Genomic DNA, 69,314 nt, shown 5'->3' with positions numbered 1-69,314 from the left:
CGAGCTGCTAACCAAGACTGGGCTGATTATGAAGAAGAAGGCAACGAAAGAAAATATGTTTGGTAGGAAGGCCAATGGTGTCTAGGAGGTTTAACAAGAAGCTAGAAGAGAAGGGTGCAATGCCTAAGGAATAAAGAGATGGAACGGGCTTAGGCATCTAGTAAACCTCAAGTATGGCGTACCAAGTAAACAGCCGCTAGAAAGCAATCATCGGCTAATATCCAAATGACTTTTCTGTTGCCATCAGAATTCAGAGCTCTGGCAGATCAAGAAGTTTATTTGGATTTCGATGAATCAGAGTATGAAGAGATAGTTGCCAAGTTAATGGTTATACAGCAAGCAATATTTGATAAACCAGTCAAACATCGGCACTTAAAAGCTTTATATATGGAAGGTCTTGTTGATGGGAAGCCGATGAACAAGATGTTAGTGGATGAAGGTGCTACAGTCAATCTCATGCCTTACACCACTTTTTGTAAACATGGCAAGGGACCAGAAGATCCAATGGAGACTGACATAATGCTTAAGGATTTTGGAGGTAATGCATCTAAGACCCAGGGGGCAATAAACATCAAACTGATAATCGGACGCAAGACTCTGCTCACCACATTCTTCGTCATCGATGGAAAAGGGTTGTATAGTTTGCTCCTCAGTCGTGATTGGATTCATGTGAACTGTTATATACCATCGACCATGCATTAGTGTTTGATTCAATGGCATGGAGATGATGTCGAACTAGTTTGCGCTGATGAGTCTGTAAGCATCGCAACAGTCGATCCAGTCTTTTGGGAACTAGGAGACTTCGAATGTTTTTCCTGGCAAGTCATGGGAAGGAGGCTTTATTAAGATCAACAATGAAAGCCAACAGCCAATGCAAGCGATTGGCTCTAAGAGTTTGTTTTAGTAAAAAGTCACGGCTTCATGTCGATCAATGGATTAAGGAAAAATAAGCATTAGCCCTGGAGATGGGTTTAGGCCGTATGCTAAATTGGAATCCTAAATACGGATCGGAATTAATAGATTTCTTAAAGGAGTTTTGTTTCGCTTAACGTATACTTGACCTAGGTTGATCAATCAAATAACCTTTGGTATGAAAAGTTCTGCAACAAAATATTTAAAGGGACGTTATCCTAGCATTTGTTCAACACTTGATAGCCGATTCGTTTAGTCATCGGCTCTAATAGCTGGTACCAGAAAGGTATCACTTTTAGTCCAAAAAACAAAGATAAAAATAGTCATACACAAGGGCATTGCACTAAGACACATTCATGAAAAGAATAGGAGTCTTTGTTCATCAGATTACCCCAGATACAATCTAATCAAGGACCTTGTTCACCACATCCTGGGCAGATGTGATGTCTACTATGGCCTCCGCTGCCATAACAAATTCTTCGATCAAGTCGTTGTGTTCCTTAGGGCCGTCGCCCATTGGAAAACCAGTCTCCATGGCATGGAGCTCGTACCTAGTTTGGACTTATGCCACGGTCAGCGCCACCGCTGCACCATGACGAACGTCGTGGAGGGCAATCTCCTGAACATAGGCCAGGATGTCTTGGAGATGAGCGGTAATGGGGGAACCCCAAGCATTGACGGTGTCCATGGCTACATTCGCCGCCAGTTGGCGAGACTCTAACTGCACCGTTAGGGCTAACGATCATAGGAACAAAAAGACTATCAAGATAAAGATAATGGAAATCGGAATGAGGCATTCCTAAAATTCATCTTACCCGCCACCATGGCATCAGACTCAGCCAGCCACGCTCGGGCAGTGCTGGCCTCCTCCTCAGCAGCATGAAGGGTGGCCTAAGAGACCCCAAGGCGAATCTCTAGTTGGCCGTTCTCCTAAGTCACTTTGGAATAACGATTCTAAGCCATCCTCCACTCATGAAGGTAACACCGGGCGTCATTGCCATTGTAGGAGTCAGAAGAATCCGATGACGAGGCTGGCATAGAAGATGTAGCATCAGAGGACCCGCTAGCCCTAGGGAGAGGACAAAGACTGTCATTCACAACAAACCTGTAGGTGAGTCAGAACGGTTCATCATCATAAACAGGCAATACCAATCTCACCTCATGCGCTAGAGACGTTGGTTCATCGGCATGTTCTCCTCTGGGATCTCCCCCGCTGTGTGCTTGCCTTGGTTGTCCTTGCTGGCCATGAAAAATGATTGGATCTATGGAAGGGAGAAAGAAAACTGCTACAGGGTTTTGATAGGCGAAGATGAGCAAAGGAACAGTTGCGAGTGGAGATGTGTTCAAGGCCAAAGCCATCGGCTGGTATTTAAAGACATGAAGCAAAGTGGTGGATGCATCAGGGGGCGCAAAAGGCAACCGCAATTAATGGAAGGCGAAGCGCCACTTCACTATTACCGATGGGAATACGACGTTGGGCAACTAAAGGTAGGAAATCGAAGGGTTCTCTTAATAAAAGCCGTATTTTCAAACTTAATTGGATTAAGATTAGAAGTCTAGGATCGTCTATATCAAATTGGTTCTTTAGCCGAAACAAGAAGCATAGTTAAATAACGAAGAGTATGGTCGATTCTACACAGGATACGCATTGACATGCAGATTTCAAGTCTGGGACATCATGGATCGCTCTGAACATTTGTAGCCAAATAGCATCAGCTCTCGTAATCTGTTGTTTGCCTTCTTCGGCTGATCTAGGGACGCTCTCAAGGATGTACTTATGACGGTCAATGGCAATAAGACTGTGGAGAAAGCTAGGGATGGATTACCCTTGATGGCCAAGAGCAAGGTAACCAGTATGGTCGCCTAATCGGGAGAGACCTTATCGGATCAAACATTGTGCGCCTGATAATATTTACATTTTGGAAACACTAAGAGGAGAAGAGGAATTTGGTAGAGCAATCAAATAGGGAATATTTAAAGGAATATTACCCTAATGTTTGGATTGATACTTGACAACCAATTTGCTCGGTTGTCAGCTCTAATAGCCGATACCAGAAGGGTATCACTTCTAGTGCAGAGATAAACCTAGAGGGGTAAAAGCTAGTACAATGTGTATCACCCACAGGAGCAAGGCAAACATGGACAAAGTGAGGCATGAAGTAAAAGAAAAATCATTAGAGACAATGGAATTGTTTGCTGATATCACTTATTACAAGCTATAGACTAGAAAACACTTTGTTTACTATATCATCGGCCTAGGAGGTCAGGGCTATAGAGTTGGTAGCATTGAAGAAATCCTCGACCAGGCGCTCATAATCTCTAGGGTATCCGGTGGCTAGAGCTCCATGGGAGAGAAACCAAAGATCGTGGCCGATGTGAACTTGCGCAGCAGCCAATGCCATGGCAGCACCATGACGAACGCCATGAAGAGCGACCTCTCTGACGTGGTTTGGGATGTTGTGCAAGCAAACCACCAGAACGACACCCCTAGCATTGATGAATCCCACCACATGGTCCATAGCTAAATGAAGGCTTTCCAGTTGAGCCGATAGATCTAAAGGATTTAAGGAAGAGGTGATCAGTATCTTGGAGGCAAAAGTTAAGAAGAAATAGAAAATTATGGTAAATGTCTCACTAGTGATTCTGGCTTCAGCATTAGTCAGCCTATCCTACACCGGGTTGGCCTCAGGGGGTGATCGTCCCTGAACTATGGCCAGAGCTGACTTCGCAATAGAGAGGTAGTCGACAAGTTTCTTGCTGGTCCGGTCAATGGAAGCGATCAGGTCATCATTATCTCTTAGCCTCCTTGGATAGCAGGGGAGCTGGCGACTAATTGGTGCTGAGGATGACTCCAAAGGCTGAGTAGAGTCGACCCTCGGCTCTGGAATGACAGGAGCATCACAAGGTACACCCTCTTGACGATGGATGCACTGGCGTAATGATGCAGATCCATTAAGGGCCTCCTCAGCAGACCTCTTGCTGTTCTCCATGATCTCAAACCTATGGAAAAAGCAGGAACTATACTAAGGATGTAGGAGGTTTGAGATGAAGCGGGTTGTTTTTTGATCCACAGCCGTGGCCCATACATATAGCCCAGGAAGGCAAGAAGATAGATTTCATCGGAGGTGTAAAATTGAAATCAGGAATGGAAATGGATCGACACTCCGAAAATTCAGGGGACAGATAACGAAGAGATAACAAATTTGGACTTATTGCTTCTCCGAATTACAAAATATCGTGGGACGGATACAAAGAATTTACATTAACCAGAGACCGACCCACCAAGACTTCTTTGGATTGAAGGGAGTCTAGGTCCCCACAAGGCCGAAGGTCATCATGAATCGAGTCACGTCGGCCCATTGATAGAATTAGGCTAGGAAAAGGGGAAAGGCCGCCCAATAGATGCCCACCTAATTTCTCAGTGACTGGGAAATTGTGGGAAAGAAGTGTGTGGCTTCCCCGATGAGCGTTTGGTGGAATGAATAAGGGGAAGGTATCCACACATTTTAGCCCTTGCAAACACAAGAATATCACAAGACTTCTTCTAGCTGCAGTAGCTGATCCTCTTGCTCGACAAGGTGCTAGAATGAGCGACACAATCACCCTATGCACAAGAATTCTTCAAACCACTCAAGATCTTCATAGCAAAAGAATGGACCATGGAGGGTCCAGTGGAGTTAGAAGCACTCGAGGGAGCAGATGGAAGAAAAACATGGCTGGATTGTTGAGTTGCTCTCGCCAGGGTCGGATAGACATTTTATAGCTGGCCTAGAAGGATGAATCCAAGTGCTCGTAAAGCAATGATACTCTCATAAAAGTTTTGAAGCATGGGCTCATGAGCTGACATAGATGGCAACAAACAGTAGACCCCAGATCAAGATTCTTTACCCGTGACTGCGGACCTATCGGGGGCACAGACGTGATAATTTTGGAATAAAATTACTTTTATCCCAAAATTGGGGGGCATGTGTTTACACCAAAATTTGGAAGAAGAGTCATAGAGACTCGAAAGCTCCCAAGATCATGTCAGTTGGGAATCAATTACGTGTAGATCAGAATCAGCTGATTCAAATGCAGCACTAGAATCAGCTTTCTTCAGGCAACGCTGGCAGATAATGACAAAGGCTACGATCGGCGCCAAGACGAGACATGATGGACTCTACAAAAAGGGAAAGATTAGAGTCCAAGTTATCTTAAATTAGGAATATTTTTTCTTAGGGCCAAAGATTGTGATGAGTCATGCTTAGATGGGAGTCATACGTAGGTCCCAGGTATAAATATCAAACTCCAGCTATTGTAAAGGACACATAATCAATCAAATATTAGTTATTTACTTTTTTCGGCTCCAGCCACCCCTTAGGAGTAGGAGTAGAGTAGATCTCGGTGAGTTCTTTAGCAAGTATGGCTGTATCCATCCGGTCGACCTCCACTGCTTGTCTATAAGTACCGTCATGGCTTATACCTCTGTTCATACGGCTACATCGATCTGGTCGACCTCCACTGCGACTCTGGTATGAGTTTGTTATCGACTCTTGTCTAGTTCAAGTACGGTTGCATCAATCCGGTCGACCTCCACTACTCGAACTAGATTAAGGTCAAGTTATCGGCTCTATCTAAGGATGGCGTCCCTTCGGATAGATTCATTAAGTTACCGATATTGCTTATTGCATCCATTATTTATTTAATTACAGCAATATCACTTCGCCCGATTGGGATTGATCTAGATCTGCCTTATATCCTTTTTTAATCCATCATTTGTTAATCTAGAACTGATCTAATCTGTACTTTAAATGATGAGTTATGTTTTATTGGCTGTTTTACATCAATCTTGATCGTGCATAGCGTGCGGTTAAGGCGTGTTTGATCTTGAGTAGATCTATTGGCTAGCGAAAACTGTTCCATGGCCCATTATCATGGCTTGTGTGATTCTACCTCACACTCCACTGTTAGCACCGTGGAGTGGGGATCATTATTTGGTAGATCTGTTCCTGAGAGGGCATGACCTTAATTGCACGCTATGCCTAAATCGGTTGTTTTAGCCGATATCGAGCGCTTTCACGAACAGTTCGCATCACGAGATCATTAAAGTAGTGATAGGTTGAAAGATGTGTTAGCCCCATGATCTTATTATTGTATTATGGCCTGCATGATTCTGCCTCATGCCCCACTGATATTAGTAATAAGTTAGGGTCATCGAGTCTATTGTTGTTTCTACGACCTACATGATTCTGCCTCATGCCCCACTGGTCATAGCGATAGATGAGATCTAATATGTTCATTAGATTTATTTCTATTAAATGGTTAAATGATGATGAACTGTTTCTTTTATAAAGGAGTTCGGTTACTTGCAGTCATTGGCTTAGCATGAGCTAATTATTGTTAATACCATATTGCCATTGACCAATATTTGTTTAAAGAATGATATTCATCCTTAACGATAACCAATTCTTCTTATACAACCCCATAAGCTTTAACCAATTTATTCTTATGAATATGATGGAATCAGCTATTTAGTCGATCTCCTTTCATATCGGCTCTCAGAGCCGCACATTCGGGACTGTCTGGCAACACCGGCATGTTCCGCCCTTAATTACTGATAAGCTTTCTCTCCTTGTCAATTACAGGGTCAAATTGACTGGCGTGTCTTGGGAGGAGTGCATAGGATCGACCATCCCTGCACTGAAGCTAGGCGGATCTCTAGCTCCATCGAGCGGACCCTTTCGGCTTGCTCGTGTGTCCTCGGCACAGGACGAAATTCCATGTCGATAGTTTTGCACCCTGAGGTCGAGTCAACTACTTGGTCTATGCGTGGCAAAGGAAATAGATCCTTTGGACATGCTTTGTTGAGACCCGTGTAATCAACACACATTCTTCATTTCCCAGTCCTTTTTCTTATAAGAATAGGATTGGCTAACCACTCAGGGTGATACACTTCCTTGATGAATCTGTCCACCAAAAGCTTGACAATCTCCTCGTCGATGGCCCTACGCTTCTCCTTGTCGAAGCGACATAGGCGCTGCCTCACTGGCTTAGAGCCTATACTAATCTTCAAGGCATGCCTGATGACTTCTCTTGAAACACCTGGCATATCCAAGGGTCTCCACACAAAGATGTCTCTGTTGGCGCAGAGGAAGTCGATGACCACGCTTTCCTATTTGGAAGAAAACATGGTGCCGATGCGCACCACTTTGCCCTCGGGGCTGCTGGGGTCTATGAGGACCTCCTTGGTGCCCTCCATTGGCTCAAAAGACCTAGCTAACTATTTGGGGTCGAGCGCTTCTTCAATGATCTCCTCCCGGATGGCCGTGAGCTATCTAGAGGCGACAATCGTCACAGCATGTTTGTAGCACTCGACCTCGCACTCATAGGCATGTTGGAAGGAGGTGCCGACGGTGATGACCCTGTGTGGACCCGGCATCTTCAACTTTAGATAGGTGTAGTTGGGGATGACCATGAACTTCATGTAGCATGGATGTCCTAGGATGGCATGGTAGGTCTCGTGGAACTCGACCACCTCGAAGGTAAGAGTCTTCATCCTGTAATTGGTTGGATTCCCGAAGGTAATGGGTAGATCGATCTGCCCAAGTGGCACAGCCTGCTTTCTAGGCATGATGCCATGGAAAGGTGCCCTAGTCGACAGGATGTGCGATCGGTTGATGCCCATGGCATCGAGCGTCTCAGCATACATGATGTTGAGGCCACTGCCTCCATCCATCAACACCTTGGTGAGCCACTTCATGTCAACGATCGGGTCAACCATGAGCGGGTATCTTTCCAGCTACGAAACACTTTCTAGGTGGGTAGTCCAATCAAAGGTGATGGCGAACTCCGACCATCAGAGGAAGGAAGGTGTGGCTGGCTCGACCGTATAGACCTCGCGACACGCAAGCTTCTGGTGGCGCTTTGAGTCATAGGCTGCCAACCCCCCGAAGATCATGAGGTAGCCATCCAGCATTGAAAAGCCATCGTCCTTCCCCTTGGCATCATCTTATTGGAGACACCGAACAAGAAACGCTTCATTAGGGTGCAGTCTTTGTATAGGTGCTTAATGGGAAGGCATGGTTTGGGCATGGCCCTTCGAGCAACTTCTTGAAGTGGTCTAGGGTACCCTCGGTGGGCTTTCGACCCCCTTTGCAGTTAGCAGTGGCCATGAGCGAGCCCTTGTGCCACTGCTTGTTCTTCTTCTTGTTGGGGTAGATGGAGGCGCCTTCGCTGGCATCCTTGTCCTGCTTCACCTTGCCCTTGGGACAGTCAAAAATTGCTCTGACCACCTTCTCGCCCAAGGCGTGGCTGATGGCGATGTCGAGGAGCACCTTAGGGGTTCGCTGGCCCTTATGTCCTAGCTTGTGAACCAGGGACTCACAGGTGATCTCAGATAGGAAGGCTCCTATAACATCGACATCGGCAACGTCGGGCAGCTCTTTGCACTACTGGGAGAAGCACCTGATGTACTCATGACAGGTTTCCTACCACCGGAGTCGCTCGCGTGGCCTCGGGGATCACGACGGTCACCTACGCTGCTTCCACTAGAGTCATCCACATGATCTCTGGGATTGCAGTAGCCATCTAGCCTATCATTGATAGCGCCACTCGAGCTACTACTGCTAGTGCCACCCGTGTGCTATCAGGTGTTGTTGTTGTAGCCCCCCACGGCCATCGCCTCTCCTGCATCTCTACCCCAATCGGCACAGACAATGGGGGTGTCATGGCCCTCGGTGAAGGAGGCACCACTTGTTCATCATCGTCCGATGAGCTTGACATCACCACCTGCCATCTTCAAGGCTAGGTGGACACGCTAATGGTTACCAGCCTCTCTTCATGGTGAGACAATGTAGTTGTTTTTTTCTTTTCGGGGACGACTCCATGCCAGCCGGCTGCTTCCCCAGAGCTTCTCACAGACATATGGCATCCGCTTGTCTTCATCTTTGCCATCAAGGTCGGTCGAGCTGTCCCCACTAGCCTCCGGGCTAGATCGATGCTGGGGATGGCTCGGCCAGGCATCAACACCCCTCAGCTAGTCAGCTAACGGCACCGCTGAGAAGTATACCGACCGATCCTGCCCATGAATCTTTAGGAAAATAAAGGAGTATATTGCAATTGCAACAAGATAAGGGATCAACCAAAACTAAAAACAAGGCTCTTACCTATGGTGGCAGGGTCCCTACACTGAAGGCCCTCTGCTGATCGTCGATCTTACGATGCCCTACGAGGTTAAACAACACCCCAATTCATCATATGACTTCGTCCTAATTAATCGGCTTGGGCACCTCACGGGTCCCATTAGTATCTCCCCAGAATTCATATCGAGGATGTGCTCTCTCCTTGTTGTGCTAGCATCACCGAAAAGTGAAGTTTGTCGCCACTATGACCCCATCCACCCTTTTTCGGTCGATCAGTGCCAACAACTCCATCACTTGCTCTACCCCATTAGCACCAGGTCTCTCTGACCACTTGGTGTTGCTCATGGGAATCTGATCAATGTCGCATGCCACATAGTGTTCCCCTGTGGCATGTAGAACCATCACTGTGCCCAATACTTCACATTTGTGTTCAATGGGGTGGCGATGTATTGGCCAACCATCCCATCCCAAAGCTGCAAGTACGCGCTGCCTACGATCCTAGATCCAGACCCCCCGGGCTTTCAAACAGAAAAAGTGGTGGAAGAGGTCGAAATGTAGAAGAATGCCAAGATAAGCCTCGTAGAAATGGATGAAGATAGAGACATGAAGGATGGAATTCGAGCCTAGATTGCAAAGACTAATCTTGTAATAGTCAATCAATCCATGGAGAAACGGATGGATTGGAACGCCAAATCTGCAATAGAAATCATCTTCAAAAACTACTAATTCATCACCACGAGGAGTCGAAAAGCTTTCACCGTGAGCTGGAAGCCATCCCGCCATCACCCTATCGGGTAGCACGCCATCCTCCACCAACCGATTGAGCGCCGCCTCGTTACTGACGGACCCCACTCATTCCTCGACATGATTGAGCTCGCGTGATGCTCTACTCGAACCGCTGTGGTTTCTTTCAGGTGCCATCCAGCAGATCCGTCGCCTAGAGGAGGCGGCACGCTTGCGATTGCTATAATGATGGAGCAGTTGCCAGGCAAAGCGGTGTGGGTGCGAGGAAGAACCTAAAGTGGCGGAAAGAAAGTGGGGAATGTGCATCGGGGTCGCGGCACTCTTATAATGGTTCGACCCCTGACCCTCTACCTTCCAAGGGGTTTGGAAAACCACGCCCACCGCGTCGCATTCTCTTCCGACGTCTTCGCATGCCACTGGGCCGCTGAGTGGGCCTGGTGGGCTGTCGCGTCAAACCGTGTTAAATGCGGGTTGGTATTCAATGCTGAGTGTTGCTATGACACGATATTTTCTTTCTCTGACCCTACTACAAGATTTCTTCGTAATCTTTCAGCAGGCTCGGAGACTACGTGTGTACACGTCATCTTGCGATGACCATATTTATTTCTACACTGGTTTTCAGCGACATTGAGGACTGGGCCAGCACCTGAAGACCATTACTTTGGACCCTGGCATCACGTGACTACTTCACCTACTACTAGGCTCGGGGACTAAGTGGGCACAATTCACCTCGCAGAGAATATGCTTATTTTTTGACTTAATCTTCTACAGAATGGCTAAGTTCTTCTGTGCTAACTAAGTCAAGGACACCATGCAACCAACTTCGATGTCTGGAACCTAAGTGGGCACACCTCATCCAAGGTGGAGACTTTGAAAATTTTTACTTGAGCTCCTTACATCATTCTAACAAACCCTGGCTTCGAGTGTGCTCGGCTCCAGCAACCAGGCGAACAGCTCAGACGCATGCTCTAACAGCTCGGATGGCATGTTCAGCAGCTCGGATACATGCTCAATAGCTCGGACAAGCTCAGGACGGTGTTGCTCAACAGATGCAAGGTGCTCGGGGACTAGCTGTGGGGGTATAACCCCCTATACCAGCAAAGCTATACATGGGCCGAGCCGCTAGGGGAGGCCCAGCCCACAAGACTGCGCATGGGCCACGCCACTGGTGGAGGCCCAACCTACGAGACGACGCCATGCGAGGCACGACACAGGTCGGCGTGCCTCGCAAGACCCGTGAAGATCTTCGACGATCTAGGAAACCTGTTCGGATATGCGAGATCCCATAATATTTGTAACTTTCTATCTTGTAAAACCGGTCAGGATAGAAACAACCGATCTGTAACCCTACCCCCAAGCTATATAAGACGGGTAGGGATCCCCTTATTTTTATCTGATCATACGCAATACAATCCACAAAGACACAGGACGTAGGGTATTACGTTAAGCTGACGGCTCGAACCTGTCTAATCGATGTCTCTCGCGTTCTGTGTCACCTTTCGGCTCTCTCACGCACATCTCCACCGATTTATCTACTACCGTAGGTATACCCTTGGATAGACTGTCAGACGTATTTCGTCGACATTTACTCTCTAAAGAATTAGAATGATTTGTAATTTAGGATGGAGTGATTAGATTCAAAGAGCTCGACCATCTTCCACGGGTCAATGTTAACCTTTTCTTTTCTTTTCTCCGGCGTAAGGCTTCTACGCTACCTTCAGTAGTCGGAGATGTTTTCTCACGAAACCTCTGCTTATGGGTATTGTTCGCTTCGCTAAAAAAAAATAAGTTAAAATATTGTTTCGGTTGGTTTATTGTGAGAGAAAAATATTATTTCGACTGAAAAAACAAGTTAAAAAATACGAATTATAAGAGAAACGAAAAAGGCCCTGACATCGAGGCCTTCGCGCTAGCGTCTCGCAGATTTTCAGCAACCTAGCCTAGCCGCCAACCAAGCTTTTCTCTGGTCTCGACATTTTCGTCGTCGAGTGTTTGGAGGATTTCTTGTTTTTCTATCATCTCTTTTGTACGTAGCTTTGTATAGCTGCTCCATCTTATGTCGTGAGACAGATCGGGAACGCTGGACTGCACGCTCTTAATACTATTGTATAGATCACACACACACATATTATATATATATATATATATATATATATATATATATATATATATATATATATATATATATATATATATGAACGTGTCTTTTTTTTAAAAAAAAAGTCCGGCAGACGATTGCTAATTTGGATTTGGGGAGCACGAGGAACGAACGACAGGATGCTCTGTGGAAAACAGATCCATCACCCAAGAATATCCGGTCTCGGTCGAGAGCGCCTGAGCTCCTTATTTTTTTCTCCTTATTTATGTTCTAAAACGAGGAACTTATTAGAAATATCTAAAAAAAGATTTCTAAAAATTATGTAAATTATTTTTTGTAGATGCTGTAAACCAAGCGCAATCCATTTTATTTGGATCTTCCATTATAGATTTTGTCGTTTTGAAATTAGAACTCTCCCTAGAATTTTTTTTTTCAGCAAAGCAGTTTAGCCTCTAAACAATTTTCAGAATCTAGGAAAAACAATCAAATTCATGTTTAATTTTGTTATACAAACTTCAGTACTAGAGCTATGGTAAAGATCAAAGTTCCTTCACAAAGCACGTATGAGAAAAATAAGGTTTTTATTTGAAATTAATTTCAAAATTATTCAAACCAACACTAGTACACGGAACATTTGTAGTGACGGTTCCGTGTTCGCTTCACTGAAAAGCTAGACTAAAAAGTACTGAGAGAAAAACATTGTACCATGACTAATAAGTCAGACTGATAAGATCAAGCGAGCAGGGCTTAAACCTATTTTTGTTGCCGTCTTTATCCACCGCCAGTGTAAAAGGCTAGTGAAAATCGCGAACTTCACGGGCATCTTCTAGAAAACCGTCACTACAAATGATTTTCAAAAATTACAAATCAGGCTCAAAAAAATTATATGAGGAGGCTCGCTCACAAGGCAGCCACACACGGTTCTGAATGTTTTCATTCATTTTCGCAAGAAATCCATGCATATGCAACCCTCAGGATTCGAACTCAGCATCTCAAGCCTCACGCATTACACCCCTTATCACTGCACCACAAAGCCATTTGTGACTAAATAGTAGACATATACTCTTAGTATTCACTATCGTAGATTTTAAAATTGAGATTTAAAGCCCTAAACGGATTCAAATAAAAAAGTTTCAACTATAAACTTTTAGGTCTCATCGAGATCTATAACTTTACTTTTGATCATTTTCCCATCGAAGGCCATTTGAGAAGTTCAAAAAATATAAATTTTAAAATCATTAATCTTAAAACATAATTTCTGCGCCCTAAATGATTTTAAATAAAAAAAATTGTCAACTAGAAAGTTGTATATCTTTTTTAATCCTACAACTTTTGTTCAGACTATTTCTCCATCCAAGATCATTTGAAAAACTAAAAAAAATCAAATTATTTGTAGTGACGTTAGGTTATGAAAACTATCACTATAAATACATTTTTACTGGTTGTTTTTTTAAGGCTACTGTCAATCAAAATCATGTATTTTTCTGACGATAAACTCAAGAAAACAGCCAATAAAAACGAATTTACATTGCTGGTTTTCTGGACCCACAGTTATAGATTACGAACCACCACTGGGAAAAAAATGGCCACTACCGAGTTAAATCATCGTTGTACTAGGGCCGTGTTTAGTTCGGCCCAAGTTGACGTCGGCGAATTTCCTATAGCACTGTAGCGCACTGTAGCATTCGTTTGTATTTGGTAACAATTGTCCGATCATTAACTAATTAGGCTCAAAACGTTTGTATCGCAAAGTACAACCAAATTGTGCAATTAGTTTTTGATTTCGTCAACATTTAGTACTCTATGTATGTACCGTAAGTTTGATGTGACGGGAAATCTTCTTTTTGCATAGTAGTAAAGTTTGGATTTTTGTGGAACTAAACATGGCCCAGTGCAAGTTCAATCAATTTTTTATTTTTTTGAGATGCTCACATGCTTGACATATAATTTATAACTGGACCATTACAATGAAAACTTCAAATCTTGAAGAAACGAACTTACTAACGTCAAATTTTGCATGGCCTCGTTTCAACAACAATCCTGCGTAAACTGAAGTACTACTCCATTGTTTACGTACGTGAATGAAATTGGCGAGAAGTTGACAAGTCCATGCGTGGGCAAAATTTTCAAAAACAGCTGAAAACCATTATTTTATTTTCAACATTGTCACGATAAATGCCTGTCACGGTGGCGCACAGCTCGGTGATTCTGAGACCACGATAAACACAAAGCAACAAGAGCGCTCGCGTCACGGCTCACGGCGCATTGATGAAGACGACCATCTTGTCCAGCATCTCCTTGGCCTTGTCGCAGTCGGGTTTGAAGAGGTAGAAGACGTGGCCCTCTCCCATGGTCTCCAGCAGCTCGACGCCGGCGTCCCCGAGGCCGCCGCCGCCCCTGGCCGCGGCCACCGCCTCGGCGTACGCGCGGCCGCGCCACCTGAGGAAGTCGCCCTCCGCGGCGCACACCATGACGCGGTCGCACGCCAGCGTGTGGAGCCCCGGCGCGGCGGGCGCCATGGGGTTCATCCGCGGGTCGTCCATGCCGCTGGTCTCGGGGCACGCGAAGAACCAGAGCCCCGCGCCCATGGCGCGCGCGGCGGGGTCCGCGGGCTCCTCGCCCACGGCCTCGGAGCCCCAGAACCAGGGGTGGATGAGCACGGCGCCCTTGAGCGGCGGCGGCGGCGGGCGGGACTCCTGCTGGACGCTGACGACGATGTCCGGGTGGATGGCGAGGTGGTGGCAGATGTTGCCGCCGGCGCTGTCCCCGGCGACGAAGACGCGGGCGAGGTCCCCGTGGGCGGCGACCCAGGGGTCGGCGGCGGAGAGCACCCACTTGAGCGCGGCGAGGCAGTCGTCGTACCCCGCGGGGAGCGGGTGCTCGGGCGCCAGGCGGTAGTCGACGGACACGAGGAGCGCGGGGACGGCGGCGGCCAGCCTGTTGAGGAAGAGGTGGTAGCTGGGCGACGCGGCAGACTCGGCCACGAAGCCGCCGCCGTGGACGTACACGACGACGGGCAGCTTGGCCATGGCGCTGTCAGCGGCCACGGGGGGCAGGTAGAGGCGGACCGAGTAGGAGCCGAGGTGGACGTCCTTGGACTGGACGCCCGTGGCGGCGTCGTGGCCGGGATCCACGGGCGGGGCCACCAGGGGCCGCTCGATGCGGCCGCTCTTGTAGATCCGGAGCAGCGGGCCGAACTCGCGCACGACCTCGTCGGACGGGTCGGGGGCCGGGACGGGGAAGGGGAACGAAGGCTCGGACGACGCCATGGCGGACGCGGACGCGCGCGCGCTCGTGAGACTGAGAGCCTGTGGAGTGAGCGACGCGGGCTGTTGGACTTGCGCTTTGGCGGGCTTGTGCTTTGCCTTGTTCGCGTGCCCGGCGAGGTGGTTGGTTGGTAGCGGACGTGCGGACTCTTAGGTTTTGGCCCGTTTTCGTGGAAGGAACGGGTGCAGCGGAGCAGCAGTCACCGACAAAGTTCGGCCACGCGCGACGTGGTGATGGACTCGGTCTACGCGTCGCCGACGATGCTGACTGCACCTGATGCACTGCTACTGCTAGCTTGTCGATCGATTCGCTAAAGATCTGTGCGTATGGGCTTCTCTCTGATCTGAATTGAATCAATTTGATTACTCGTACAGCACGTCAGTTCCGTGGCTTGCTGAACCTGTCTGTGGCCGCCAAGCCTCCGCGTAACGTATCCTTCAGTTCTTCTTTTCCCTTGCAGAAGAGGAATTCATTCTCTATCTTCTAGAAGATCTGCCGGAAAAATCTCCTGTCCTTCAATATGTCATGTCATTCACTTTTATGGTATTTCTTTTTAAAAACCACTCTATTCTAGATGAGGGGATACATCTAGAGTCTGTTCCTTACATTTTATGGAACGACTCCATTGCTCATGCTAATACTACCTATTAGTTGTGAGAAATAGAGTGATAATGCACCAAACTCATTCCGTTCGAATAAAAAAAAGTAAGGAATGGGTAGATGATGGATTAGACCATTCCTCAAATCAAACACCATCTGTTTATTGCAACACGTGAACACCTTAGAGCAACTTTAGAGTCGATTTATATGCTTTCTACTTCCTCCATATCAAATTATAAGACGTTTTGTCTTTTCTAGATATATAGTTTGTGCGATGCACTTAGAGATATATATTATGCCTCGATACATAATAAAGGGAATATATCTAGAGACGACAAAACGTCTTATAACAATTTAGAATGGGAGGAGTAATTGATAGAAATAGATGTTTGTTAAAAACAACACATAATAGCTTCTTTAATTAGGTCACCAAATATAGTCATACTCTATTTCGGACTTTTCGATAGCTAAAGATGGAGAGCGGGTTGGCTCTCTACGGTGTCCTCAAGATATAGAGAAGTTGTTTGAAGATGAAAATATATAGAGACTCGTCTAAAAGACTCTTAGGGCTGATTGGTTCACGGTCTACACCGGCCACTCAGTTTGTGGCGTCGTCGAAGGCTGTGGCGGAGAGTCTGGCCACCGCACCTGTGGCGTGAATTTGTACTGCAAAAGCTCAAGGCTGCCATACTTTAAAGCTGAACCAAACAGCTCCCATCCCTCCGCGGCGTGCCACAGGTTAGACAAGCGAGGTGTGGCGGCAAGCCGAACACCCCCCTTAGATATGCTTTTATTCTCCTGGACCAAGGCAAACAACAGATTGTGGTGATGGGCTCGGCACTGCTAAAGGTAAGGTGAAGGCTGAGTCTATTTGGATCGTGGGATTAGCATGCAGCTCACCAGCCAGGCAACGATCTTAGTCTTACTAGCCGACCAAAATCAAATGCCTGAATTCGTGCCTGGCCAGGCAGTTTTGCTTAAGAACACAACTAATCATCACATGAAACTCTCTATTGGATTTAGTTTTTTTTAGGGGACTCTCTATTGGATTTAGTGACTACCAGCCTAGCACGGCCTACTCACTTGCAATATGCGCTACTATACCCAACCCAAAACGGGATGCTACTTGCTACATGCCCTGGTGGAGGTTTTGGACAAACCTGAATATTTGTAGCTTGGCCCATGACGCTTAATGGATAGGCAACATATCAGGTGTAAATCAACCAATATGTGTAAATTTAAAAACTATCAATCAGGACCACTAGATGCTAATCCAATGGATGCAGTGGGGGGCTTAAGCGTAAAAAAAAAAGACCGACGGGTGGGGGGCTTAAGCGAAAAAAATCCCATCTCTCACCTCATTCATTGGATAAGCATATAGTGGTCCTGATTGGTAGTTTCTAAGTTTACACAGATTAATTAGTTTGCATATGATACGTTGCCTAATGGACAAGGCCTATACAGCGAAACATAAATCTGAAATGAATTTCTCGGTCCGAGTCCAGCTCAATATATTTGTATTCTAATTAAAATAGCGCCTGGCCTACTGGAGCCTTTGGGGATACCAACGTGATTTTTCGGCTCTAAAAGAACTGGGATGTTTATCGGCTCGTCCCACCGAATATCATTCTATTTTCCTAAAAACCCGAAATATCATTCTATACAACTAGGTTTATATTCTTATCGGACTTGCTAGTGCCTGAATCATTCCGGATGCTAGCGTCTAGACGCTGCCCATATAGGGAGGGAGCGAACACCTAGCGTGTCGGGCTTGCGAGCGAGCGCCCCAGCAATGGGCTCGCGCCGCCTTGGACGTCGCCCACACTGTCCCCGAACGTTGTCTGCGCCGCCAGCCGCTTCTCACACACATTCCATGGCCCTGTTTACTTCGCTGAAAAAACAAGCTGAAACACTCTTCCCACTAATTTGTTGTGAGAGAAAAACACTGTTCTGGCTGAAAAAACAAGCTGAAAAAGACGGATTATAAGAGAAGCGAACATGACCCATGTGCAACACCCGATCTAGTTTTAGAACATCCAGATATAACAGTTGCAACATACACAAAATGACAGATGAAACACTTAAAACAAGCGCCTGAAACACTTGTGAAAACGCTTGAAAACATTTTACAACCATTGCAAATATATGCAATATCCAGATAAAACACTTGCAAAACATACGTATGAAACACCTGAAAAACACTTGAAATACATGCTTGTAACATGCATTATATATGCAACATCCAGATCTACTTTTGCAACGTCCAGATAAAACACTTGTAACATTCATCTGGACAGATGAAACATTTGGCAAATACACTTGAAATATATGTGTATAGCCATTACAACATGTGCAACATGCAGATCTACTTTTGCAACATCGATATACAACATTTGCAACATACGTCTGAAACATCTGAAATACTTAAAGTATACTCTTGCAACATGCACTTTTAGCGTAATATCACCATGCTGCTTGGACGAATGGAGGCTCATCGTTGCAGAGCTCGACGCTGGTGCGGAGGTCGACGGTGGCGCATGGAGCTCGTCGATGCCCCAGCGAAGGCACTACGGTGGGCGAGCACGTGCGCGAGGAGCAACTGGTGAGCATGACGGCCTGCATGGCGAGCACCCCCTGCAGCACCCATGGCGAGTGGCCAGCAGCGGATGAGCACCCCCTGCATGGCGAGCACAAGCACCACCTGCTGCGTGGCAAGCACCCCTGGCTGGCAAGCACACACGAGTTCGAGACGGGGAGGAGAATCACAAGCTGCACAACATCCTTCCTGTAACACCCCTGGTGTTACGATCTCATTTAGCACCACGATTTAGGCCTAAGTAAAATTTTTGAAAACGAGTTTCTTGGAATTTTGATTTAAAATGTACTTGATGCGGTAAGCGAAACCCGTGTGACTCAGTTTTGTGGACTCGAACCAACGCTAAGTTAAATTTCTCCGTGCGTAAAGATATTTAGGAAATGTCGGGCAACAAATCTAGCCAATAGATATCGAACGATTTGTTCTATTAGATTAAGCATGAAAAGCAACCTTTATTGATAAAATAAAATCCATTAATAAATAAAACAATATATATATATATTTACTCATGGGTTTATTTTGATAAGCACGAACTGACGAGAGAGAGCGCAGCAGCTTCGTTTATTTTTCTGGCGTACTCGTTGCATGTCATTTATTCACCGTCTCGTTTTCGTCGTGGCTCTGCATTTCTCTGCATTGCAAAGCCTCTCCTCAAATCGCATATGAACTAGTTCTCTGCGCTGGGCATCTGAAATAGGTGCATGTGGTTCGGCCTCTGTCCTCGCCATGTCTTTTCATGTTATGTGCGCGTAGCTGACGGCCACGCTACGCCTTACCGCTCTGCCTCCATTGTACAGTCGAGCTGATGACCTTATCGTGCTTCTCTCGATGGCACTATCCTGCGCACGCCTTGGCCAGCCACCCACGTGTGCTTGCTTCCTCGTCTCTCCTTTTTCAGCTGCCATGGTGGATGCGTCATCCCTAGCTCGCCCTGCCTTTGCTTCTTGATTACGCTTGTCTGATGTCCTCGTGCGTCTTAAGCCAAAGGCCAAGCTGCCACTGTCGTGCCATCCCTGCTGCTCCATGGCGCCGCCCCCTCCTCTGCTTTGCCTCGCGCGAGCTCCTGCCTTGGTCGAGGCCACCGTCGCTGCGCCACTCGCCCGCCCGTCACCGGTCCTCCCCGCGTGACCGCGCTGTCCCGCGCCGCGCTTTCCTACCGCAGCACTGGCACCCCTCTCTTCCTCTCCGCGTCGCGCGCCCTCACGCCGCCACCGTGGCCGGTCCCTTTCCCCTTTTTCGCGCGCGTGCAAGGCTGCAGCGCTACCCTCTCTACTTCACCACAACTCCACAGCCACGACTGCCTGCTCCTACTACCGAGTTGGCCACTGCACCACGCCACAGCTCAACGGCGTCCGCGTGTGGCTCTGCCTTGCCTCGCTTCTCCTCGCACCATGCTACCCCCGGCGGCCGCAGCACCTCACCGCCCCCGTCGTGTACAGCGCTGGAGCCGTCGATGCCCACGTCGTCTCGGAGCCAGCCGCACCACCGAGCTCTGGAGCGCCGTCGCCTTGGCCTACTGCTCGGCCACCGTAGCACCTTGCCGCCACTACGCCTTGCCGTCGGTGTCGAGAACCCATGCCCTGCAGCGCCTCTGTGGCCATGTCGTTGCCCTACCCTTCGTGCGTGTGCGCGAGCGCGCGTGCCATGCGGCCGCGCCGGACCTCTGGCTCCATGGCGTTGTTCCCTTCCGTGCGCCTCCTCCGCGGTCCACGCGCCGTGGCCATGCCGGTGCCCCGCCGATGCGCGCGTGTGCGCCGAGTCCGCGCATCTCCCCGCGCTGCTCCACCTCCGGCAGTAGCCCCACTATGTTGCTGCGCCTTGTCCGTCGGTGGGTTGCTCCTCTGCTCTGTGCGTTCTGCTCCTGGGAAGGAAGGTGAGATGAGTGAGAATCCAAGAAGAGATGTTATACGGGGTTCTTATTGTAAAATACGAGACTCGCGTAAATAGTATGTTTGTACCGTTAGTTGATTTAGAGAGAACTCAGGGACCTCTTCACAAATGTGCCATCGTCGGACCGCGTGGGCTGGATTGCTGGGCTGTGGCCTGCCTCACGCCTGTGGGTCGTCCGCCTGCCGCCTGGGCCACGCCCGCTTGGGGCTGCTGGGCCGCCTGCCGCTTTAGGCCTCCGCCTGCCCCGCTGGGCTGGCCGGTTGCCACCGCGTCTGGGCCACCTACGCCTGTGCGCGCCCGCTCATCGGGCTGCCACGCCGCTGGACCAGGCCGAACGGGCCGCTGGGCCGGTTGATGGCCGCTGGCCTTTAATTTCTAAAACAATTAGCCAATTTAGTCTCGGGAATAAAACTTGCAAAATCAATATAAATTTTGTAGGTGTTCAAAAATGATGAAACCAGTTTTGTTGAGTTCCTAAAATCATGATCTACCTAGTAGTGTATTTTGTTCACATGGACTCCATATGTTTTTAGGGTTGCTCTAATTATTTTAAAAATACGTAATATTGTTAAAAGGAGAACTTGTAGGAATTTTCGTGGTAAATTGGTAATAGTGTTGGATCTGAAATTTCTACAGTAGGTTCCTAGCAATATTAGGTACTTATTGTAATTGTTGTAGCTCCAAGATAATTAGTTTGCTAGATAGATAATGATGTCATATTTCGAATAAAGATTAAACTGATAGAACGGGATAAAGAAACAACTTGGGTTTGTATAACTAAAACTTTGGTTGGGAGGTAACGCTTGATTCGACAACATGGATACATAGACTAGCACGTTAGAACTATCTCGTTAGCTTGTGAGACGTAATCGGATTTCTAAGCTTTTCGGTTGTCGTCGATTATTTACGTCTATGCATTTGCATCAATGCATATTGTATAGGTACGATGATGGATCAACGGATTAATTGAAGGATGATTGGGAATCCGAAGATGGTGTAATGGTATTCTCTCCAGGAGATGATGTAATGGGATTTCTATTCAATTGACGGTGGATAATCTGAAGATACAGATACTAACTTTTTAATATATATCTTACCCAGGCAAGCCCCGGTGCATAACCCCTACTTTTCTACAGTTTAAATTATATTTGTGCATTAAATTTAAGGAGTTGAATGAAACCCACTTGCATATATATCTTTATCCTATGAGTCTTACTAATATGACAGGATCGTGTAGATTGCTATGCTACAGGACTCCGGTAGAAGTCGAGTGATGGCTGTCACTCATGAGAGATAGGAAATATATTATTGGATTATTATCACTTGGGATATATAAAAATGGTGGAAAGGAAAATAGTGACCGGGCAGAGATATGATTTGGGTATTGGTGGGTGTAAGAGGTTGTGTCGCCGTGGACGCGGGGCATGGCTTGGTTACACTGCTTTTCCTGTCTGTGTCGGTTAAGGATCGGTCATTGCATAAGGCATCGTGGGCGAGTCACAGATTTATTATCCTGGGCACATACTTATGTATGGGCGCTTGGAAGACTTGTTGCTCTCTTGTCGTGGATTCGGCTCTTTTTGGACCGACTATCAGGATGGTTTTTAGGTTAGGAGGTCCTTACACCGCACTGAGTTCGGGACACAGGGGCGGGGCTTGGAATCCCAGTTTGGACGGGGACCTAGACACCCAGGACAGGAGGGTGATGGGTTGGTCCTGCTTGTGCCCGGGGTACAAGCAGGGCATGTGTTTTCGGGGTACCCAGTTTGGGGCATTGATTCGCGAATCGCCAGGCGATCCGGTACGGCTTGTTTCGTGTCTAGCACCGTAGTAAGAACTAAAAGATGAAATGGAAAAAGGAAATCTGATTGCTTACCACCTGCTTGAAAGTAGCACAGGTGTTCACATAGAATGGTTAGTTAATGAACCAATGCGGCTATTAATAAAAATCGAATATAAGGACGCACGCTTAATAATGCTTTCTGCAAATGCAATAAACCCACAAGTCAAATAGCCTTGCATATCCTTGGAGTCTTTTCTTTCCTCCTATCGGGTAAGTCTTGCTGAGTACAATTGAGTACTCAAGGGTTTATTCCCTCTGTTGCAGGTGACAGGTGGATGCTAAAGCTGACCTTGTGTGTGGACTCCTCCTGGTGGGCTCAAAGATGATTTCCTTTACGCTGCGATCATAATTTTGTTTATAACTTTCACCAAATGCTTTTATAAATGAAAGTTTCATAATCTGTTGTCGTAGTTTATATATCAATACTTCATCATGTCATGATTAGATATTTATTTTTGCTGTAATTCTGATCACATGTTCATATTCTGTTGTTTAATTAAATTGTTTATAACTCTAATAATATGATTACATTCCGCTGTTGTAATAATAAATGTTATACTCTGATGTTGTATTAAAAGTGATGTAAGAAATGGTTAAGAATGATATAAGCTTTTATTCTCTCATTTGTGATCCTCATGGCAAAAATGTGGATTTTTGGATTCTCCCCTGAGGTGTGCCCGACGGAACCAAGCGATTTAGTATTCTCCCCTGAGTACTTAGTGTCTAATGGAAGACGAGTACTCCTAGGAGGCATCAGATTAGACGGTTCTGTCACACTTTCTCTCTCTATTGCTTTGAATGGAGAGACGGAGGAGAGAGGAGATGGAATCGGAGAGAATAAGTCTGGCCACCTGACGGGAGTAGATATTTGTGTGATGAAAAAAAATATGTGGAACACGTAGCGTCCGTCGTCCGGGTGTGGGACTAACGCCTGCAGTGGAGCATTACCCTACTCTTATAGCATGTTGCCATGGTTTGAATCTATATCTCGCTCTGGCAATGGCTTCATTCGTGTTTATTTCCATACGGATCTTTACTGGTTAGTTAATGCTATGACCTTGGGTTATATATGGGTCCAAGCTTGGTCTAATAATTCGTATATTATTGTAAAATTCACTCAGCATCCCACTTTGCATGTTAATGGTTCCATCAACGTTCCTTTTCATGGCCAGATGTCAAAGTTTTATCCTTAGCTCTACAGATTATGTCATCTTTAGTTGCCACATTATCAGGTCTTATATTTTTTAAACTTTTTCTATATATGTTTATTACTTTTATCTCTCATGTTCAACTATGTTTATTTTTAGGTTTCTTCACCGTGTAGCTTGACGTGTCGCGGCGTCCTCGATGTCTCATGGCGCCTCTTGGCGTCCCGTAGCAGCAATCGATAGCCCGTGGGCCGTGGCGGTACACGATGGCCCACTATAGCTTTGTTTAGTACAACTGTACACCTGCACGTTTTCTTCGAACGTTTGAACATCTTTGGACGTATTTGGTTGTAGGAGCTCTAGCGCGCTTGCTTAAGTTCTACACTGTTTACTTGATCGTTTCTGTGGTTTATAAGTTGGTTGATGCTATTTTATTGTAAGAGAAAAATATTATATCATAGCTGATAAGCATGGCTGATACGATCAAGCGAACATGGTGCTAGTAGCTTAGGTTGCCTTGATTTTGCTAACTAGAATTATTTAGGTGATCTCCCACTAGCTCCGTGCTCTACTTGCTTACTAGTTCAATCTTTCTATTAGGGTGCAAGCAAATTCAGATAGAGGGTGTAGTCAAGACTAGATTGTTAGTTTACTTCGGATTTAAATTGGCTAGTTTTCATGATTAATTTTTAAAAACAACTATTTAAACCCGTCTCGTTGGCCTTCTCAATCCTACAAGGAGGTTGTTATACCTAGGGATGAAAATGGGCAGAATTTGTTCCATGGACGACATGCTCTTTAGGCCGAACATCGGTGCTGACTCATTCATCACCTCTCTCTCATCTGGATGCAATACCAGTGGCCGCAAGGGTGTCCATTTGGTTAACCGAAACCAATCGATTCGGTTCTTCAGTTTTCTAGAAACTTCAGTTCCTTAAGAACCCTGGACTGATCGGTTCTTTTAAAAAATAGGAGTCGGCAAAATGTGTTTTTAGTTTTTTTGGTTTGGTTCCGGTCGTAACCGAACTAACCGATTCCCCTTACGGGTCTACCAAGCCAAGAAAAAAAAAGAAAGGAAATAAAAAAAGAAAAAGAAAAAGTGGCCGCCACGGTCGCTGGGTCCGCTATCGGCGCTGCCACGCACACTTGTTGGAAGGGGCGTGCTGCAGCCAGTGGAGAGGTTGATGTCGCCGTCACTTTGATGCCGTCTTGCCACAACTCGCCTCGCCTCCGCGCTGTTGCGCCATTGGTCTGCCTCCACGCCTCGCCTTGCGCTCGCTCCTCGCTGCTGCATGCCTCGCCACATGCATCGCTGCCGTCGTGGTGACTGGGGAAGGAGCCGTGGGGGCGTAGGCACTGCCGTACTAGGGAAGGAGATGTGAGGGGTAACTGGGCTGAATGAGCAAGGACGACGAAAGAGGGGGGCGACAAGGAGGAGGCGGGCTAGTTGGGGATGTGGAGTGGGGTGTTTATATACTAGGGTTTCTGTAATGAGCTAGTTGAGCTACATGTTTCTATGTTTGGAAACTCCAGATTTCGGTTAATTGAGGACGAAAAACGAATTAACGAGTGAAATTCGGTTAATTGAAAATAGAAACCAAATCAAGGACCGAATATTTCGGTTTCAATTTCCATTCCGGTTATTTTGATTGGTTCTCGGTTAATTTTGCCCACACCTGGCTCGTGGCCTTCCGTCCTTGCCCCCCTCGGGCAGCCGATGGAGCCATGGCAAAAGGGAAAATGAAGAGCGTTTGTGGATGGTTGCCGTCATGCTGTGTTATATTTATGCAAATTTTCAACTGATTGCCAATAGAACATCTCGTTCTCAGTGACGAATCTAGGATTTTAGATCAGGGTATGCCGTAAAAAAATTCATATACAAATCGGTAAAATCATTTGATAATTTAGTAACAATTATGAAATTTGTAATGTAATTCGGCATATATACACTAAATAACACGATAAATTTTTAATTTGAAGATTAAGTTGAAAAACATCCACAACATTACAATATGAATAGTTCAAGCATCGTAATGATAGCTCCAAATATATGCATAAAAGAGAGTAAGAGACTTACAATACTACTTATCTGACTTTTTTAGCCGACGCTTTATATGGGACATGAATGTGTTGATGATATCACCTTCTTCCAGCCAATTACTAAAAAGCAATGCAATATCTCATCTCTCTTGATAACTACACAATTATTAAAAACACAATACCAAACAATTAAACAAATTGCAAGTGCATGGATTGAATCCTCAATCCTCATATGTGATGACACAAACACTCACATGGTACTAAATTGTTGATCAATTTCGGTTGTCTCTGATGTTGAGCAAATCTCCAATCTCACTGCATATTATTGATGACCGGATGATATTAGCCATGTATATAAACATGATCTTTCTATAGAAAGACGAATAGTAAAAAAAGAGATTGATTCTCACCGCGGTGGCTCAGGCAGTCGGACTATATATGCACGTTAATTGTGCACGCGCATCGGGCCGATCCTCCATGTCACGTACTCGGCGGTCCGCGCCGCGAAGATTCAAGCCTCGAGACGGCAGCCAACGGGCGAGACTCTAATCTGCAATACTAGTAGATCAATAGGAAGTCCAGGCGTTGACGGTCAGGAACTGCGTGTTCTAAAGACTGGACCTTGACTTTCCGAATTTTCGCCTGGCGTCCTTATGGCCGCGTGGACAGGACCTGGGCTTCCCGTCCGTATGGCCGCGTGGGCCTGGAAACCAGGAAATTCTATCGTCTCTCGGCAAGGAGCAACTGCTGTGTTCGTTTCCATGGTGTAGGTATGGTCTTTTTTAAGCTATTGCTGGATGTCTTGTCGGTAACGTTAACGCGTGTCATTGTTCATGGCCAGAGGGATTTGAATTTATGCAGTGAAACCAATCCTGACGCGTGCAAATGCATGGATCATGATAGTCGGCTTTGTACTTTGTACCCGGAGCCGCTCAAAGAAAAACCGGAGGAGGGGGCCCTCCTCCTCCTCCTGCTGCTGCTCGGCTCGGCCAGTCGGCCTGCCTACCTTTGCCGAAATTGTGCAATGCGCGTGGCGGGCTGGATTTCCGCGTCCCGTACTCCTCCAAATTCTCTTCCCCTCCCATGTGACCCGTCCGACCACCCCCTCTCCTCTCTTCCTCTTCCTCGCACCACCACCACCATTCCTCCCTCCCTCTCCTCGCCTCCCAAAAAAAGGCACCGCACCAAAAGGGGGTGTGAGAGGCACGGGGACCGCCCGCCTCGCTCGCTCGCCTGCACACCGGATTCGGCGCCGCGGCGGTGGTTGCAGCGGCGGCGGCTTGTCCGGCGGGGAGATGTCTTCGCGCTCGGGGTCCACGGGCGGCGGCGGGAGCACCGGCGGCGGGAGCAGCCAGGGGGGAGGCGCCGCGGTGCCGCTGGCCGTGCTGCTCAGGCGGGAGGTCGCCAGCGAGCGCACCGCGTCGGAGCGCCCGGAGCTGCACTCGGGCCTCTTCAGCCAGGCCAAGAAAGGCGAGGACTTCACCTTCCTCAAGCCCGAATGCGAGCGCGTCCCCGGCGTCTCGTCCTCCTCCTTCTCCGCCTTCGGCGTAAGCGCACGCGCACCCCCTCTTCCCCTCTCCATCTCTCCCCTCCCGTCGCGATAGCCGCCCCCGATCTGTGGTCACGTGGATCGCTGCCCCCTGCCTGGCCTGGGGGCATCTAGGTGGGGTGGCGATGCGCGATCGGCTTGGTGCGCCAAATATTATAGGTTTCAGGGTGAATTTCGTGTTTGGGATAGGTGGGTGTCGGAATTAGGATTCGGCTGGTGGTATGGAACATCCATGACAACCCTTTACGGTCTACTCCCATTGATGTATACATAAATGCCGTTACTAGGTGGTGGTTAAAAGTGTTTACATAGGGAAAATGTGTGCTTGAGCTTGGATCACCAAACAAGCCCCATTTCTAAGCGATGTCGCTTTGTTGCAGCTGTTTGATGGGCATAATGGGAATGGAGCGGCGATTTACACCAAGGAGAATCTCTTGAACAACGTCTTGAGCGCGGTCCCTGCTGATCTCAACAGGGAAGACTGGCTTGCTGCACTCCCAAGAGCGCTGGTTGCTGCATTCGTCAAAACCGATAAAGATTTCCAGACTAAAGGTGTGTGATCCAAAAAGTGACACAGCATCGACTAATCTTTATGTGTTGTATCGATGAACTTATCTAGCCGTCCAGGTTCTTTTCCTTGTCTATTGCCATAATTTCCTTGTGGACAAGATAAAGAAGATTGAGATGTTATACCATAATTCCGGATGTTATTGTGCCTATCGCCATTGTCATACATACACAACATATTCGAGATAACACATCTCTTAATCTTACTAACATCAAAAGGAAGTAGATTTCCTACTACTAGATTATACTGCCATATGTTTTACCATGGATTCCTATGACCCGAACCAGCTTTACTCATTACTATATCTATTTGGTTGTCTGTTACAGCACGTTCTTCAGGGACAACTGTGACATTTGTCATAATAGATGGATTGGTCATCAGTGTTGCATCAGTTGGCGATTCCCGTTGTGTACTACAAGCTGAAGGTTCAATTTATCATTTATCCTCTGATCATCGATTTGATGCAAGTAAAGAGGAGTAAGATTGTTTCTCCTGATGGCTGATGCACATCCCTTCCCCTTTCTCATGGCAACCTCTTTGTTCCTTTAACTTAATTTTTTATGTGCAGGGTTGATCGTGTAACAGAATGTGGAGGTGATGTGGGAAGGCTAAATGTTGTTGGTGGTGCTGAGGTTTGAACTTCGCTCATATTTTTTCTTGTTAGCTAATGCTGAGGAATGATCATGTTGCTCATATTGCTTAAATTAAGTGCATGAATATCCAATATGACATGCAAGTTCTAATCATGTCACGTAATAGTTGGATGTGCTTCATGCAGTTCTAATATTACATCGACAACTAGTTTAGGTGGCTTCTAGTTGCATATGCATGTTTTATGCAATTATGCTTGCCTTTTGTTTTTCACATATCTGAGCTTTGAATTCAGCCCTTCATTTTATGTTAAATCAAGAAATAGCTTTTGAACCTGATCTAAAGTGTTCTACCAATAGTCAATGTGAAAACCTTGATCATTATGTCTATAAGGAGCGTTGCATCCATCATTAATTGTAGGAGTGGCAGGGAGGCGAGTGCATGTGCCATGTGGGTGGAGGGAAGGGGTGCTGGTGCAAGGGTATAGAGTGGGAAGAAGGAAAGGTGGTAGAGTGGCCCCTTTCAGGTGGTAGGATAGGAGGGTTAACACCATGAGCAGGCTATGATTTTGGATTTTTGGTTAAGTGCTCTTTGTTTTTTTTTTCTTTCCACCTGCTTGACCTATATTTAATTTTCTTACCTCCAGATTGGCCCCCTTAGGTGTTGGCCTGGAGGTTTGTGCCTATCAAGGTCAATCGGAGATCAAGATGTTGGTGAATTTATTGTTCCAGTTCCTCTTGTGAAGCAAGTAAAGGTATGCACGGTTTAATTCTTCACATCAGCTTTGCAGGACTGTACTTAGTTTGCTTTGAAATCTTATGGCTTACCCTTTCCACTGTAAATCCTATATTACTAATAAAGTTACAGTTTCTCCAAGTCTCTTGCCTTAGTGTAACATTTTGCATTTGTTCAAACTTATATTTTCTTATGGTAACTACCTCTTCTCACATGACCACAATTTTCTCTAGTACTATTTCCGTGTCCAGTGTGAAGAATATATCATTCTACCACCAATGTTGGGTTATGTACCTTGTAGTTATGCTAAGCCACTTGCATAAACTGCCTACTTTTCTACTTGTCCTTTTTGAGAGAATCACAATTAGCTAGGTGATTTTGTTGAGTTATTATTCAGCATTATGTCAATAGCATTGGCATTCAAACCTTAATCTCTCTCCTAATATGTGTAGCTATTCAGCACTATGTCAATATCTTCAGCATTCAAACCGTAATCTGCCTCCTAATATGTGTAGCTATCTACTGCGGGAGGTCGACTTATTATTGCAAGTGATGGTGTTTGGGATGCCTTGTCTCCAGAAGTAGCTTTTAACTGTTCACGTGGACTTCCTCCGGTGCCTGCAGCTGAGCAAATCGTTAAAGTAACTTCCTTTCTATGTGCAGCCATAAATCTTGAATGATACTCTTATTTACATATCTGAAACCTTTTGCAGACTGCTGTGCAATCAAAAGGACTGAGGGATGATACCACCTGTATTGTTGTTGATATAATAGTAGAAAAAAACAACCCTTGCATGCCACATGCTAAAAAGCAACCAGGGATTGGTGTCTTCAAAAATATGTTCGGCAAGAAAAAATCATCGGATTCATCATCCCATTCCCATACAGATAGAGAATATACAGAGCCAGATAACGTGGAGGAAATATTTGAGGATGGGTGTGCGCTTCTTTCTAGACGGTTGGTTCCCTAATTTCATATTGATAATTAAGTCTTGTACAATTAGATGGAAACTTGATTTTATTTTCAACATTTTGCACCAGGAGTTGTAAATATGAACTTTGCAATTTTGTCATTGTTGAATGCAGGCTGGATTCTGAATACCCTGTTCGAAATATGTTCAAACTCTTCATATGTGCCATTTGTCAAGTAGAGTTAAAGCCAAACCAAGGGATATCTGTACATGAAGATTCATCACAACCTGGGAGCTTGCGTCGCTGGGATGGTCCATTCCTTTGCCAGAGCTGTCAGGAGAAGAAAGAAGCAATGGAGGGAAAGCGTCGTTCACGAGGTCTTATTTGGAGACCTGTTATTTATATTTGATCATTTATCATGAAGCATGAATATGCCTTTTCTTATACTATCTGCGGCCATTAATATTCTGCAGATTCATCAAGAAACAGTGGGTCAAGTGAATAGTTGACATGTGTAGAGTGATCAGGTAACTACTGACCAACAACACCCCAGCACCACCATTTTGCAGCATTTCTTCTGCTGTGGCACTTCCTTGATCACGTGTAATGTCTGGGAGTTCTGATCTAGAACTAGATTGAAGTATTGAATCGCCATTGCCATTGTGGAGGTGGCTGCTGCTTATAGCTCTCATCCCAAGTGAGGAGCATGCCTTGTCCTCAGCAAGGTTGTTGCCCAGGAATGCAGGCAGCTTTACTCAGCCCTTTGACCTTGATGGCAAATACAGGTTGAAAGATTAACGATGCCAAAATGATATGGCTTGTCTATTCTAAGGTCAACTGCTGCAACAAGAATTGCTCTTCGTATAGAGTTCTGACAAGTAGTTATGGCACTGTTTCTGAATTAGGACTAGGCGCTTGCATCAAATTTTCCCCGTTCAAGCTGGCCTTAATTTATGGCTAGAGACCTTAGAGTACTATCAGTCCCTGTTGAGTAGGGATGAAAACGGATCGGATACGAACGGATATCACCGATATTATATTTTTTTATATTTTTGTTCGGATTCGAATACGGATAGTGTCAACTATGTCGGATAAGATACGATTGGATATCGACATCATAAATATGCTATTTGAGTATTCGGATACGGATACGGTATCAGATGTTGGATATCCGGACTTGGATACTGATAGATCTCAACCCCTCTAAACGGATGCGGTTTTGAATACGGTTGGAAAATATCCGTACCGTTTTCATCCCTACTGTTGAGGTCCAGCCTTTGCTGACACCAATGTAATTATCATCTAAAAATATTCTTTGAAGCAGCTGTGATTCATCAGCAAGACATTAGTTGTCATGTACAATGTACAAAATCTTGCTAACAAGACAGATCTGTTTCCTCCTCAGTGTTTTGTCATTACTTGGATGAAAATCAATTGGTGTGCCAATTGGAGGAAAGAAATTGTTCTAGTAAATGCTGATGGTAGACTTGACTCACTGGAGGTGTCACTGACCCTTTTTGTATATTTTATTTTATTTTTCGTAATAATGTCTTATAGTTCTGAGTATGAAATTTGTTTCTGCACGGGAGATTCCCCAGCCGAAAGTATGCTGTAATATGTTCCGAAGAAGTTCAGTCGAAAAATACTCCATATGCAGAATGATGGCAAGATGTCTCTGTTCCTTGTGTGTGAAAAATAATGGCCAAAATGAAAACTGGAGTTACCGAATGTTTCTGTCTATCATAATAATGTATCATTTAGAAAAAGTAAAATTGTACTTTATACAAGGAATATACAAACTTGAAAAAAGGTTCTGTCTATTGCGTGCTCGAGTGTCCAAACACTCAGATTCGTTTCCTTCATTGTTCTTCCTCATCCTGCCGACGCGCCGTCACCGCCCGTTGCGGTTTGGTAGGGTCTCGCCGGAGCTCCATGATGGCCTCCTTCTTCTCCTTCTCTCGGTGCCGCCATGGCCATGGATGCCCCCGCCTGGTCCGGTCGCCTCCACCGTCGTTGGAACCCTAACACCATCTTTCATCGTCCCCACCGCTTGGCCGGTCTACTTCCCCTGAGTCCCTTCTAGGGAGAGAGGTTGGAGATGAGAAAAATGAGAGAAGAGGAATCGAAGGTTGTGACTTGTGATGAGGGAGAGAAACACTCGTGTTGTTGACCTTTTCCGTTAAAAAAATATATTTTGTAAGATTTTGAAATCCCATTTTAGAGTGATCTGCCTAATCGTCGCAAATCCAAACATCCAATAGTCGTGCCACGCTTCAATGTCAAAGGTCCATCAAATTTCATTTTGCAAAAATGGGCCCGTCAATTTCCTGTAAAGAAATCCAGCCACATAACACGTCCTTTTTCTCCTTTTGATTGAACTCACAATTTAAAAAAACTTTTTGTTAAAGAGAGATACAAAAAATAGGAATAAATCTAAAAGCAGCAATATCCACAGACACCTCGACGGACCACTAGAATGCAGCCATGATCGCCTCCTCCCTCCTCCCCCTCCGCTCCGTCTTCGTCCTCCCGTCCAGCGCCGCCTCCCGCTCCCGTCCCGCCACCGCCACCCTCCTTCCCGTTCCAAGGATCAGCCTCAGCCGCCGCTTCGCCGCCTCCGCGACTGAGAGCAGCAGCGAGGAAGAAGAAGCGGCGGCCCGGAGCACGAACGGATCCCTCCCGGGCCTGCCCCCAGTGGAGGAGGAGGAGGAGGAGTTCTGCCCGGTGGACTGCGTGACGGAGTTCAAGACGGACGAGGAGTTCCAGCGCCACCTGGAGCGGTCCAAGGCCACGGGCGCCCTGGTGGTGGTGGACTTCTACCGGCCCTCCTGCGGCAGCTGCAAGTACATCGAGAAGGGCTTCATTCGCCTCTGCAAGGGCTCCGGCGACGACGGCTCCCCCGTCGTCTTCCTCAAGCACAACGTCCGTCCGTATACACTTAGGGCAGACGCCGCCTGCACAGCAAGGCAGCAAGCTATTGCTGTACAGCATCGCAATGCAACACGCGTGGTTGATTTCATGATTTGGGGGTAATGCTGCTGATGATGCAGGTGATCGACGAGTACGACGAGCAGTCGGAGGTGGCGGACCGGCTGCGCATCAAGATCGTGCCGCTCTTCCACTTCTACAAGGACGGCGTGCTGGTGGAGTCGTTCGCGACGAGGGACAAGGAGAGGATCCTCGCCGCCATCCGGAAGTACACCTCGGCCGAGCAAGAACCTGAGTAAGTCACCTCGTTCTGATCTGCTTCGATTTGACAAAAATATTATCAGATCTTCTAGTGATGCTGCATACTCTGTGTTCGCCCTTTTTCCAAAAAAAAAACTTTGTTGTTGTGTTTATTGGTTATGTGAGATACGCATAGCAACAGGCAGCAGCCTTTAATCGAGACACAGGGCTTAGCACGATCTCCATACCAGATGTTCTTAGGTAGCAATGGACTAGATTGTTTCTAGGACCCCAATAGACGCATTTTTCTTTGAGAGTAGCCTGTTTTTTGAGTTGTTCATCAAACCATCAGGCTACCATGCCTTTTTCCCAGGATGCTAAGAGCCACTTTTTTTTCTCAAGAAAATGGTGGCACGAGTAATTTACTGTCGGTGTGTATTCACATGAAAACATCGCTGCGCTTTTGCAACTGTGCCAACAATGGGATGACATTTCCATTTCCCTTGCAGAGAAGAAGAGCAGCAGGAGTGATTCAACTCCAGTGGCGGACATCAGTTTCCTCGAGAGGTTGCAGATAGCCTAGGTATGTAGAATTGGAGAGACCATGCACAACATCACAGGATTGTTTGGAGCTTCGATGCCTGTCCCCGCATTTGGGATGTGTAAGCTACCACCAGCAGTATATCATGATTCATGAGTCTGGATCAGTGTACCATTATCTGTAAGTACGCCCCGTTCGGCTGGTAGAATTTTAGCTGAAATTGGCTGAAAACACTGTTCTGGCTGAATTGCAGTGAGAGAAAAACACCGTTCCGGCTAAAAAAAAAAAACCTGTTATTTATATCTGAACCAAACATGCGTCCTTATTTGTACCCCAGTGCAGACCGGGAACGGAATCTGACGCGTTGTGCAGGGCGCAAATTTGTTTTACTGTCTCTGCGCCAGCTCCAGTAGCTGTGATATAAAAATCAGTTGATCCACCATTGTTTTTCCTTTAGAAAAATATAATTACTTAGAAATAGAAGCTGTAAAGCCCCTTCGTGTTACTGTGTTTTTTTTACCAAGAAAAAAGTCCTTTTGACCACCTTCAACTTTTACTAGAGTCCGATTTTTTCATCCTTATATTTATAAAAACAGAATTTTTAAACCATAAAGATAGAACATGATTTTAGGGAAAAAATACTAGGTTGATAATTTTCTGAGCTTTTCGACGATTTTCCTAGGATCACAATGGATTTTAGGATTTTTAGTTACATAAATTTTCTTTGAAAAATGTTTGATATTTTTTTCAAACATGGCGGAAATGGGGAGCAAGCTGGGACAGGGCCCATCTGTGTTGGGCTCTATCAGGGTTCATTTAGGCCATAACCAACCACTGATACAAAACGCAGTGAGGCCCATGTCCCTCTCGTCTCCTATACGGACGGAGAAAAAGAGATGCGAGGAGTCGGAGGTCCACTGCTCACCATCGGGGATCTACTCAGCGACCTCGCCGTCGACGGCGGTGACGACCCCCTCGTCGGCGTCGGAGATGCGTCCGCCCCCTCCTCTCCATTGGCGGCGCAGCAATCGAGGAAGGCCGATCCGTCCGATCTCAGCCGGCTCTTCGAGGTTAGGGCTCGTTTCCCCTCCACCCAATGTTCTCTCGATCGGGGTTCCATCCATTGACTCTTCCGTCGTGGGTTACTCTTATACTTCTGGGATCGTAGAATTGACTGCCCAATTTGGAGTGGAGCATCGTATCCATGTGTTTTTTCCCCGTTATATTACGCACTCAGCTGTTGCCATATGGTGCCATGGTGGGCGAGCAGCCGCTGCGGCAAGGGCGGGCGTGCTGGGTGCGGCTGGCAATCTGGCATCAAAGCACGGCTTCCTTGATTTTTTTTTTTTGATAAAACACGGCTTCCTTGATTGATTGCTTGCATGCTGTACGTGAGCACGGGTTGCCTTGCATGCACGGCGGACGGTGAGCACAGCTGGTGACGGACGGCGCTTGCAACATGCTCGGTGAAATGCCCAAAAGAACACAGTTCATCCTATACATCTCTATACCACCAACCAAACGGTACACAGGGATGATCCCTTCCTTTCAAACCAAAATCAGCGGTGTGATCACCCCGTTCCAGAAAAACTGAGATGGAACCGTCTCTGTCGTCCCCAAACCAAACACAACCTTACTTGATTTCACTGGGAGAAATGAAGACTACGGCTTTACAACAGCTCAGCTTGATTTATGTAGATGCAATTCTATTGACCTGATTGTTGTGAATTTACATAAACGTTCAATGCCTTGCCCTAGGCTTCTTTGCCAATCGTGCCTGGCGGAGAAGTTAGTTGCATTGCTGCAGTTTTAGTCACAAGAGATATTTTGCTGCTGCAATTTTAGTCAGAAGAGCTACATTTGCGATTCACGGGAAAACTAAATAGAGTGCTACATTTATTGATGCAGTTTTGGTAATCCGTGTCTGCCACCAGAGTATTAGCTGTTCAGATCATCAGTATGTTATTATACTATTTTCATACTTGTCTGGTTAACCTCACTCAGATGTCTCAATTCTCAACTAAAAAAATCTTCAGTTTGGATCCTTTCATTTTGGAGGAATTGGAATGTACTTATGGCCCGTTCGGTTGAAGGGGAATGGCTCCCTGGAAATAATCCAGGCTGGTTTCGTATTCTAATTTAAATAGGCTTCGTCAATTGGAATTATTCCTGGCTAGGTTTTAGCTTAACCGAACGTGCCCTTAATGGATTAAGCTATTTAGCTTGGAATTTGACATTCTTCCCAAGTTCACATTTAAGTCTATCTCAAATTCATAGTGGGAGATGGAAATTGATTCTATAGATCACCATGCAATGTTTCTACTCTCCAACTTATAGCACGCTCTTCAACTCGCTTCCCTATAGTAGAAATTCGTATCTTCCTTGTATGGCTAACAATAATATACAAATATATTCCATATAGAACCATATTAGCTTAATTAATTTGTGCATAAATAATAATTATTAGAATGAATTCAATTCCAGGGATCCAAACGAGCCATTACTGAATTTTGAGTTTGTTCATGATGCTATCAGGAACACTACAACAATTTGATGAAGGCTCTACAAGAGAAGGATCCTTCATGGCCCTCGCTGATGCTGAAGGTATGGTTCTTGCTTTCCCATTCCTTGTACACTTGTACCTGTTCCATGTAACTAATAATGCTGTGGTTATGTCTGCCTCTAGCTGTGCACGGCGTTGAAGACTGCAGATAAGCTGGTGAGCTGCGCGAACACGAACGCGGAACAACTGCTGGAGAAGGTGAAGGCACTGGAGGACGTCCTTGAGAGGGGTGATCATGCGGTGGCAGAGATTGTAGAAGCTCTCCAGAGGTCAGGCCTCGCCAAGAATCATCATGGTTCCCAATCAAAAACGGCTAGCAAGTAGTGACATAGTGCTGTAGTGGTGTGGCTTTTTGGTTTATCATCATATCATGCAAATCTCTGGGTATTGTGAAGAGTTGTATTTCAACCTGTGCCTCCACGGCTTTTGCAGTCTGCCCTGTGCTTTACACTCTTTTGTGTTTATCCTGTCAGACGTAGTGGGTACATGCTCCTTTCTTCTTGGATCATTATTAGCTTGTTTCCTGATTAGGTATGTTCAGGTCTGAAATCAACTCGAGATTCTTGAGCAGAAAGACACTAAAAATGTCTGATTGAGTACGCTTTGTGAAATGTGAGAACTTAACCGGCTGCATTGTCCATTCTTCTTATCTTTGAACGCAGAACTTCTTTCAAACCAGTAAAAAGGGTGGTTTCACCTAAACTATGTAGGAGTTTACATGTAACATTTCAATTCACATAAAATCCAGCATACCAAGACGTCCTGAATTTGTCCAAAATGTTTCAAAATGGGATATCAGTATCCAAAGGCACGTAGTATGAATTTGCAAGGTTCATATTTGGGAGTTGGGACTACAGTTTCTCACCCTGTACAGAAAAGTGCGTTGTTTCTCGTGAAGGAGCAATCCAGAAAAAGTACACCTAAGCGGCCTCAGGCTGAAGCAAAATCGCAATAAGAAAACTTGCAAGGACTAGACTGAACAAAGCAGCTCCCCGGTCGATCTCTGAATGCTGTCTCTTTCCCCTTCTCGGCGCCGGCCGGAGTCGGAGAAGGCCACCACGGGGCGGGCGATGGACAGAAACAACCTCCTGGCGGCGTGGCCGGTCGTGGGACCGGGCGTCGCCGGCGCCGTATTCGGCGCCGGGTGGTGGTTCTGGGTCGACGCGGTCGTCTGCAGCGCCGCCGCCGTCCCATTCCTCCACTACCTCCCAGGTAGAGCTAAGCGCGCGCCGTTCCCCGCGAGCGTCGCGCCCTCGTCTCGCCTCCTTCGCTCTTGTGTTCCCTGTAAGCTAGGATTTTAACCCCGCCCGTGGATTCTGTCTTGATTAGGGTTCTTCGCCTCGTTCGCCGCGCTCATGTTCAATGCCGTCAACCGGGAAGACATCGGCGATGGCTACTACTCACCGTACGACGATTCCGAGTGGAGGTGAGGGAGAAATTATTGAACCCTAGCCAGGTTTATGGTTTCTGGTTCTAACGTGATTTCATTTCTAGTACTGATGCAATTAATTGAATCGTCCAGCGGTGTGATTCAGCAAATATCATGCTTGATTGCACTAGTTATGATGATATTACTTGCTGCGTAGCTGTGCATATTTATTTATCTGCTGTGTATTGTAGCCTAGAACCTGATCACTTATGGAATTAAGAGTTTTGGTGTCTTGATCGATAGGGCAAGTGATTTTGGACTTTTCGTTTTTCTGATGAGAACGGGATCTTAGGCTTATATTTGGCTTGGAACTCGAAGTGCCAACTTCTAAAAATAGTTGTAACAGAATAGTTTGGGCAGAAATTGCATTGTGTCGAATGGGATTCACTTTCACACTTAGAAGCATTTGAGCCATGTTAAAGCTACCGACTCACGCATTTTCCTGTCACTGGATTGCCATGGAAATGGGGTGAGGGCAACACTAACTAAACTAGAAAGCAAAAAAAAAAAGATATAAATGAAAGGAAGAACCCCAGTTTCACCATCTAAATTCCAAGAGTAGCACAGGTTAGGCGTGCTACAATTTCTAGCTGCTGTTTGGTTCACTGCCACAGTTGTGATTTGCCACAGATTCTTAGCCCCATGGCCTATGTGTCATAGATAGATACATTTTGATGCCAAACTTTGCCAACAATTTCTTTGGCAGCGATACATTGCCTAAGGTTAGTTGTGGCAAGGTTAGGTACCAACCAAACATTCATATTCAGCCATCCATCTGAGGCTTTTAACCTTTGTGCCAAATAAACTGAAACTACAGGAAGTAGAGATACATAATTTAATCACCATTACTTGTTTGCATAAATCACTTAAGAAATTATCAAATGCTCACTTTGTTTCTCTACCTGTTATTTTGAAGAAGAAAAAATATGCTATTTAAATTTTCACTTCTATTCTATGCACACATCACTTCACAGATTAACAGATTCACGAACCACTGTTGTAAGGAAGGATGTTCTCTTGAATTTTTGTGACTCCTGTCTGATTTAACATTTACCCCTCTTTTACTATATGACAACGGAACACATTGAATTGCAGGGTGAAACTCTGGCTTTTTATTTCATATGTGGTGTCTTTTGTCTCGTTGGCTGGGTCAGTCGGTTTTTTGGTTCAAGATGCGCTTACAGATACGGGGCCATCTACGTGGACTGGCACTGCTGGTGTCCTGCAGTGCGTGTTTGTGTTAGTGAGGTATTTACTCTTTCCTTTGGTCGATTGATATTTCAGTTCTACAGTGTGTGTTTGTGTCTTCTGTGAGCTTATTATAGGTGTTGGTGATGTATCTTGCAGTGGGTTGATCTACTGGACGTGCCACTCTGAAGATTGATTTAAGAAGTATAGGTATGACCAAGAAAGACGCGGATGCTAAAGGGGAATATGATTCGGGCTTGTTGGCTGAAATGCAAACAGTGTATCATGGTCTATTGTACTCCCTTAGTTCCAAATTATAAGACGTTTTGACTTTTCTAGATTCATAACTTTTGATATGCACCTAGATATATATTATGTCTAGATACATAGTAAAATCTATGAATCTAGAAATACCAAAACGTCTTATAATTTGGGATAGAGGGAGTATCACCCAAGCCTCGAAGTTTGGTATTAATACAAATATAGTCGTGTACCATGCTGCTTAAAATTAGTTTCTAAGATGTTGTTTTGGAGCAAGAAACTTCTAGGGATGATAAGTAGTCAGTAAATATATTGTCACATTTTCCCTGTTGACCAATTTCTCGTGCAAAGTTGGCCAACTGTTGTCTGCTCTTGTACCACCAGAGGAGCCCCATTTCTGTTGCCAACATCTGTAGCCGCTAGTCATGTCTGTAAAGTCGTCAATTACTCAATTCTGATGATTGGAACCTGCAATCTCTTTGAAGATTGGGAGGTGTGACTATTAAGGTCATATATCATATCGCATCACCTCACCTGTTCAAGTCTAATCTAAATGGCAGTCCAGTCAGAATAATGCATCCTATCTTTATGCTATGTTGGTAGTTCATGACTTAAAAGAAAATGGAAAAATCCAGTCCGTTGGCACACTTGTTTAAATTGACAGTTGACACACATGTAATCCACAGCCATTGGCTTGCCGTGCTGCTTGACTGGTACGCCACTATATACTATTCTTCCAGAAGGAATTGCCGTTGCCTTACCTTGCACGTCCGGCAGTACGGCGCAGAGGAACAAACACGCTTATCGCTATAGTTTCTGTGACTTATAAGTTGACTGATGTTGTTTTTTTTTATAGAAAGACACAAGCGAACAGGGTGAAAAGGGACAGTCCTCATCAGTGTCTTTTTACGAGTCCAGTTCTACGCTGCTTCTGTTTTACGAGTTCAGTTCTAAGCGAACAGGGTGAAAAGGGATCGTCCTCGTCAGTGTCTTTTTACGAGTCCAGTTCTACGCTTCTGTTTTACGAGCCCAGTTGACTTCGATCTGAAACTATAGCGTATAGGCCCTCGGCCGAGGCTCGAGCTGAACAGCCTATATGATCGTTGATTATAAACTGGAATAATATTTTTTTTTACACTAAATCAACCAGCAATAAATAATCCATAATTATTTACGACGAAACGAACAGGCTGGAAGTCCAGGAGAAGGACCCATGGGGTCAAGATTGGAAGCTTTCCAGGCAATTTTGGCGTCGGTTCGTCAACAAGCATGTGTTAGGGCCATGACCATGACATTCTTTGCTTAGCAATCATTTCCACAACATTTTTGCCCCGTTCTGAACGAACATTGTTTTCCTGTGAGAACAAATCAGTATAAGCCAAATTTCAGCGAAGCGAAACAAACAGCAGCTGTTTTCAAAAATTTCAGTGCCGCCACGATTTTAATCCGTCAGGGGGGAAAGTTCATGAATTATAGTGTGTGTGCCATGATATCGACAGTAACGTATCCCGGATGTCGCAACAGGCAAACAAGAGGAGGGGACGGTCTCAACTCTCAGCAGCGGAAGGGCCGAGTAGGGATACGCCCTCTCAAGTTTCAACAGCTCGAGGAATTCCGGTGGTGGCACGTGCCAGGACGCCATAGCTTATTGCCTAGTTGCCCTCCCAAATGGTCAAAGTGCTTATAGTTTAGGCTGCGTTTAGTTCAGGCCAGAGTTGGCGCCGCCTGAAATGCAGTCGCACTGTAGCGTACTATAGCATTTCGTTTGTATTTGGTAATAATTGTTCAAACATTGACTAATTAGGCTTAAAACGTTCGGCTTGCAAAGTACAATTAAACTGTGCAATTAGTTTTTGATTTCGTCTATATTTAATACTTCATGCATGTACCGCAAGTTTGATGTGATGGAGTTCTTTTTGCATAGTGCCAGGGAAGCTGCCGCTTTGCCAAATGGTTGCACCTAACAGGGCCATCATTGCTTGAGACGGAATGTTCCTGCACCTATCAGTTTTAGACCGCAGAATCTTGGAAAAATGCTATCAGAGGCCGGACGTGTGAGGTGGCAGGATCTCATCAGTCACGAGCTTGAGCGTTGCCTTTTTGAAATACGGAGTACTACTGTATAAGGCAGGCCTCCTTTCACGTACTCTTAAACCTAGTTGATGTATTTTTTTTATCTAAAATAGTGTTTTTTTTCATAAATTCCTTCAGATTCCTCCAGAATTCCTCCAAGCGAACGAGGCCGATGTACCGTAGGTTTAAATATGAGTGCTTAAGAAAACAGAGTGCTGTTAAATCATTAACCGCTTGCACTGCATACGTGTTATTCCCTTCAATACAAATAAGCTTAACTAATCTTGTTAGCACACTAGAGCAGCAGGAGAAAGTTTAATCACCTTATCTATACCTAGTACTCCCTCCATCCCTAACTAAATCAGTATCTATAGTTGCTCTAAGTAAAAAAATTTCAATGTTTGAACAAAGAAGTATAAATATTTGTCAAATGAGCACATTATGAAAATATTATTTATAGTGCAACTAATGATACTACTAATTTGGTGTCTTAAATCTTGATGCTCGTTTCTATAAAATTCAGTCAGATTTAAAAAAGTTTCACTTCACAACTCTAGGAACTGATTTATTTAGGGACAATGGGAGTATTAAAAAAAAGCAAATGAATCACTTCGTGTTCTCCCTTTTATTTTGAACTTGATTCCATTCTTTAAAAGTTTTGTCCCACTGTGCGTAGCAATTTGGACACGATGGGTTTAACCGTTTAGCCACAACTATGGATTCGTTTGGATTCTTTGGTCTAAAGTTTAGTGGCTAAAGTTGAGGAGATCTAAAGTTTTTTGTGAGGTGGTCTTTAAACCTCATATTTGGAGCCTCAAGAGTTAAAATGATCTAAAATTTAGTGGCTAAACTTTGGACCAGGGATCCAAACAGGACCTATGGCCTGGTCTAAGGACAAAGACGTTATGCACAGAGAAGGGAATACAAATACTATAATCATCATATATCCATGGTTCACATATCATAAATCTACGAGAAGTGTGTTTTTTTGAAGTGCAGTCCACAAAATATATAAATTATATATATGCATTTGTGAAAAAGTGTCAAGTACTCCCACTCAATGGAACAAGGCATTTTCATAGGCTTGCATGGTCGTTTGGTCGTCTCACACAGCACTAATAACACAACAGTGATTCTTCTTCGAACCCACCATGCCCATATTCCTCCTTCCATGACGTGTTAGTGTTAGCCCAACATGCATAGCACGATATAGGCGGATCGGTGAATGGTGGTGGCGCAAACCCATTGGCTGGAGATCATTGGGATTGTGGTGCCCTCTCATCATGCCCGACAACTAACATGCACTAATCATCCTCTTTACCTTGAGCGTGTTCGTTTGATCGTATTTAGCTTATAAGCCATGGCTTATCAGCTAATGAATAATATTTTTCTCTCACACCAAACCAGTCAACAGTACTTTCAGCCATGGCTTATAAGCCAAACAAGCCTAAACGAAGAGGGCGCGCCTAATCAAACAAAGTACACCTTTTTTTTTAAGAAACTGTCTGTCTAACAAGTGGTTGTTTTAGCCTCTCTCAATAACCAGATTTTTCTCATACACTTACCCTGTCTTATAGCTATATTTACACCGTCTTATTACTATATTTACAATGATTTTTTTTAGTGTAATATTATTGGACATAGTGATGTAATTTGAAAAATAACACAAATATATGCCAAAATTTTCAAAACAAATTTACAAATTATTTATATGGATTCCAGATATCAAAGAAATGCAGATATCAAAGAAATATATGTCAAATTATTCACAAATATTATCAAATTGTTCACAAATTTAAGAAAAAATTACTGACGTGTTCATTACTTATTGTCCCCTTTGAGGGCCTTCATTCTTCCACTGCTATTGTTTCACGTGAGGCCATCTGATCATCTACTTTGTTCATTACTAACCGGTTGCTCTTTAGCAACTGTGCTTTTTAAACTCATTTTTCGCACCTGGTGACGTCCTGACGTTTGTTTTTCGAAACAAAAGAAATTCTCAACCGTGTCCTGACTCCCGTGTCATCTTTCGCCAACCTTTTTGTCCTTTCTGCTACTAGTAGAAATACAAGTGATGTACAGTCCTAGCAGTAGGCTCATAATAAATAGCATATTATCCCTGCTAATTTTTGTGATAAAAATGTTGTTCTCTCTTCTCGTTACTATCTAGTTAACCTATTTACATCCGGGACTGCTATACGCAGTGGCGGATGCACGATGCGGGATAAGGGGGGGGGGGGGGGGGGGGGGGGGGGCTAAAGCAATGGAGTTGTTGATTTGCATGAAGATTTAATGGTGAAATCAAGCTTTTGCTACCGTGATTAGGCTTGAAATCAAGAAATTAGGGGGGCTGGAGCCCCACAGCCCCCCTTTGGATCCGCCGCTGGCTATACAGGACCTAACTTAAAACAATGGCCCAAGTCCAACTAAGCACCAGCTCGTCAAGGCTAATGATGTACTACCTCCTGCTGCATCACATCGCATGATCGAACAATCAGCCTGTTCGTTTGTTGGTTTCGGCCAGGGCTTATCATCAGCCAACAGTGTTTTTCTCTCACAACAAACTAGCATCAGCCGAACTTATCAGCCCAAAAATCAACCAGCGAATAAGTTGAACGAAACAACCAAAGGAGCTGCTTTGATTCTCTTTGCCATTTTGCAGCCATGAGCCCGTGATCTAGTACAGCCTACCTTTGGGGTTCAAATTCATCACAACAGCAAAACAGTCTCTAAGTATAAAAGTGAGAATCTAAAAGAAAACAGTAATGCTTAGTTCGGTTTTCTTGACACTTACAGTACACCTTACTAGTACAAACAAGAGGATTTATGGTTTTAATACCATAAACAAGCTGTATTTATTTTCTTTTCTTTTACCTGAGAGGGAGGTGCCATCTCTAGACATACCCGTCGGACAAAATACCGTATTGTGTAGTACTACTAGCTAGTTATGTATAATAAAATAAAAAGAGTGGAGAAAAAGAAAAGAGAAAATGCCTTTCAAAAGTGGGAAGAGGACTAGAGGAGGAAAGCAACAAAGTGTGGGGCATCACGCGCTCCATTGCAGAGTTTCAGGCGGCCAGCTTCCTCCTCCCCACCAAGGCACTAAGGCCAGGCCCGGTCGGCTCACCGCCTCGGTGACCGCCGCCTTCGACGCCTGCCTCCGACGCTGCCTACCCTCCGAATCTCCGTGCGTGTTTGACCGAAATCCACGGGGGAGTGCTCGTCCTCGTCCTCGTCTTTGCTGAGCTGCTCCGGAGCGGAGCTGTGCCTACTTGAGTTCAGGTTTGTTTCGCCATCCGAGGCCGGCCAAGATTCGGAGCGTCGCCGGAGGGAGGCGATGAAGGGGAAAGGCGGGGCGATGGACCGGAGGTCCTCCGCCAGGTGGAGGGTGCTGGTGCTCTGCGCATTCAGCTTCGGCCTCGGCATGCTCTTCACCGACCGGTGGGTCTCTCCCTCTCCCTCTTCCTCTCTCTACTACTACCTCTTCTTCCGGAAAGCTTTGGATCCCGCCCTGCGCTTCCTTTGCGCTTGGGGTTCTTGGGGTTCCTCAGCTGGGGTAATGGCGGCTGTGCAATGAAAAGATTGATTTTTAAGGCCCTCTTCGCGTTTCAGATTTGAAGTTTGAATAAATAAGCTCTTGGCTCAGCCAATGGCGTTTTGAGATTTGTTTGGAGGGAGGTTGGATTTTGAGCGTCCTTTTCTTCTCTTTTTACAATTTTTTGCTCTGGTCTTTCCTTCTCGAAGCTCATGGCGATCTGGGTTGGTGGAAACATCATTTTTTTTATTTCTTAGAATGGGAGATCGCGTTTTGATGCCGACTGGTGGCGTAGGTATCTTCCTGTATCTGTACCTGCTCATGGCTGCGTGCGAGCTTACTGCTGATAATACTAAATTCATTCGGCCAAGAATGGAAGCAAGGATGAATTTTACTATGTTTTCTGAACGGGTTTTCAACAAAAACGCTTATCTGTGTTCACCAAAAAAAAAGGCTTATCTGAGATCTTACGAAAACGTGAATTGGGGCAAAACTTTTGTGGCAAAATCGACAAAGCAACTACGCTGAACTTTGTTCTAGCAAACTGCAAGCTTGGATCACCAGCAAACCGCCTTCATTCGTAGAACAGTGTCATTGTTGTCAAATCTGCATGATTTACTATACTTTGTTTCTGTTAAAGATCGCGTTCTGGGGATGATTTTGACCGCCGATAGTGAACTGAGTATGTTTCTCAAACCGAAACAGTGATTTTGTTTTGTCTTTTGGTCTTCCTACTTGCTGACGAACAGGGGATTTATTTTCATTTACTAAAGCTTTGGGTTCGGAACAACATCGATGTAAATATAAGAGCACGTTTGGATACCATGAGCTAATTGTTAGCTAGCTAATTTTAGCTCAAATTAGCTCTAGTGCATCCAAACAAAGAGAGCTAATAGATGGGCTATTTTGTTTAGCCAAGTCTTCAACTAGTTGTTAGCTAACTAGCTAACCAACTATAGCTAATTTGAGCTAATTTTTAGCCCAAGTAGTAACTAGCATGTGTATCCAGATTTTTTTTAACACATTTTTTAAACTAATTTTAAAACTAACACTGTTTAATTTTTTTTTTTCAAATCTAACACTTTTGGCCGCGCCTATTCGCACGGCGCGGCGATTTAACGCTGCCGCGCCATGCATGGGGGCACGGCGAGGCTGCGTACGTGGCAGCCAACAGGGCCCCTGACCGGTGACGTGGCCAGCTCTGCCGCGCCACCGATCAGGGCGCGGCGGTGACGCACCACTGTCCAGGGCGCGGCAGAGCCTAATATAGGCCCGCGGCCCAGTCCCATATAGAGATAAACATTTAAACATATACACTTTCCACTTACTTCGTGTTTGTTCGGACACACAAACTCCAACGTATTCTCAGAGTTTATCACAGTTCGATCTCCGCATTCACACAGAGGAGGTTTCTCGAGTCGTCTAACTGCGGCTAGGTGCTTCTCCTTAGCCGTCATTGGCGGGGGGTTGGGGGGGGGGGGGTGTGGAACCCACCGTTGGAAGTGCTCACGTGGATGTCTCCCTCTACACCAATCGTCGAAAAGGAGGTACCTAGGGTCAAACTTTTCTGCACCGTCGATCCACTGAAAGAAAAAGCACCTCTCATGGTCCTACACAACAAGATTCCAACAAAATATTAGTAGCCTACTTACACAAATGAAGAAAAAGAGATAGTGGAAACAATTACTTACATTAAAACGACTGCATGTGTAGAAGCAACGCGCCGCTGCGTCTGGATGTCTCGATTGAAACACGTCGGCCGGGAAACCATAGTCACAGTTAGGGACAGGGAGCATCTTTGCTAGACGCGTTGGGGTATAATTCTCGAGGACAACCCCGTTTTCGCCAAAACTCCTCCCGATACATTTCTTGCATCTAACAAAACGGTTGTAATTTAACAAACAAAAATCAAAACATCACAAATTAATGTCAATGAGAACCATTTGCATTACAACAAATAAAATATAACCTACACATTGTTGCAAACTCTATCTTAGATGCAAACATGAAAACTATATAAAAACTATACTTTGGTCAGGAAAAAATAAAATTTGGTACATCAACAGTGTGTCCATATATTTATTCACGTATAAAAGTTGAGATGCAAACTCAAACAAGCAAAATACATGGTAATCATAATTCTAATTAACCAATTAACCTTAACATTGACAATCCTAATCCTAATCCTTCAATCTAACGTTATAACGAACTCATATTTTCCTCCATACCCTACCTACTCATTCAAATCATTCGATCCACCGTAGAGGCCGAGGAGGAGCTTCATTACCTTGACAAGGCCGATGAGGAGCTTCGGGGAAGGTAGGGAGGGGAACGCCAAGGGAGGGAAGTTCGGCGGCCGGCCGTGGGGGAGCCGGGAGGCAATGGCGCGGCGGTGCGGGCTGGGAGGTGCATCGGCGGGGGCATGGCGGCACGGAGGCGGCTGCTGTGCCCTGGAGACTGAAACAGAGAGGGAGGGGCGGGACTGGGCCGCGGGCCTATATTAGGCTCTGTCGCGCCCTAGACGGTGGCGCGCCACTGCTGCACCATGATGCGTGGCGTGTCACCGCCGCGCCCTGATTGGTGGCGCGGCAGAGCTGGCCACGTCACCGGTCAGGGGCCCTAGTTGCTGCCACTACGCAGCCTCGCCGCGCCCCCATGCATGGCGCGGCAGCGTTAAATCGCCGTGCCGTGCGAATAGGCGCGGCCAAAAGTGTTAGATTTGAAAAAATAAAATAAACAATGTTAGTTTTAAAATTAGTTTAAAAAATGTGTTAAAATTTGTTTTGTATCCAAACATACCCTAAGTTCATGTAGTCTTGTCAGAAGTCAAACTTTTTAAACTTTGACCACAAATACCTAAAATTTTATATAGATTGGCATCACAAATTTGACATTACCAGATCTATTAATCATTATGATAAATGCTTCCATACTATATAGCTATTTTCATTTTAGATGATATATTTTTGTAGATATTGTTAGTCAGAATGAGATATGTTTGACTTAGGACAACCCTAGATGGACTTATATTTGTGAGCAGAGGAAGTACCTGAGTGTCCTTAGCATAGTTTTTAAGTCGTCGCCTAGTCGTCCAGACGCTGAAAAAAGTCTGGGCGTCCTCGACGCCACGACCAAAACCAGCAAAATGAGGGAGCAGGGGAGGGAGGAGACATAGGAAGAACTGGAGGAGGACCAGGCAAGGCTAACCGCTAATCTCTGCTCCCATCCCCGCCAGCGCTGCTCCCCAGCAGATCTGGGAGGGGCTCTTGAAGGGCAACAGCAGGGGATCTCGCACAGGGATCTAGAAGGAGGGCGGCAGCCGCAGTGAGGAAGGGGAGGGGAGATCTAGAAGGGGGCGACAGCAGCAGTGGATACTGAGAAGGTGTTCGAGAGGGAGAAGAAGCACTTGGAGAGGAGCACTGACAGCCCTAGATAGTTCAGGATAGTTGGGGAGGGCTTTTATGGGCTGTCTGCTGGACTGGGCCTTTTATGTTCCTTGTCCTTCTTCTTTTACTTTTTCATTTTTCTTTTTTATCCCTTCTCCATTCTCCTGCCTTGAACATATGGTGTCGCCTTGCCTCGCCTTATGATCGCCTAGGTGTCGCCTAGGCGATTGGAAGGGGGTGGCTCGCCACGTCTCGCCTTAGCGCCTTAATAACTATGGTCCTTAGGCACTGAGGTTGATTTAATGTAGCTCTCCAGCCTTCGCAAGTAGAAAATTAATCTTTAAAGCCAACTTGTATACTTTACTTGAAAAAGAAGTAGTGGTGTGCGTATTGGATTTGAATATAAACATGGGCCAAGGATTGATTTGGATTCAAGATCAAATTTTACTCTTCAAAAACAAACGTTTTATGCTTTACGGGAAAAAATAGTCACTGCTGCCCATATTATATCTGGATAGAAACTTGAGATAAAGATTTATTTGGAGTCAAGACCAAACATAGCATCTAATGAATTCATTGACTATCTTGAGAAATAGATACGTTGGCATGAGCCCGATCGTAATATAAGGATTATTTTGGTTTCTTGATTCCAAAAGTTCAATTTTTGACACATTTTGAAATTGAATATAAAAGTTCCTTTTTATTTTTTTCTATTTTCCATGAGAGATCATTATGGATGGTTTTACAGGTTCTGGTCAGCACCGGATACCAGTAACCATATCATGTCTCAACGCCGGAGGCAAGAGCAAGAGCTCCAACTTGTATCAGAGGATTGCAACACAAAGAGGGTGGGTTCCATAACTTATGTGATTCCCTATGAAATCTTATTACTTGGTTTTTTGACTGAAAATCTCTAATATAACTTTGGATGCAGAAGCATGGGGAAGACAAGGATATAATGGGAGAGGTAACCAAAACCCATGAAGCCATACAGTGAGTTCCTTCAATTTCATATGGGGTTCAACTTAACCATGCAACTGTATTTGAGTTTTTGTATCTGAAGACTTTTCCTTGGAATTTGTTTATGGTGTTAGATCATTGGATAAGTCCATCTCAACGCTGCAGATGGAACTTGCAGCAAAGCGGAGCACACTTGAGCTGCTCCGATCTAGTGGTTCACCAGTAACCTCTGAAACTAGCCAACCAAGGAAAAAGGCATTTGTTGTCATTGGAGTCAACACTGCATTCAGCAGCCGCAAGCGCCGTGATTCTGTCCGGGAGACATGGATGCCTCAAGGTGTGTAGTTGGTCTTGTAGAATAGAAGTTTGAACAAATTATGGTATGGTATGGTATGGCATGTCTATTAGATTTGCGCAATGATTAAATTGTCAGTTCCTAGTGATCTCTACGTATCGAATTCAAGGCACACTGGTTTTGATTATTACAGCCAATGTAAGATTATGCTTGGACTAGCTTATTACGTGACATAAGCTATACTTCTACTTTGCCATCTTTCCATAGGAAACAAAGAGGGAGGAGGGTGTTATGGTTTTGTGGCATCTTGTAAGCTATGGAGAAGAGTTTAATTCCTGTGGATATCACAGTCAACAATTTTTTAGTAAAGTTCTCTTCTTTTTGTTAGGAGAAAAGCTGCAACAATTAGAAGAACAGAAAGGAATAGTTATCCGCTTCACTATCGGGCACAGGTAAACAAATTATTCTTGTATTCCTAGCACATTTCGTTATTTTTTGTTACTGATTGCATTGTATTTTGTCTTCCATGCTCTTGTAATAATTCCAACTGGACAGTTTTTGTGTTCCATTATAGAATGAAATAACTCTCGGTACTTTTCTTTATTACCAGACTACCACAGATATGAATAATTGTGATTCAGACGCATGATTCGTCCATGTTGATATACTGAACAATTTACTGGCAATATTACAGCATAAAAAATAATGTAGCTCCAGTTTCTAAACTGTAACTGTTGTCATTTTTTGTTCTTGGAACTGCAAGACATGATAGCATGCAGCCCTGTGGTTCCCAGAAGTACCTAGTCTTGCAGTGCATTAATCTGCAAAGCACCTCAAGTCCCTGAGTTTACTTGTTACTGTATTAAGTCAACTTATGTCTCGTTCTTCCTCCAGCCATGATAAAAAAAATCTCCAATCTTTGTTATAGTCTGTCATAATTCATTGTCTCTTGCATATGTCCCTGCAGATATTTATTTTGTACTGTTACATGATTTCATCCTTGTTCTACTTAAAAATTGTACCTTCTTAAATTTGGATATAAAAACTGCCTGTTTTGTTTGTTGCACAGTGCTACATCCAACAGTATACTGGACAAAGCTATTGATTCAGAGGACGCTCAGCATCATGACTTTCTTAGGCTGGTGAGGATGTAGTCAGTATTCTTCAATAACTAGTGAATTAAATTATACTTTTCTGGCACTAGCCCTGACCTTTTACTGCATGTTGTTTATTTAATGATGCAGGACCATGTTGAGGGATATCATGAACTCTCAGCTAAGACAAAAATATTCTTCTCTACTGCTGTTGGCATCTGGGATGCTGACTTCTACGTCAAGGTTGATGATGATGTGCATGTAAACTTAGGTGCTCGTCTCTTCCTTAGACACAATTACTTCCTCTTAAAATTCTTTTGACTCAGTTTTTTTTTTTTACTGGTGCATGCATATGACCAAACAGGAATGCTTGCCACTACCCTTGCGCGGCATAAAACGAAACCAAGAACTTATATTGGCTGCATGAAGTCAGGCCCAGTTCTTGCTGATAAGTAATGTTTACTTATTACACTGTTACAACATGAATTCAAATGCTAGATTTAAAGCACTAACAGAGGCCTGCTTGAACCTGCTCTATTCATATAGGAATGTGAAGTACCGTGAACCTGAGTACTGGAAATTTGGGGAGGAAGGAAATAAATACTTCCGTCATGCTACGGGGCAGATATATGCCGTTTCGAAAGATCTTGCGACTTATATTTCAATCAATCAGTATGTTTAATTAATGTTCATGACATACAAAAGGGTATCTGTTCGTCTAAAGGAAAACTAATGATGCAAGTGATATTTCTCAGGCCTATCCTGCACAAATATGCAAATGAAGACGTGTCGCTTGGATCATGGTTCATTGGTTTGGAAGTTAATCACATTGATGAAAGGAACATGTGCTGTGGAACTCCACCAGGTCTGTTTCGTTGTATAGTATTGAACAATGGTTCCTTTACATTTTTGCCCTCTCTTTCTCCTGATTGTGAATACGTACTCCCACAGATTGTGAGTGGAAAGGGCAAGCTGGCAATGTCTGTGTTGCATCTTTCGATTGGAGCTGCAGTGGTATATGCAAGTCTGTTGAGAGGATCAAAGATGTACATGCTCGCTGCGGTGAAGGGGATTCAGCAGTTTGGAGTGCTCTTATCTAGCACATACGCTCCTTTACCCGTAAATATGTAGCATACTTGGTAAGCTCTTGCGGTGGACACCTGCATAGGCAACTCCTCAAGAAAACTTGACAGAACCCAAAGATCAGGCCCCGTAGAATATGATCTGAAACTGCAGAAAACAGGACGTTGCCAATGTTAACTTTGGATTGGAAAAACTCTGCAACAACACGTAATTTTGGTCTGTCACTGTTTGTGACTTTCGGTGGTGTTAGGAACTCCAAAGTAGGGTTGCAACTGATGTTACTGATCTTACATGTAGGGGGAGTGTTTCTCAGCTGATGCGTATGGAAGCAGAGATCATGTAATGTAGATGACATTGTTTTATGCAAATTTTGACATTCTTTTGCGAGGTACTTTCACACATTCTGTCGTTCATGAGTGTGTACCATGCTGTAACATATGAGCCGTGGACGGATGTTGGTTTAGCAAATCTTGTTCCTATTAGCAGTTATTTAGTGCTACAAAGAGGGCTACCAACGTGCCAAGATCATGGTTTGGTACCGAATCACCATATTGAGGTTGCGTTTATATTGAAGGGAAAACGGAGGAAAAGTACAGGAATAGCATTCCTTTGGAAAGTCTTTCTCGCCGTTTGGAATACAGGAAGTGACATAAAACTTTCCAGAGGAATTTGAAAATGAGCTTGCTGCTTTCTCATTGCGTGTGAAGCTAACAGCTTTGCTAATCGCCGCGGTGCCACAAGCTCGCAATAGCTTTTCGGCTGCCATGGGGAATGTTGTGTGCTTCAGTAGATTGTTAATTTAGGCCTTGTTCATTTCGCTGAAATTTAGCTACTGCTGATGCTGATTTGTTATGAGAGGAAAAGACTTTGCAACCATGGCAATGGACATGAAGGAAAACAATGAGGTTAATTAATACCAAAATGCTTCTTTACGAGTGCCTGCGGCATGCACACCGTCTAGGCCGTCCGATGTTCTTTGGGTTTGGGGTTTGGACCATGCATGTGTCGGGAAGAACTCAACTGTTGCTGTTGGAGAAGAAGGCCAGGACGTTAGGGTTTGGGTTTTTGCGGATTTCCATGTTATCAAGGCTTAGAAGGAAGCTTCTAGGGAGGATGCCGGACCAACGGTGGTGGTAGTCGAGACAATGGCGAGGGGGGGGGGGCGACGGGGGTGCCATCCGCCAGGAGGTGGGAGAGGTCGGTTGGGCGGTGCCGGCGGCGGGGGTGTCCATTGGAGAAGAAGGGGAGAAGCTTGGGATTAGCGTGATGGCGGTGGTGGAGGCGGCGGTGTGCTGCCGGAGCTTGGGAGGTGGTAGAGGTGGGGGCACGCGTGCCAGATCTGGAGGATAACCTTGGGATTAGCGTGTCGGCGGTGGATGGTAGTGGCGGAGGAGGTGATGCACCGCCAGAGCCTGGGAGATGGTGGAGGCGGGGGACACTAGCGCTGGATCTAGAGAAGAAGCTCAAGTTAGGGTTAGATGTGGTTGGCAGAGGCGACGTGGACGTCGCCGGAGCTGAGTAGGTGAGGAGGTAGCGATGGAGCGCGGGAGAAAGAACAGATGGCACGCACAAGGAAGGAGGACACGTTCGGGCGAAAGGAGGCATGCGGGCGGAGCTTTCTGCGTCTAATATCATTATTAAGCAATAATGGCGTTTTTATAACTTATGTGTTTTGATTCCAATGATAGAAGGGTTTTTTTATTCACGTCATTACAATTTTTAAACTTATGAGATATGCCATTACTATTCAACTATTTGGAAACTTGCCATTAAATTCTTCTCTAGCTTGAATCGTGCCATTTTCTATGTATTCTACAGTATTGGGCCCACGTGCAGTGACTCAAAGCCAGCGTATTCTTGTATGGCCCAAAATACCCTTCTTCTTTCTCTCCCTCTGCTCATTGACGTGTGGGTTTCTCCTTGAACCTCCAGCCACTTCGTGCTCAAGCTCACCAGTGCGCGCAGGATTCGAAAGAGGTCGCCTGTGCGGCTCAGGGGGACCTTCTCGACGTCGTCCGTGCGGAGCTAACGGGCGCGCGTGGCCTAGGCGGAGCTGCCTCTCCCGTCGGTGCCATAATCTCTAGAGGCGCCTCCATGAGATCCACCTCGCCGGCCATGTTGGTCCCTGCGTCCATGTCGTGCCTCAGCGAGCACTGGCCTTTTATTAGATAATCTACTGCTACCTTGTGTGAACACAGCAAGGAAAGACAGCGTCGAAAAGGACCCCTGCTGTGATACTGTAGCCGTTGTAGGTGCAGGCGCCGCACGGCTCACCTACAGCACTGTAGGCACATGTAGAGGCCGACGCAGAGTCAGCCCTATATGTTATCTAGTTACTGTTACAGCATGTGCGTTGTATTAGAACTAGATGGATAGAGTTGTATAAATAGACTACCACGGTAATTCAGTAAAGAGAGTTCAGATTTACCATCTCTCAGATAGGGCTTCGGCCAACGCTGGTGTTTTGTACTGTGTGTGCATGCTCTGTTCTCCTTTCTTCTTCTAGCTCTAGCCATAGTGTGTGGGGACGGACAACGCTTGTTCATGGTCGGCACGGCTAATGAGTGGTCGACAACACTAGCGGGTACTCGGCAAGACTGGTGAGTGATTCACTCACCTGAGCCGATGATCCTGTGGGCCAACAAGTGGTATCGGAGCCGTACAAGCGCCGTCGCCAGACTAACCGTTGATGATAACGGGCGGTTCAGAGATGAGCGACAGCAGTGGCACTGTTGTGGCTGCCCAGCCATGACCGGAGGTTGTTGTTCGCACGATGCGGAAGGTTAGCGGCACCAGTTGGCCGACGCTGACTCGCACCAACTATGGAGAGTGGTCAATGACCATGAAAGTCAAGCTCAGAGCCCGACGGCTCTAGAATACTATTGACAAGGGCACCGACAATGAGGAGGATGACATGTCAGCTTTGGAGGCTATCCTTGCTGCTGTACCGGTGGAGTACAGGGAGCCATTGGGGGTGAAGAGCTCGGCTAAAGAGGCGTGGGAGGCTATTGCGGTGATGCGCGTCGGTTCCGACCGCGCAAAGAAGGCGACGGCCCAGCTTCTAAAGCAAGAGTACGTCAACCTCAAGTTTAAGGATGGTGAAATAGTGGACTTCTCCCTCTGCCTACATATGCTCATCAGCAAGCTGAAGGGCCACGGCGTCACCATCGACGAAGAGGAGGTGGTCTCCAAGTACCTCCACTCCATACCGGCAAAGTACATCCAGATCGCTCTCTCCATAGAGACGATGTTGGACTTGTCCACCCTCACCATTGAGGATGTGACAGGCCGTCTGCGGACGGTGGACGAGGGCCTGGAGCAAGCGATAGCAATGAAGGACAGCGGGAAACTCCTGCTAACAGAAGAGGAGTGGGCTGCTCGGAGGAACTCCGAGAAGGCAGCCTCCTCCAGCCGCGGTGGCGATGGCAAGCGCCGCGGCAGGGCTTCTTCAGAGAAGAAGAAGCAGGTCGACCCCAATGCCTGTCGGCGCTATGGGAAGATGGGGCCATTAGGCATGGGAGTGCCCAAATCGCAAACAGGAGAAGAAGGCTAAAGCTTATCTAGCGCAAGCTGATGATGAGGATGAGGTCACTATCCTGATGGCGACGTTTTGTACACTGCACGATGTCGAGGCCGAGGAGAAGGAAGAGGCGACGACGGTGGAAGGACCTGGGAAGGCCCTGAAGACTGTTAACCTCGACGAACCACGTGCCCAAGTTCATCTCGAACATGTGGGTGCTGACCAGGAGCAGCGGTGGAATCTTAGACTCTGGTGCTAGCAACCACATAACGACTCTAAGGCATCCGAACAAGGAACTCCATCAACACTGATTGGGTTCGCCTCACCCTCAAGTGACATCACTGAGTTCGTGGATGCCTTCCACGAAGGTAAGGAGGTGCGGTTCCGTAGGCTGGACGACATCGTCGGCGACATAGGACCCTCAGGACTGGCTGGTCGACTGCTCAATGACGCAGAGCTGCTACTCGTTAGTACAGAGGAAGCACCCACGTTCACGCTGGCTGAGCGGAATGGAAACTGGCGACGGGCGATGATGGAGGACATGAAGGCGATCGAGGAAAACGAGACATGTCAGCTCATCGATTCACCTCCAGGATGCCGTCCGATCAGCCTAAAGTGGGTGTACAAGGTCAAGAGGGACGAGCTCGACGCCATTATTAAGCACAAGGCGCGTCTCGTCGTCCGAGGCTTTGTTCAGCGTGAGGGCATAGACTTCGAGAAGGTCTTTGCGCCAGTAGCTCGCATGGAGTCGATCTGTTTGCTACTAGTCTTGGCAACAACAAAAGACTAGCGCATCCATCACTTGGACGTTAAATCGGCCTTCCTGAACGGTGAACTGGCGGAGACAGTCTTCATCAGGCAACCTTCAGGTTTTGCCGTCAAGGAAGAGGAGCATAGGGTGTTCCGACTGCGCAAGGCGCTCTACGGGCTGCGGCAGGCCCCACGAGTATGGAATGCCAAGCTTGAGCCACGCTGGGCGAGCTTGGGTTTCAGCGGTGCGTAACCCAGCACGCGCTCTACACGCGGCGACGGGGAAAGGAGGAGCTCGTCGTCGGTGTGTATGTAGACGACTTGATTGTCACTAGCGCGCGCACGGAGGACATGAACGACTTTAAGCGTGAGATGGCGGCTCGTTTTTAAATGAGTGATCTCGGCACACTCTCCTACTATCTCGGCATCGAGGTGAGATAGGGGAATGAGGGACTCACGCTCGGTCAGAGCGCGTATGCCTCCAAGCTGTTGGAGAAGAGCGACATGGCTGAGTGCAAGCCATGCATGACTCCGATGGAGGAGCGGTTGAAACTGACGAAGGCCAACACCACGGCGAAGGTGTATGCAACACTCTACCGGAGCATCGTCGGCGGTCTGCGCTACCTAGTCCACACGAGGCCGGACATTGCGTTCGCCGTGGGCTACGTCAGTCGCTTCATGGAGGATCCTAGAGAGGATCACTGAGCTGCGGTGAAGCGGCTACTGCGCTACGTCAAGGAAACGATGGATCAAGGGATCATTTTCCCCAAGATCAGCGGGAGTAGGCTGTAGCTCACTGTGTTCAACGATGCAGACATGGCGGGGGACATCGACGGACAACGGAGCACCTCTGGCGTGCTCGTCTTCCTCGGGTCGGCTCCAATTTCATGGTTGTCGCTGAAACAGAAGGTGGTGGCGCTATCTATGTGCGAGGCAGAGTACGTAGCGGTGGCCACGGCGGCGTGCCAAGTTGTGTGGCTGCGCCGGCTGCTGGACGAGCTGACCGGCGTGGAAGCTCACCCACCAACACTGATGGTGGACAATCAGCCCGTCATCGCCCTCACGAAGAATCAGATTCTGCACGACTGGAGTAAACATATCGACGTGAAGTTCCACTTCTTCAGGGACTGTGTTGACTGAGGGTAGATCGTTATCGAGTTCGTCGAAACTGGTCGGCAACTCATAGATGTCCTCACCTAGCCGTTCGGACGTCTTCAACTCACGGAGCTGAAGGAGATGATCGGTATGGAGGGGTATAAGGGTTAGCAGTAGATTAAGGAAAGATTGTTAGATAATCTACTCTACCTTGTGTGAACACAGCAAGGAAAAACGGTGCCGAAAAGGCTCCTGGCTGTGATACTGTAGCACTACAGGTGCAGGCGCCGCACGGCTCACCTACAGCACTGTAGACACATGCAGAGACCGGCGCAGAGTCAGCCCTGTATGTTATCTAGTTACTGTTACAGCATGTGCGTTGTACTAGAACTAGATGGATATAGTTGTATAAATAGATTACCACATCAACTTAGTAAAGAGAGTTCAGATTTACTATCTCTCAGGCTTCGATCAACGTTGATGTTTTATACTGTGTGTGCATGCTCTACTCTTCCTTCTTCTAACTGTGACCATAATGTGTGGGGACGGACTTCGTGGTCGGTTCGGCAACACCTTCACCTTAGCTCGTGTCCAGCGGCAGGTCCGCGGCACAGCAGGCGTCGAGCATGTCGCGGCGGGGTGTCTCGTCCGGGGTGCCGCTGTCAGGCCTGGTGAGGCTGTACCGGAACGAGGAGCAGTGCGTGCCGCTGATGGTGTGGGCGCTGAAGAGAACGACGGTCTCCTTGGCCGAGAACCCCCTGGTGGCTAAGTAGCCCAGCACGTCGCCGAGCTTGACGAAGGGCGCGGGTAGGTCCACCTCCCACGGGTTGGACACCGTTCCGTCGCGCCGGCCCACCGCGATGCCGTAGCGTGTCCCGCTGAGGAGCGCGACGGCGTCACGCGCCATTAGCTCCAGCGCAGAACACTGCACCTGAGCACGCATCCTGCAGCGCGTGCTTCACGGCGTTGACGATGCTGAACCAGCGGAGCGAGTGGTTGGGGATGGCAGTTGGCAGCACGCTCGGAGGAGTGGTGCGGTGTGGACACCACCATGACGCAGTCGTCGCAGCCCCGGAGGAAGCAGACATGGAAGAGCAGGAGCTTTCTGCGCCTGCGCACACGGGGTATAGTAAAGTCCTAATTAATATCATTATTAAGCAATAATGGCGTTTTTATAACTTATGTGTTTTGATTCCAATGATGATAGAAACACATGTGTTCCAAACACCCCTTTATATCCATTTCCTATCTCCAGTGTCCCAATCCTCTACTGCAACATTTTCATCCATCTCTTATTCCTGTATTTCCATCCAGTCCTCTGTTTTCTATTTCTTTGTTCCAACAATGTCCCTCTATTTTTTATTCCTTCATTCTAAACATGCCAAGGATTTACACCCCTTTATATCCATTTCCTATTTCCAGTGTTCCCAATCCTCTACTTCCAACAATGCCCCTCTATTTTTTATTCCTTCATTCCAAACATGCAAGGATTTTACACATCAACTCAGAAGACCGTCTCACTTCCTCGTGGGAAAGAATCACAAATCAACATATTATCATGAATTAACCTTTTGAGACGCATTATCATGAATTAACCTTTTGAGACGCCTTTTCATGTCAAAACCCAATATGTTTTTAATAGCAAACAATGGCATGTGAGAACATTGCCTATTCTTTCAGAGGGCAGCACGGCCATGTGATTCCAAGATCAGACTTACACGGGGAAACCCCAACCTCCTTTCAGAGTGCAAAAAACCTGTCAGAACTATCTGTGAGCACTAAATCTCTAAATGTTGGACATGCGGCAATAGAGGAGAAAAAAATATTGCCTTGTTAACGATTCAAGACAAAAACTGATGCCAAAAATGATCAACATCTATTCTCAGCGTCTCTACATGGCCAGCTGGGGTGTTCCCATTGTCTTTAGGCCCCTGTACTCTTGTGCTGCTGCAGCTTCTCGCTCAGCTCAATATGGAGGAGAATGCTCTTGATATCTTCATTGGACTCCATAGACTGAAGCTTCTTCTTGAGTTCCTCACAGCCTTTTACCTACAAAGGATTGGAATTGATATCACATAAGGTGGTGGAAAGGGTAAAAATGAACCACTAATCGCTGGAAAAACAGAAATATCTGAACGCGGCTTACAGTGTCTGCAATCTCGTCGAAATCCAAAGGTGCCACTTGCACTATTTCATCTTCTTTCCAACCAAGCAACATCATGAAACGCTTATCTTCTGGAGAAATGTCAGCTGGATGGTACTCATCATCTGGTTCAGTATCCTCTGATAATGAACTTGCTTCCTCATTGCCAGATTGGGATCTATTCCACCCATCATCCGAATCTGCAGGTGTTGAGGACAAACTGCCTTCTGTGCTGCCCGATAGGGATGACTGAAATCCTTCATCACCTGTGTCAACAGGTTCAGATGATGAGTCAGCTTCTCTGCTTTCAACTAGAGGCTGCTGAGGCATCCCGCCCACAACACTTTTCAAGGATGGAATGTGCTCCTCGGTATCAGATAGGTGCCTCTGAGACCCTTCGGAAGAATTTGCTTCTTCACAGAAACACTTCCCGTGCCCCGTGCATTTCATCTCAGAATGGAACGAGGAGAAATCATTTCCAAGATTAAGAGAAGAATCCTGCTTCACATCAACTGTGCTTGAACCATTTGAAGCCTTGGTCCGTAGCATCTCAAAGAATCTAACCTTGTCTCTTGCATTTGACTTTCTATCACGAGATGGACCTTGCAGGGGCAGAGGGCGCTCATTGGTGCCAAACTTCAACTTTTGGCTCACCACTGGTTTTTTCTGTGTTTCCATTGAAACCAAAGGAGTTGGAGGACTCACAGGTTTCACAGGGCAGTCTTTGGTGGTGTGTGCAGTACAGTTTTGCTCTCGACTGAGAACTTGGAAGCTTCCTGGCTGAGAGAGCTTTGAAACATCTGCTTTAACTGGAGCTCTAGTAGAACCGTTGGCTGACTGTACTTTTAATAGTTGTGAGGTCTTACTAGGACCAGTAGGATCTCCAAGCCTTGTACCTTTTATTTTCAAAGAACTAAGAGCCTTGACAATTATTGAAAACAATTAGTTAAGCATGTATACTAATTCAGCACTACAGAAGCTCACTAAGTAGAAAACATAATGTGGACAAGCAAAAACCAGAACTGCTTAATACTTCCAAGTTCGAATAATGTTTGTAATTTATCCTTCAACGATTCAACGAGGATATGTAAGAACAATCCACATCACAATTATAACTAACAAACAAGGTTGATTTAAACAGGCATAAGACTAAACTTTTTCATGCACATATGTATGATATCATACTAGCTTCAACAAAACTGTAAGTCAAGAATCAGTACTTATGGCATGTAAATGTAGTTTTTTTATCAGCAATTACACATTGATTGTTTGGAGTAGGAAGGAAACCATGTGCCCCCATGGCCCTCATAAAGGCATAAACTAGTCCAAACAACCATAGCTACAATAGGGCTATCATTCAGTCACCCCAATGTAAGGATTTAGATTGATTGACAATAATGTTATCATTATGCATCAAAACATACACAATACTGAAGTAAATATGTCGATTAGCACCACAGATATTCAACCTCAACAACTAAGGCATCTTCATACTGATGCGAAGCTATTTAAGGTGTAAAGATAAGTAATCTCTGAATGCATCAGCACTTTGTGCAATGTTCAGCTTATCAGCTAGTAGCAAATATGTTCTAAAAAAAAGCTAGTAGCAAATATGTGGAATACTAGATGGAAAGTAATGGAATGTAAATTTTGAGTATGTCAGTAAAATATTTTCATTATATCAAATTTCTTCTACCTCCCATTTCCTTTTCGATGAAAAAATATTTAGTGTAACTCCAGAATCAATTGTTTCCTTTTTATGTGTCGCCCAATCTAATATATTATCAAATGTCCAAAAGGCTGCATGCTCATATGAATGATGGAAGGCATAGATACTTCTAAACAATATTATTCACGTTTGTCGGAATTATATTAGGAACTTACCGAAGATTTGCTTGCTGGAGGTGTAATAGGCCTTAGAGTAAGCTGCTTCAAGGTTCTTTCTTCAATCTTCTGAGCCTCAGTCGATAACTACAATGGAAAAGGTACAATCATAACTAAAGCCAAATTTTGAATGGTCAATGTCTAATGAAAAGCACACTGCAAGCATTATCTCAGTGGTCCACTAGTTACCTGAGGCCTAATGGAAATTCTCAGAGGAGCTTGCATCACTGTCTCTGCCATGTTTAATGCAGTCCCACTGTTTGGCACCACTTCAGCCTGTTTACTAGGAGCAATGTGCAATAGAGAAGAAGTGGCTAGACTTTTCTTCGGATCACTTAATAAAGGAAGATCTGCTAGCATGGAGCTCCAACCATCAGGAGATATCATAGGTACATTCTGAATTGCGGTGCTGATACCAGGAGATGGGACTTTGCTTATGCTTTGCCTTCCATTTTTGTCCTCTGAACTAAGCTGCGGAAATTCCCGTTCAAAGGTTATGCTAGCAGCATTGTTGGCATTGCTTACATCATTACTAATAGAAGTATTGCTTACTGAGATTCGGACAGAAGCATTGCTTATGGAGGTCCCCAAAGCTGCATTTCTAACAGAGTTAACAGTTCCAGGACTAGCAACAGTACTGCTTTTGTCATTGCTTCTAGAGGAACTAACTGCATTATTTCTAGAGGTGCTACCACTGCCTTTGTTCCATGTGTCTGCCTTCGAGCGGGTACGATTCATCCTATCCCTTTCAGATTTGCATGTGCTAAAGGACTTGAAATCATCACGAACTGCAGCAGCCGACCTACTCTCCCAATCACGGGAATCAAAGTCCCTCTGCTGATCCCTGTCCTTGAACTTTCTGAAATTGAAATAGTCCGTTGACTTCCCCATTCCATCCCGGTCAGGCCGGTGAGATCCATTCGAGCCTGAACTTCTCCCTGATGATGATTGCTGGGAACCATGGTCACGGTAATGTCCAGATGAATGGTTTCTCAATGAACCACCTGCAGCTTGATAATCTATAGCATCCAAGAAAAATACTTGTTATTGGTATAAATAACAGTTTTGCAACACAAAAACAAAATGGTGCTTATAGTTGATTGACATGTAGGACACTTCGATAAACATTCACTGTAATGTCACTTTGATGAACGAATAAAACAAAGCAGTAGAAAACTCAAAAGTAAAAAAAAAAAAACTAACAATCACATAACTTCATTACAGAAGTTCATAAAGTGGTCAAAATACAAAGTCAAACAAATGAAAAAGTCAATTGATACTATGAACAAATCAACATAGTACGGAAGGAACACACAACAATGCAACAATGCATCTATTTTTAAACATGACCTAAGTAACAGAACTAATTAATCAGCCAATACAGTGCATTTTTCTTCCAGAAGCCAAAAGAACTAGTTTGAAGAACAACATAACTTTCCGTCAAACTCAAATACCATTTTAGTCATAACATTGCAAATATATATATTGTTTCCTACTCATCCTTTTCCCATAAGAAAAATGTATTAAATGCTGACTGGTAGTAGTGCTCCAATTAGAGAGACGTGTAATAATCGGAAGGTAAAAATACACGTCATATACTAAAGCATTAACACCTCCCTTGTTTTATGCGCGTAACAAGTATATGCATTTTCCCGAAAGCAGTGTTAGCAATTATATAAATCGTACTCAACACAGTCTCAATTCACAGTAAAAAGACCGTACAAACTACAATATGTTTGTTTAGTGTTTCCTTGGAAGAGCTTCAGTAGTAAGAAAGACATAAATTCCTGAACAAGTCCCATAGTTGCTCCATCTCAACCATCTTGTCCATCCAAGAAACCATCTCCCAGTACAACACTATCTACATTTCCATCATCAAGAGCCCACATCTAGAAGCTGCCTCTAAATTGCAGTCACGGTAGCAAGACTAAATACATATACAAACAAAGCACTATTCCTATAATTATAACACTTTTCACGATTAATGCATGTGAAGCACAAGAACAAATCAAAAGCATCATTTTTCAGTTTTCACAAGCGTTATTCGGTTACCCCAAGTATACTATGAAGTTTAGAACCTACCAATCCTAATGTGCCGTTACAATTGCATTACATTACATCTATAGCACAGCAGCCACAGCGCTGACAACAATAGACTCAAAATTCGCAAGGCTGGTGGAGTTTACCTGAGTGGGAGGAAGCTGTAGCCCAGATGTTGGCAGCGCCTGCTGCCTTGTCATGCTGCATCCATCCCGGCTTCAACATGGGTGTGTCCTGCTCCATGGCTGCAGCCTGCAGGCACCACTCAACGTCCACCCACCAGCCACGGTTGAGAGGCCGGGCCAGGGGTGGACCTCCCGTAGGGCATGGGGGGTTCAGTTGAACCCAAAATTGCTGGGGAAGAAAAAACTGCACCCGCGCGCACCTGGGTGGATTGATTGCTTCTGGGCGCTTGAGAGGAAGAACCTAAACCGCGGATGGAAAGCCTAGACTAGATGAGATTACTCCTCGATTGCATTAGCAGGGCACCACCAAGAAGCAAACGAATCCGTCACGTACAAGGGAGGGGACGATGAGGGGGCGACGGCTCCCGGTGATTGGGAGGAGGATGAGGGCACGGCCGGCCTGCCGTCGGTTGCCGGCCGGCGGCGAGGCCGCCAATGGTGACGAGCGGCGGCGGGAAGAACCCTATAGCTAGATTAAACCCCTCAGACCCTCTCCTTCCGGACTAGGTCTTAGGGCGCACCCCACCACAAGACAAGACGAGCGCCTCGGATTAAACTCTCTAATAAGAAATCAATCAAAGGAGGAAAATATTTGTGCGGGGATGAAGAACCCCGCCCCTGCGGATGAAGAACCCGGCGGCGGCGAGATTAGTCGTATTGAATTGGCAGTTTCTTTCGGCGAGTCGCTTGGCTCGGCGGCTGCGGTGCTGGCGCGACAGGGGGCACGGGGGACTTACGGGAGCGCAAGGAAGACAACACAAATAAAATTTGCAAAAGGGTTACTAATATATTCGTGGGTTTTATAGAATTTGGATACCCTGCAACTCGGATGAATCAGGGTTGGTTGCTGGAGATGGAGAGACAAACGAACACTTGCCTCTTTCCTCTCTTTTCTACACTATTTTTAAGAATCGTTCAACGTTCATATATATCGTGTTGTATAGAATATATACATGAAAAATAAACCGATACAATTATAGATGATGGAATTTGATAATACAGGTCGAATAAGGACATATTTGGATCCATTGCGATGCGATTATAAGATAATCTAATTATAATTCAAACGGACTGGGTCATAGGGTGGATCAGACTACAATAATCCATTCTATAATCTAGGCGAAGCCTACTTTTTTGTGATTATAATAGGTATTTTTCCTTCAACCAACAATAATATAGAGATTCAAACACTCTTATTAAAATCCACAATCCTCATTATAATAATCCTATGCATAATCCAAAATTCAACCTAAAAATAAAAATCTGCTCCGTGGACCATAGCCCAGACCCAAGAGCGACAAATGTCAAACATGTTCTCTCGCGAGTCACAAGCATTGGCTCTGATCGGTTGGACTAAACAATCATTGCTCCCACTTGGACCAGGGTCTCAATGGTGATTAACAGGCCCGCAATGACGTCGTAGCACCTGACAGAAGTAGTAACAGCTTGTCATGATGATTTGAAGGTCTTGCCGACGTGATATTGATATGGGACTAGATTCATTTGAAGCTTTCCATCACGTACTCATGGACCTCAATCGCACTCTAGATGTAGGAGTTATGATCTTTCTAATCAAGTATTATCGGCTGTCGGCGAACTGAATGTTGTGCTTTTGGTGTTCATGCATCTCAAGATGGGTCTCGAGCATGGTGTATCCATGCCCCATTTGTTATAGAAGATATTGAAAGTGTTTTCCCAAGTTCACATCCTCATCATTGTTCCTAGGCATATTGATAGTAATGTCATTAGGTAGCATTCAATTCTTATATCATTCCGTAAATATAAGAATGAGCTCACCCTTATGTTCAATGATTGTATCGTGCTATGCTCTCATCATTCTCTCCTTATTGAAAACAAACCGTGATCCTAGTTGGAGGATATGTTGTAGGTAGTAACCAACAGTGCTCTCCTTCTCGCGTCTTATCCTCTTTCTTTAAAACAAAACTAAAGAAATTCGACATGACAGATTATAACTATTGCAGTCCTCTAGTTGATCATATTTTTGCATGACAAAAGTATATTTCAGATTTGAACAAATATAGACATGATGCACTATATACTCTCCATTACAATTATATTTGCTAATAAAGTGATGTGTATTTGTAATAACCATGGCAATTCAGAATAAGCACAAAGTTTCTCCTTCAAACCACTTAGATTACATAGAATATCAAATTCAATACGAACCTCAAAATTAAATAAGCTTTCCAGAATGTCTAAGATTATCGAAATCTAAGTTCAGAGTTAAAAGTTATGGCCTTTTCGTAGAGTGTCCTGTGTTGTTTTATGGGTGTCAGAAGTTCAGACTTTTGCAGAAAAATAGTATAATGGCTAGTTTCTTTCTCTCATAGCTAGTTTTGAAAGGTCGGAAGTTTCGACCTTGACAGACATAATGGCTGTCTATCAAAGCGCCATGCACACCTCTATCTGGCGCGCCAACTATCGACTAAAGATGCTCGACAGTCCACCGAGGGGTATACCCACGATGGTAGATTGATTGGTAGAGGTGCGCGTGATCAAGAACTGGATGGTAACAGAGACACAAGACACCAGATTTATACAGGTTCAGGTCGTCAAGATGACGTAAAACCCTACGTCCTGTGCTCTGTTGGTTTGTATTGCTGGAATACGAGATTGGATGTGGGATGGGGATGAATGAGATGCCGTCTAGAGGACCCCTGCCCCTCCTTATATACTCTGGAGGGGTAGGGTTACAAGAAAAATATCCTATTTGATATTACAATATCTAATAAATCGCATCTTCTTGTAGCTTTGCGTTGCACGCCGATAGTGTCATGCGCCGCACGCCTTGATTATGTGGCTAGACCACCTCTGATGGTGCGGCCCATGTCTTGTCTTGTGGGTACCGGGGGTCACATCCCCCACAGCTAGTCCCCGAGCGCCTTGTATCCACTTGACAACGCCATCTTAATCAAGTCAGAGCAGTTTAACACGAAGCCGATCAGTTTCGCTGACGACCTAGATGGTGAAAATCGAAGCCAACCAGTTAAACTGGTGATCTAGATGGTGAAAGTCGAAGCCGATCAGTTAAACTAGTGACCTGGGTGGTGAAAGTTGAAGCCGATCAGTTGAATTGGCATGTCAATGTGCGTAGACGCCTGCCGACTAGCAGACCTCGGACTGGACCAAGTAAGGCTCACCATGTAGAATCTTTGGTACGCCTAGAGGGGGGTGAATAGGCCTATAAAAGTTCAACTCAAACCAAAGTCAAATTCACCTGCGGCACTGCCGCTCTATGAGCGCAGCATTGCTACGTCTATAGGAGAGATTCATTCACAGTTCAAAAATCTACCCAACGAAATTTAGATCAGGTAAATTTCTTAGCTTCCTACAGGATAGTAGATCACAGATCGATAGCTGAAAGTGGTGGGAACACCACACACAAGTAGATCAGCGTCAAACTCTAGAAATCACCTCAACCACAATATGTCATATAAGTAATGTAAATCAAGCACAAGTGACATAATGATTTATCCCGTGGTTCGGCTCTCCACCAAGGCTTGCCTACCTCCACGTTATTGAGGTTAGCTAGTAAGGCTTAGAGCTTTCCAGCCCTTCCTCGTTCTCAAGTCAAGAGACTTAACTCTTGAGATGAGGGGTAAGTTTACTAGCTTCAAGAGATGGTTATAAACCTCCCGAGGCTATCACATAAGTTGGCAAGCTCCACGAGCGACGCTCTAGTCGGCTAGGAGCCAAGCTCCAAGAGTAACAAATACAACCGCCGGCTAAAACATGAACTAAGTGCTCTTTAGAGTTTGGGAATCAATGGAGCTGCTCTCTAATTGAGTTTTAGACCTTTATCCCTCAAGGATTGATGGGGAAATCAATGGATTTGCTTGGGGGTTGAGGTCAACAATGGAGTGAGTGTGTGAGAGAGAGAGCACTTGCTCTATTTTTGAATGTGCTTCAGTGAAGAAGAAGGGAGTCGAGTTACCGTTGGGTAGGAAGGGGAAAGGTATATATACCCCTAGCCCCCAATGGTCACTTAAATTGTAGATAGCCGTTGGGGAGGAAAGGGAAATATATATGTACCCCCAGCCCATAATAGACACTACACCTAAGAGGTCAGGCGAGTTGGAGCCTGTGGCCTCAAGGTCGGGCGAGATGAAACCCGTGGCCTCGAGGTCGGGCGAGACAGAGCCACGACCAAGGGGTCAAGCGAGTTGGATCCCGTGACCAAGGGGTCAGGCGAGACGGAGCCTGCAACCTTGAGGTTAGGCGAGACGGAACCCACGGCCTCGAGGTCGAGTGAGACAGAGCCGCAACCAAGGGGTCGGACGAGATGGAGCCCGCACCCAAGGGTTCGGGCGAGACGGAACCCGTGGCCTCGAGGTCGGGCGAGACGGAGCCATGACCAAGGGGGCAGGCGAGTCGGAGCTCGCACCACGCAAGACAGCAAGGGTAATAGTGAAGTGAAGACTGTTTTGGCTATGAGTCTAAGGATGCATGTGGTTGTTTGAGCACTTGGTAGCACATATTAGCTTAAGCATTGTGCCCCCCTTTTATAGTACGGCTTTTCCTATACTCAAATTCAATATATAAAAGAATTTAAACCTCCTTTGAGTTTGAAGCCATCTATATTTGTAATTGGGGGCTCCTCCGTTTCGTGTAGCATCCTCGAATATAAATTCCCTGCTTGTCATCTCGATAAATCTCATTAGTTCTCTAATTGCGTGGTCATTATCACCAAAACCCACAATTAAGGTTTGATTGCACTTTCAATCTCTCCATTTTTAGTGATTGATGACAACCCAATTAGAGCTTATAAAAGATATGAAATAAATACTGAGACTTTCGAGCCATGGGTGTAGAGTCTCCCCCTAAGTATGTGAATAGAGAATTGAATTCTCAAATTGGCATAAGAAGCCAAGATTCATATTTTAGTGAAAGTGATGAGGCTCCCCCTACATCCATGCTCCTGTGGGGTGTTGCATACTGTGTCAAATATGTAAAACATGATGCAAATGACAATTTATGCACAACATGGTTTGCTATTGCAGCTAGGTGCGGCACTGCCGCACTTGGTGTAACAGCATAGATTAGAAAAGACATCACACAACATATGATACATATAAAGATATGCAGCCTAGCACAATAAGATGACTTCTAATCCACAAATGATACATATCCATATCCGATACATAGAGTCAAATAGTAGCATTATTTTACAATTTAGAGTTTGAGCGACTCTCAAACTTTTCACCTAGTGAAGACTAACACTCATCGAATAGGACATGAAGCGTAGCTACTGACCATGGCGTCGAAAAGTTGTTGACCCCCTCTAATTTTCTCCCCCTTTGCCATAAAGCACCAAAAAGAGAAGAAAAGAAGAAAGATCAACACCTACTCATCATCTCCCTAGATGTCCATCCAATCAATATCATCACCTCCTACAGCAGTCCCAGCACCACCATCACCATCATCATTGTCGGAGTCAATACGTGCATGGCCCTGACGGTAAGTAGTGGCGGTGTAGCGAGTGGAATGAGTGGAATGTCTCAGCTCCTGTCTTTGACGGTATCCCTCCAGGGTCTCATCCCAATCTGGTGCTCATCCCTGCTCCTCCTCCTCATCATCATCTGAATCTGTGTCGGAGAGACTCAGAAGGTCATACTATGGAGGAGGTGGAATAGGAGGAAGTGGTGGAAGGTCCTGTCCACACTACTGACGCTGCTCAAGCTGTGTCACATAGGTGCACTTGCCGAAGATTGCCTTCAACCACTTGCCAAACTTCTTCATTTTGCCTCCTCTGCAAGACCTAGAGTGGGAAGATTCAGGGATATCTACATGAGCATGAGAGCTCCCCTCTCCCTGAGTAGTTGTAGCTGGCTGGGTCTTCTCAATTTTGTAGACGATATGCACCCCATCCTTCAGAAAATAAAATCCAGTGACCCTCTCAATCATGAACATGAGGTAAGGGGCATAGGGCAGCCCCCTCCTCCCATCCTCCATTATAAATCTCAACTTAGTCCACATGAATCTAGGGACATTGAACTAGTCCCCACCTAGAGTAAATTTAGCCAACACATTTCTCACATAGCCATTAATATCTGAGGTTGCTCCATCCTTTGGGTTGATGGTGTTTCTAATGAGGTTGTTGAGGATGTAATAGAAGCTATGTAGACCACTCCTCTTGCCATCTACAATCCTTCTATCTCTCCACATGTAACTGATCACGGATCTCAGCTCAAGGCTCATTATGAATGTAATTGTAACCTCTGTGCTCCTCCCCGAAACCAAGAATTCAGCTGAAAGTGACAAAGTCAACTCAGTAGTGCTGACCATTAGCCATCCAGTGAATCTCATCAGAGGTCTAGTTATAGAAGTATGTGGCATAAAACTGTGCAAGGACCTCCTCATTCCAGTTATATTGGAAACCCATGATGTCTGAAAGCTGGAACCTGTCACAAATTTTGATTACCTTGTCAAACTCAGGTTCCTTCTTCTCCTACATCTCATCCCAATTAATGTACTGCATCTTAATGAT

The 69,314-nt window shown here is 45.5% G+C and overlaps 7 protein-coding genes and 1 pseudogene across 9 annotated transcripts; 5 read left to right on the top strand and 3 right to left on the bottom strand.

Moving 5' to 3' along the window:
- Positions 1–13,872: 13,872 nt before the first annotated feature.
- LOC136473993 (tuliposide A-converting enzyme 1, chloroplastic-like) lies at positions 13,873–15,405 on the bottom strand. The gene has a single exon (XM_066471611.1). The coding sequence runs from the start codon at positions 15,141–15,143 to the stop codon at positions 14,130–14,132; it is 1,014 nt and encodes a 337-aa protein (XP_066327708.1). The 5' UTR covers positions 15,144–15,405; the 3' UTR covers positions 13,873–14,129.
- Positions 15,406–26,293: 10,888 nt separating this feature from the next.
- LOC136477529 (probable protein phosphatase 2C 15) lies at positions 26,294–31,014 on the top strand. The gene is made up of 9 exons (XM_066475732.1): positions 26,294–26,805; positions 27,188–27,359; positions 27,702–27,852; positions 27,944–28,007; positions 28,613–28,720; positions 29,217–29,342; positions 29,415–29,659; positions 29,788–29,990; positions 30,087–31,014. The coding sequence occupies exons 1-9, from the start codon at positions 26,554–26,556 to the stop codon at positions 30,116–30,118; spliced, it is 1,353 nt and encodes a 450-aa protein (XP_066331829.1). The 5' UTR covers positions 26,294–26,553; the 3' UTR covers positions 30,119–31,014.
- Positions 31,015–32,054: 1,040 nt separating this feature from the next.
- LOC136473991 (thioredoxin-like 4, chloroplastic) lies at positions 32,055–33,624 on the top strand. 2 transcript variants are annotated; one of them, XM_066471608.1, is made up of 3 exons: positions 32,055–32,535; positions 32,664–32,836; positions 33,291–33,624. In XM_066471608.1, the coding sequence occupies exons 1-3, from the start codon at positions 32,098–32,100 to the stop codon at positions 33,310–33,312; spliced, it is 633 nt and encodes a 210-aa protein (XP_066327705.1). In that variant the 5' UTR covers positions 32,055–32,097; the 3' UTR covers positions 33,313–33,624. The 2 variants fall into 2 exon arrangements, with proteins under 2 accessions (XP_066327705.1, XP_066327706.1); XM_066471609.1 differs by having other exon boundaries at positions 32,055–32,539.
- A 548-nt stretch (positions 33,625–34,172) lies between these two features.
- On the top strand, positions 34,173–36,519 carry LOC136473992 (uncharacterized). Its single transcript, XM_066471610.1, has 3 exons — positions 34,173–34,392; positions 35,858–35,926; positions 36,009–36,519. The coding sequence occupies exons 1-3, from the start codon at positions 34,219–34,221 to the stop codon at positions 36,207–36,209; spliced, it is 444 nt and encodes a 147-aa protein (XP_066327707.1). The 5' UTR covers positions 34,173–34,218; the 3' UTR covers positions 36,210–36,519.
- Positions 36,520–36,848: 329 nt separating this feature from the next.
- LOC136473990 (uncharacterized) lies at positions 36,849–39,309 on the top strand. Its single transcript, XM_066471606.1, has 4 exons — positions 36,849–37,097; positions 37,215–37,311; positions 38,410–38,562; positions 38,662–39,309. Exons 1-4 carry the CDS (start codon positions 36,893–36,895, stop codon positions 38,696–38,698), a joined length of 492 nt encoding a protein of 163 aa, XP_066327703.1. The 5' UTR covers positions 36,849–36,892; the 3' UTR covers positions 38,699–39,309.
- Positions 39,310–43,870: 4,561 nt separating this feature from the next.
- LOC136473989 (beta-1,3-galactosyltransferase 7-like) lies at positions 43,871–51,671 on the top strand. The gene is made up of 11 exons (XM_066471605.1): positions 43,871–44,277; positions 48,506–48,605; positions 48,692–48,750; positions 48,852–49,054; positions 49,401–49,464; positions 50,082–50,154; positions 50,257–50,377; positions 50,471–50,558; positions 50,653–50,778; positions 50,862–50,971; positions 51,058–51,671. The coding sequence occupies exons 1-11, from the start codon at positions 44,174–44,176 to the stop codon at positions 51,204–51,206; spliced, it is 1,197 nt and encodes a 398-aa protein (XP_066327702.1). The 5' UTR covers positions 43,871–44,173; the 3' UTR covers positions 51,207–51,671.
- Positions 51,672–57,106: 5,435 nt separating this feature from the next.
- Positions 57,107–58,226, bottom strand: LOC136473988 (peroxidase 27-like; annotated as a pseudogene).
- LOC136473986 (uncharacterized) lies at positions 58,219–63,596 on the bottom strand. Of its 2 annotated transcripts, XM_066471604.1 has the most exons (6): positions 63,141–63,596; positions 62,768–63,047; positions 60,771–61,600; positions 60,582–60,668; positions 58,701–59,618; positions 58,219–58,603 (listed from the first exon to the last, which is right to left on the bottom strand). In XM_066471604.1, exons 2-6 carry the CDS (start codon positions 62,862–62,864, stop codon positions 58,478–58,480), a joined length of 2,058 nt encoding a protein of 685 aa, XP_066327701.1. In that variant the 5' UTR covers positions 62,865–63,047; positions 63,141–63,596; the 3' UTR covers positions 58,219–58,477. The 2 variants fall into 2 exon arrangements, with proteins under 2 accessions (XP_066327701.1, XP_066327700.1); XM_066471603.1 differs by having other exon boundaries at positions 62,768–63,596.
- Between the last annotated feature and the right edge of the window lie 5,718 nt (positions 63,597–69,314).

Source organism: Miscanthus floridulus, chromosome 8 (genome assembly GCF_019320115.1).
Source record: "Miscanthus floridulus cultivar M001 chromosome 8, ASM1932011v1, whole genome shotgun sequence".
Taxonomy (NCBI): Eukaryota; Viridiplantae; Streptophyta; class Magnoliopsida; order Poales; family Poaceae; genus Miscanthus; species Miscanthus floridulus.
This window is presented reverse-complemented; position numbering and strand designations above follow the sequence as displayed.

Excerpts from the sequence above, each read along its gene's own strand:
- LOC136473993 (XM_066471611.1), bottom strand. The coding sequence starts at position 15,143 with ATGGCGTCGTCCGAGCCTTCGTTCCCCTTCCCCGTCCCGGCCCCCGAC.
- LOC136477529 (XM_066475732.1), top strand. The coding sequence starts at position 26,554 with ATGTCTTCGCGCTCGGGGTCCACGGGCGGCGGCGGGAGCACCGGCGGC. Across the intron at positions 27,360-27,701 it reads TAAAGATTTCCAGACTAAAG|CACGTTCTTCAGGGACAACT; the intron begins GTGTGTGATCCA and ends TGTCTGTTACAG. Across the intron at positions 28,721-29,216 it reads CTCTTGTGAAGCAAGTAAAG|CTATCTACTGCGGGAGGTCG; the intron begins GTATGCACGGTT and ends TAATATGTGTAG.
- LOC136473991 (XM_066471608.1), top strand. The coding sequence starts at position 32,098 with ATGATCGCCTCCTCCCTCCTCCCCCTCCGCTCCGTCTTCGTCCTCCCG. Across the intron at positions 32,536-32,663 it reads TCGTCTTCCTCAAGCACAAC|GTGATCGACGAGTACGACGA; the intron begins GTCCGTCCGTAT and ends CTGATGATGCAG. Across the intron at positions 32,837-33,290 it reads TCGGCCGAGCAAGAACCTGA|AGAAGAAGAGCAGCAGGAGT; the intron begins GTAAGTCACCTC and ends TTTCCCTTGCAG.
- LOC136473992 (XM_066471610.1), top strand. The coding sequence starts at position 34,219 with ATGCGAGGAGTCGGAGGTCCACTGCTCACCATCGGGGATCTACTCAGC. Across the intron at positions 34,393-35,857 it reads ATCTCAGCCGGCTCTTCGAG|GAACACTACAACAATTTGAT; the intron begins GTTAGGGCTCGT and ends TGATGCTATCAG. Across the intron at positions 35,927-36,008 it reads GGCCCTCGCTGATGCTGAAG|CTGTGCACGGCGTTGAAGAC; the intron begins GTATGGTTCTTG and ends GTCTGCCTCTAG.
- LOC136473990 (XM_066471606.1), top strand. The coding sequence starts at position 36,893 with ATGCTGTCTCTTTCCCCTTCTCGGCGCCGGCCGGAGTCGGAGAAGGCC. Across the intron at positions 37,098-37,214 it reads ATTCCTCCACTACCTCCCAG|GGTTCTTCGCCTCGTTCGCC; the intron begins GTAGAGCTAAGC and ends TGTCTTGATTAG. Across the intron at positions 38,563-38,661 it reads TGCGTGTTTGTGTTAGTGAG|TGGGTTGATCTACTGGACGT; the intron begins GTATTTACTCTT and ends TGTATCTTGCAG.
- LOC136473989 (XM_066471605.1), top strand. The coding sequence starts at position 44,174 with ATGAAGGGGAAAGGCGGGGCGATGGACCGGAGGTCCTCCGCCAGGTGG. Across the intron at positions 44,278-48,505 it reads GGCATGCTCTTCACCGACCG|GTTCTGGTCAGCACCGGATA; the intron begins GTGGGTCTCTCC and ends ATGGTTTTACAG. Across the intron at positions 50,779-50,861 it reads ACTTATATTTCAATCAATCA|GCCTATCCTGCACAAATATG; the intron begins GTATGTTTAATT and ends GATATTTCTCAG.
- LOC136473986 (XM_066471603.1), bottom strand. The coding sequence starts at position 62,864 with ATGGAGCAGGACACACCCATGTTGAAGCCGGGATGGATGCAGCATGAC. Across the intron at positions 61,601-62,767 it reads TACAGCTTCCTCCCACTCAG|ATTATCAAGCTGCAGGTGGT; the intron begins GTAAACTCCACC and ends TGGATGCTATAG. Across the intron at positions 58,604-58,700 it reads TCGACGAGATTGCAGACACT|GTAAAAGGCTGTGAGGAACT; the intron begins GTAAGCCGCGTT and ends AATCCTTTGTAG.